The sequence below is a fragment of the Aquila chrysaetos genome, chromosome 2, assembly GCF_900496995.4.
Source record: "Aquila chrysaetos chrysaetos chromosome 2, bAquChr1.4, whole genome shotgun sequence".
Classification (NCBI taxonomy): domain Eukaryota; kingdom Metazoa; phylum Chordata; class Aves; order Accipitriformes; family Accipitridae; genus Aquila; species Aquila chrysaetos.
Genome location: NC_044005.1, coordinates 17,695,489 through 17,750,796, shown reverse-complemented (window position 1 = coordinate 17,750,796; position 55,308 = coordinate 17,695,489). Strand labels below are relative to the sequence as shown.

General features: G+C 40.9%; 2 protein-coding genes across 3 annotated transcripts; both read right to left on the bottom strand.

The window, feature by feature from the left end:
• Positions 1 to 6,188: 6,188 nt before the first annotated feature.
• LOC115336985 (serine proteinase inhibitor A3K-like) lies at positions 6,189 to 13,451 on the bottom strand. 2 transcript variants are annotated; one of them, XM_030004847.2, is made up of 5 exons: positions 13,356 to 13,451; positions 9,930 to 10,592; positions 8,758 to 9,028; positions 7,988 to 8,135; positions 6,189 to 7,153 (listed from the first exon to the last, which is right to left on the bottom strand). In XM_030004847.2, exons 2-5 carry the CDS (start codon positions 10,573 to 10,575, stop codon positions 6,959 to 6,961), a joined length of 1,260 nt encoding a protein of 419 aa, XP_029860707.1. In that variant the 5' UTR covers positions 10,576 to 10,592; positions 13,356 to 13,451; the 3' UTR covers positions 6,189 to 6,958. The 2 variants fall into 2 exon arrangements, with proteins under 2 accessions (XP_029860707.1, XP_029860715.1); XM_030004855.2 differs by lacking the exon at positions 13,356 to 13,451 and having other exon boundaries at positions 9,930 to 10,069; positions 10,492 to 10,592.
• An 11,152-nt stretch (positions 13,452 to 24,603) lies between these two features.
• On the bottom strand, positions 24,604 to 38,971 carry LOC115338687 (alpha-1-antiproteinase F-like). Its single transcript, XM_041128700.1, has 6 exons — positions 38,909 to 38,971; positions 37,325 to 37,387; positions 34,740 to 35,385; positions 30,372 to 30,642; positions 27,366 to 27,513; positions 24,604 to 26,186 (listed from the first exon to the last, which is right to left on the bottom strand). The coding sequence occupies exons 1-6, from the start codon at positions 38,969 to 38,971 to the stop codon at positions 25,998 to 26,000; spliced, it is 1,380 nt and encodes a 459-aa protein (XP_040984634.1). The 3' UTR covers positions 24,604 to 25,997.
• Positions 38,972 to 55,308: the final 16,337 nt, after the last annotated feature.

The window sequence follows — 55,308 nt, the reverse complement described above, 5'->3', positions numbered from 1 at the left end:
GGATTGAACTGAAAAGCTACTTTCATCATGGAAATTCTCTTTTGCAAGAAGCCAGCAAAGTCATTTGCAGCAACATCAGCGCTGAGCTGAGTTTGTGTAACCAGAATATTAATCATAGTCAAGGACATCTACATGAAATGAATGAATTATAATTTTCTTTAAAACTGTTAGTCTGAGGAAAGCACAATTACCAAGTTATTTAAAAATGGACTCTCTGTTATACCTGGGACTGGAAACTTAATAAAGGATATTTCCAGATCAGTCTTTGCTGGCTAACAGTTTACAGGGAATGGATGATATCATACCTGTGTTCAGTTTAAATCTAATCAAAGCAGCCCCATATGGGTAAGGGCAGAGGTGCACTACCAACAGGGAATGTTGGATCAATGGGTAAGATTCAGAGGATATGACACAGGACTTGGAGATACATAGCCCGTGGTGGTCTTCATGCTCCTTTGCCTCTTGAGAATTTACACTCATTCTAGCTCCCACTGCAGTGTATATATAGAGTTTTCAGTGAAACATTTGCATTTAAATATGTTCATGTTTCTCTTGCACTTTTTTCTGCTGGGAAACCCTTGTGCCTCTGTGCTTTGGAGACAAGACTTGAATGCTGGATTAGGGAGTAACACTGCCATGAGGTTTTTTTATACCTCCAAAAGCTACCTAGATGCATGTCATAGAATCACAGAGTCATAGAATCATTTAGGGTGGAAAAGACCTATAAGATCATCGAGTCCAACCATCAACCTCACACTGCCATGTCCACCACTAAACCATGTCCCCAAGCACCACATCTACATGTCTTTTAAATACCTCCAGGGATGGTGACTCAGCCACTTCCCTGGGCAGCCTGTTCCAATGCTTGAAAACCCTTTCGGTGAAGAAATGTTTCCTAATATCCAATCTAAACCTCCCCTGGTGCAACTTGAGGCCATTTCCTCTTGTCCGATCGCTTGTTACTTGGGAGAAGAGACCAACACCCACCTCGCTACAGCCTCCTTTCAGGCAGTTGTAGAGAGCAAGAAGGTCTCCCCTCAGCCTCCTTTTCTCCAGACTAAACAGCCCCAGCTCCCTCAGCCGCTCCTCATCAGACTTGTGCTCCAGGCCCCTCACCAGCTTGGTTGCCCTTCTCTGGACACGCTCCAGCACCTCAATGTCTTTCCTGTAGTGAGGGGCCCAAAACTGAACACAGTACTCCAGGTGCGGCCTCACCAGTGCGGAGTACAGGGGGACGATCACTTCCCTGCTCCTGCTGGCCACACTATTTCTGATACGGGCCAGGATGCCGTTGGCCTTCTTGGCACCTGGGCACACTGCTGGCTCATATTCAGCTGGCTGTTGACCAACAGGTCCTTTTCTGCCAGGCAGCTTTCCAGCCACTCTTCCCCACACCTGTAGGGTTGCATGGGGTGGTTGTGACCCAAGCGCACGACCCGGCACTTGGCCTTGTTGAACCTCACACAATTGGCCTCGGCCCATTGATCCAGCCTGTCCAGATCCCTCTGTCGAGCCTTCCTTCGTCAAGCAGATCAACACTCCTGCCCAACTTGGTGTCCTCTGCAAACTTACTGAGGGTGCACTCGATCCCCTCATCCAGATCGTTGATAAAGATATTAAACAGAACTGGCCCCAGTACTGAGCCTTGGGGAACACCACCTGTGACTGTCTGTCAACTGGATTTAACTCCATTCACCACCACTCTTTGGGCCCAGCCATCCAGCCAGAGTTTTACCCAGCAAAGGGTACGCCCGTCCAAGCCATGAGCAACCAGTTTCTCCAGGAGAATGCTGTGGGAAACGGTGTCAAAGGCTTTATTGATGTCTAGGTAGACAATATCCACGGCCTTTCCCTCATCCACTAAGCGGGTCACCTTGTCATAGAAGGAGATCAGGTTAGTCAAGCAGGACCTGCCTTTCATAAACCCATGCAGACTGGGCCTGATCACCTGGTTGTCCTGAATGTGCCACGTGATGGCACTCAACATGATCTGCTCCATAGCCTTCCCTGGCACCGAGGTCAGACTGACAGACCTGTAGTTCCCCACATCCTCCTTCCGGCCCTTCTTGTAGATGGGCATCACATTTGCTAACCTCCAGTCAACTGGGACCTCCCCGGTTAGCTGGTAAATGATGGAAAGTGGCTTGGTGAGCACTTTGGCCTGCTGCCTCAGTACCCTTGGGTGGATCCCATCCAGCCCCATAGACTTGTGTGTGTCTAAGTGGTGTAGCAGGTCACTAACCATTTCCCCTTGGATTATGGGGGCTTCATGCTGCTCCCCGTCCCTGCCTTCCAGCTCAGGGGGCTGGGTACCCAGAGAACAACTGGTCTTACTATTAAAGACTGAGGCAAAGAAGGCATTAAGTACCTCGGCCTTCTGCTCTTCCTTTGTCACTATGTTTCCCCCCACATCCAATACAGGATGCAGATTCTCCTTTGCCCTCCTTTTCTTGCTCATGTATTTATAGAAACTTTTTTTATTGTCTTTTATGGCAGTAGCCAGATTAAGTTCTAGCTGGGCTTTGGGCCTTCTAATTTTCTCCCTGCATAACCTCACAACATCCTTGCCAGTCCTCTTGAGTTGCCTGCGCCTTCTTCCAAATGTCATAAACTCTCTTTTTTTCACTGAGTTCCAGCCAAAGCTCTCTGTTCAACCAGGCCGGTCTTCCCTGCCAGCTCATCTTTCAGCACATGGGGTCAGCCTGCTCCTGCACCTTTAAGATTTCCTTCTTAAAGAATGTCCTGACTTCCTGGACTCCTTTGCCCTTTAGGACTGCCTCCCAAAGGACTCTATCAACCAGTCTCTTAAACAGGCCAAAGTCTGCCCTCCAGAAGGCCAAGGTGGCAGTTCTGCTAACCCCCTTCCATACTTCTCCAAGAATCGAAAACTCTATCATTTCGTGATCACTATGCCCAAGATGGTTTCCAACCATCACATCACCCACAAGTCCTCCTCTGTTTGCAAACAACAGGTCCAGCAGGGCACCTTCCCTAGTTGCCTCATTCACCAGCTGTGTCAGGAAATTATCTTCCACACACTCCAGGAACCTCCTAGACCATCTCCTCTCTGCTGTATTGTATTTCCAGCAGACACCTGGTAAGTTCAAGTCCCCGACAAGAACAAGGGCTAGTCCTTGTGAGATTTGTCCCCTCTGCTTATAGAATATATCGTCTGACTCTTCAAAGATGAGCTGGGTCGTGAGGCACTGAGACTGCCTTGTAGCTGCCATAAAGGTACTCTTGGTTCTCAGAATCCACAGTCAAAAACCACCCTTCCCAGGAACTATCATAATCATCTGGTTTTTAAGAGCTTGGTGATTCTCTGCTTGAAATGAGTGTGAGTACAGGAAAAAGCCTGCTGCTTTTGTTGTACTGAATCTACTGAAACAATTAGAATAGGGTTGGCTTACATTTGGGTGAATTCCCATTTCCTTGTAATAGTAGCAGCGATCAAGGGATGAACGGATGACATAACTGTGGGGAGAGGGCTGGTGTACACATTCAAGGGCAAGTTCTCCAGACATCAGGGTTGAGGTTCAAACTGCATAGCTGGGAATGAGAAAGGAAAGTCCAAAGTACTTGTAGCATCTGAATAGCAGGGCTTATGTGAGCAACTAGTGTTTCTGAGATTATTTGATTGCTTTGTGCCTTTTGGCATTGAGTCAGCTTCTTTACTTACTGATGAAGGGTAAAAATGCATTGGACACATACCACATTAGCCTTGCAATCCCACTGCTTCATGGTTTGTGACAGCATACTACATGGATTCTGCCATGGGGCAAAGCAAACAGAGCTTTACTGACAGAAGCTATCCCATCAGCAAACGGAGTCCCAGTGGACCATAAACAAGGTCAGATAGAACAAACTTACCGTCTCCCACATGGCTCAGAGGCTGCCAGGAGAAGTCTGGCACTCAGACCTGCTGGGCCACAGCTAGGCTGCCTTTCAGGGACCCAGTCCAGTGGGTCCATCTTCCTTCACAGGGTTCTCAGCTGAGATATGCTATCTTTAGGTAAGTCTTTTTCCTCAGAGCTTCCTGTAAACGTCAGGTCAGGGCTAACGGACCCAACTGCAGGTTATTTATTTTGGATGTTTATGATAGGGGGCCACACACTCCACTGTAATCTGTGTTATCCCCTTCTGCTGACTGCCACTGCAGGAAGTAAGGTGGACAACACTTAGTAGGGTATAAAGAAGCTCTAGTTCTCTTTCAGGGCTTAGTTTGGATCCAGGTGTCCCATGGATTGAGAGAATGCATGTGTGGGATTAAGCTGTCCTAATCAGGTCTGGTTTTGTTGTAGTGGAAGATTAAAGGGTGTTAATAAAGTCACCCACAGATGAATGAAAGAAACCAAAAATTACATGTGTTTACCACAGATATAATGAACACACAATCCCTAAATGAAAATTTCAGCTTATGTCTATCAGAATCCTTCCTTTCCTTCTCTACCATTAATCCAACTAAATAACATGAAGAATGTTCCCTACCACATATTAAGACAGACAAAAGCAACAAGAACAAATGATGCAAGGCAGACCAATGAAATTAGATTTTCTTGGAATTAGGACAGTTTGCCCCCTCTGTCCATAAAAAAATTTGCAGAATTGTCCAGTTCCTAAAGAATTTCATTAGGACTGTGCTGAGAGCAGCATCAGCCAGGTATGTTCAGTCCCCAGGCTCTATGGATCTCCATACTGTGAACTACAGGCATTTTTGTGCCTTCCACGTATGTATGGCACAAGACTAATTTGTTTCCTGTCGTCCCCACATCCTCCCCTTCCAGAGAGATTTCGGATGATCCCTCTTCCCACTCCAGGTCCCTGCCACAGCTCAGGCCAACCTGGCTGGTCTGGAGCGTGAAGCTCCTCTGCTGGAGGACAACTGTGGTGATGCTCCACATCTTGGTAGATACATCTCAAACCCATCCAGCATTCAAAGGTGCCCTGTTTGATACTTTTGCCAGAAGAAGTCACTGCTCAAACTCCAGTGTGAAAACTCCCGCAGCTCTCCTCCTGCAGTTCCTTGGCTCTATTCTCAAAAGCAAAGGCCTGGGAGGTAGATGGGGCAGGAAGTTGCTTCATGTGTTATTTCCCAAAGCCTCTGCTCTGTCCTAGCAACCATGAGATTTTTCCTAACCTCTTTCCCTTTAGCAATAGGCCAAGAACCTGTTTTTCTGCCACCCCACTGATAAAAATCTCACCGTCCTACCTTCAGCACCAGTGCACAGATTTATCAGGATGGGATCTCACTGGAGCTGCTCCCAGCTCTTGTTGAGTTTGTTCAGCCACCACAGAACAGGCTGCCTCACACCACAGCAAGTTATCATTGATCTCAACTCTGTAAAAGCCGCTGCTTTGCACAGAGGTGTGGTATCTCCCAGTCCACTGAGTGATGGTATCTTGCCGTAGCAGAAGCAATAGCTCAGGGCTTCTATTGAGTTCTTGCTGCTTGGAGCAAAGGGACTTGTACAAGGCAGCAGTCTCCAAGTCCCCCTGAGTCAGAAGCATAGCCTCCCATACACCAAACCCATGCTACAAGCACTGATGAGTCTCAATAAAGCACCTCTGTGCAGGGTGGACCAAGTTTGGGAGAACAGGTCAGAGGGCCAGAGAGATGTCAGGGGTGGGAGGCTTGTTTGTGGATTTGGGGCTTGCATCTCCTTTGCAGTGCTTACAGCACATTGCCAGGACCACTGTAGGAATGAGCAATGTACATTCAGGAGTATCATCTTCCCAGGGACAGGGACTAAACTCCACTTGCAAAAAATTTATCAAGGGTCAATATGCAATGGCACGAGTCAAAGCAGTGTAGTGAGAGAGCAGCTGTCAAAGCAGGAGTCAGCCTCTCCTTGAGGCAGCAGCTGTGCCATAAAGGGTTCATATAGAGTTCAGCAAGGCTGAGCACTGGGCCCCAGTGCTCCACTGCAGTAAGAGTGGGTGATCTGCAGACCCACAACAGCAAGAGAGTGTTTATGTGTTTCTTGAAAACAGATTTTACCCAAGCAGGCACATAAGGAGAGAATACAAAGAATCACCATCTCCATATGAGAAAAGTTGGACTCATTTAACAGTGTTTAAAACGTATTTTACAGACACCCTGCTATGTTAATAAGGGTGACTGAAATTTTTTGTGGATTTTAAAAGATTTATAAAATGATAGGAAGAGACTGGAGTCAGTCCTTAAGTGATGGATTTAAATGACAATGTTTATTTTATTCATCAGCCATAGCAAAAATTCATGGATGACATTGTCGCAGGACACCTCTTTGACAGTTCATGCCTAATGTCACTGTCTCTCAAAGTTTTTTGCTGACCCTGTGAACTGCAAAAAGACACTTACAGTGAGTGTTACAGCAGAATAAGTCTATTGTCTCAGGGATTTTATCTTTTTTGTCAATGTTTCTTTAAGACGTCCTAGGCAAAGAGTTGGAACATGTGAGAAAGAACAGGTTGGTTGAGGGTAAACAGCAATGGCCTAGGCAGCAAAGAGCTACATAAGGAAGAAAGGACTCTGTAGGGACCAGCTCAGGTGACTACCGATCATCAGCAAGTCCTGGAGAAGATGTAATGGAATTGTGAGGGACTTGTTACCTGTTGGGATAAAGCTTTTGGTGAGTAATCCAGACCTGAAAACAGTCTGGACAAAACCACTTAGCAGAGAGAATTCACTTGTAAAAATAACAGCAGACTTTACAAAAAACTGTCTTCCAAGGAAAATTTGGAAAATGTGTTAATAACTTGAATTACTCAACTAGGGAAACTATTACATTGAAAAACTGTCAGTTGTTGGGGTTTTTTTTACAATTTTTTTGCTTATTAATTTGATAAGGAAATTCCTCATTTACTTCTGAATATCCCTCAATCAGAGGGTAGTGGCTAGCACTGGCTAGCCCATATGTGCAAACACTGTAGCCATTATAACTCATGCCGAATACCAGTATGCCCAATAACTCAGCAATTACTTCTTAGTAGGATTGACAATTTTCCCCATGAAAAGTGTGGTGCTGGTTTCTTTGTCAGAAATCAAGATAAGGAAGGGCCTGTTGAATTTGATGGTAACAGAAGGATGCAGAACTCTGGTAACAATTATGGCGGTGGCTCCTGCAGCCTCAGTTCCAGCCTCATTAACTTCCAGCAGGGCCTTGTGAATTGCCTGCAGGGGAAAGGAGCAAACGCTATGGTTTATATATGGGACAGCAAGCAGGAGGTGAAGATAAACTCTCTTTTTATGGAATATTTAGCAGACTAAAGGAGTGATAAAAACCAGTGGACAAAACTTTATTGTATGGTAAATCTCAAATAGCCTGCAACAGGAATGTTCTCCACGTCAGGACTGAATGGGGAGAGCCAAAAATAAAAATGGACACACTGTAAATGCAGCTTCACCAGTGCTGAGTGGAGGGGGACAGTAACAGCCCATGTACTTGCTGGTTTGTTTTCTTAGATGGTTTGGACTTCCTCTAGCAACACTTTCTCTGTTATTCCAAGGTTAATGGAAGACTGCTATTTAAATGCTAATACAGGGGCAGTATTTGGCATCTTTGCCACATTAAAACATAGTTTAAACTGACATGGAGAAATTCTGCTACTGCAAACTGGTTGTTTCTTGGAAACTTTGAGGATATTAAAAAATTAGGTACTAATCCACACAAATATCATAATATACTCCTCTCTTATAATTTACCTGACACAATCTTATCTAAGCAATCATATTCCAGTGCCAAGAAATCATTTAAGATCTTGTCCAACATTTCTATGTACTTAATATCCAGCCTTTTAATAATAATATTAAAATAATACAAAGGTGGGATAGCAGACCCTCTCTGTAGAAAAGCACAACTACTAAGCAAGCCCCTACATGTCATTGTGAGTTTTTACTTATAACTTCAGTAGGACAAGGAGGGAAAGCAAGTCTTTAAAAACCCCAGATATAATTGATCAGAGCAACCAACCACCTCCCCATTAACAGCTCCGTCTGCTCACTTACTTGTGAAACCCGAAGATTACGGCTGCCACTAATTCCAGACAGATCAGCATTACTAGAGAATACTTCAGTAATGCCCATTTCCTGGAAGAGGTTTTTAACATCATAAGACCCACTAATAGAAATCTTTGGTAACCGCAGGTCTAATCTCCTGTTGAACAAAGAAAACGAAACAGCAGTGAAGCATTGCAGCCTTGTTTCAGCCAGCACACTGGATAGTATGCAATTCAGTGACACTTGAAAGCATTCTTTTGATTGCTAATTTGTTTGATGGTAGCTTTTATATACCCTGAGCAATTTTAGCATCTGTACCTACATTATCTCTTTGATTTTAAAAAAAATAAACTAATTTCTTCATTACCACTCTTTCATCCCAGTGCCACAAACACAGCTATGTTTTTTGTGGCTAGAGGGCTACAGAGAGTAAGCAGACCAACTGTGGAAAGGCTAAAAGAAGGGAAAAGGAGGATAAAATCTAAGACACATTGAAGCGAATGAATTGTTAGCACCATGAAAGAAGAGGTATGGTAGCCAAAAGGTAGCCAAGCAAGTCTTGAGGCAGTTGTTACAATGCTGTGTCCCCTTCTGTCAGGTCAGAAAGCCTGCAGTTGCTTGTCAATTATGGTCTGCTCTGACTCATCTTGGGAATTGCTTAAAACTCCGCTTTATGAAATCAGGACATTATATCCAGGAGGAGGTGATCTGAAATTAATGCTTTCTCTTAAAAATAATGATGTGTCCTCAAATACAGTAATCCATCTATCTAGAGTTACCTGGTCACAAGTCTGTTATCCCATTTACAAACAGTTTCCTTGGAGAGAGCATCTTCCACTTGCTTCATCTTTCCATCATCAGGCAGAATGAGCAATGCTCGTGCAGTGCCCTGGTAAGGCAGCTCTACCACCTCGCAAGAGAGATCCTGGTCGTAGTAACTGTCATAGTTACTGTCACGCTGCATCATGTTGACTCTAACAGATACATTTGTGTTCACAAAAAAATCATCCTCATATGTATGCAAAGAATCAAAAGGCTTTTCCCAGGCAGCTAATGGAGGAAGAGAGAAGATGTTGCACTCAAATTTGTGAAGATCATAAAAAATGGCTGATACAAATCAGACCAACTTAAATGTTAGGATGTTGGAGGGCTGTTTATGGGAGAAGAGGATCACTAAATCACTTCAATGTCCTGCATAACACACAATAAAGCATTTTAGCTGTGCAGTAAGTCCAGCATAGTTAGTGTAAGTCCTGTCTTGCTGAAAAACAACCAAAGGTTGATGAGGACCACTTGAGAGAGTCCTCCTTCTGTTGTAGCCATATGTTCCCATCACCTGTGCCTTTTATGTAATTTAAATTCAACCACTTATACATTCAGCCACAAGATCTTGTTATGCCTTTCCTGTTAGGCCATACCCGACGCAAGATGACTGCACTCAGCCTGGTGAGGAATTTGTCAGCAGAATAAAGGATCCTAACATTCAAGCAGGGCTCCAGAAGCACAGGCCCTCAAAATGCTATGTCCCAAGTTTTCATGCAGCATAGCTAGTAGATCTACCATAATACTGGGGACTCTGGAAGTGCAAGGATGTCAGTCCCCTAAGTTTGACTGGCATATACAGTCAGCACAGAGATCTTGGAAACATCTTCAGTCATTATGCCCTCAGACCAGAGAGACTGCATGCAATGGGTCCCTGTCTATGAGGCAGTCCACTAGAGTGGGACTTCTCTGTCCACAGCTTTCAGGCAAACTGGGCCAAAATCAAACAATCAGTGTTTCTCAACAATCAGATGCCCTGCTTTTGGCCAGATCTAATCTTTACTTTGAAGATCCTGCACAGTTTAGCTCTTTCCTAAATAGTCACTCTGCTAATAAATCATCAAGAGTTCCCTATAATTTTTGGTTTGCATCAAAATCACCTATTGGAAAATTATGTTAAATATCTTACCTTTAAAATAAATGTAGTTAACAAGAACCAATACAGTACTTGCATCAAGATGACCAATTAATTCAGGAATTTTCCCCTTGGTTTTCTCCTCTACATATTTATTGATTTGCTTCTTAGCTTCTTCTGGTTTATTGAAATTGCTAGAAAAAAATTCTGCATCATAAAATTGTCTGGTATTTTGTAAAAATGTCTCCTGTGGTTTATACCCAATAGCTGTAAAAAGGGCATTCCCTATATTTAATGTGATGTTAACGTCAGTACAGTTCAGTACTGCTAAAACTTTATGAAAACTTTTGTGTATATCATGCATGCGAATCTCAGTCAGACCGTCAAAGCCCAGTCCTTCAAAAATCTGAGACAGGGTTGTTGACTTAGCACCAATAGCCAGCATGGCAAAGGCAGTGGAGATGCTCACGGGAGAAAAGAAAACATTTTTATCAGCTTCTTTTGATATAGCCTGCTTGTAAAATCTAAATACAAAATCTGCATAGTTAGAAACTTGCTTGTTACAGTTATGTGTTAATAAATTTTCTGTTCCATCACGCAGATTAGTATTACTGACTTCAAGGCAAATGTCTTCATGGTGGCAATGGGTTATGGCACAAAGAACAGCAAGGAGTAAACACAGGCACAGGAGATACTTCATCTTCTTTTCAAATTATTCTGTCACAAAATAAACAGTCATTAGATGAACATATGGTAATGATGATCTTGGTAGTAAGAAATAATGAATAGTTTGTTAGCATAAATACTATATAGTGCAAATGTAAAGATCTAATGTACATAGGATATTTAAAGTGCCCATGGACACAATGATAAATGTCATTAATAAATTCAACCAAATTATAAACTAAAATGTCAGGCATAATAAAACCACAACATTCCATTGTAACTGCCCTGAAAAGGCAATTCTCTTCTTCCTTGGCAAGTATAGAGCCAAAGTCCATAATAATCTCCATTAACAATGACATTATCTTCCTTGGATCATTGTCTCCTATAGGGTACATCTAAACAAACAAGTTACCATGAGGTAAGACAGGGTGTGGGTTTCAAAGACGTCAAATACTCCACAGTACCTGCCCAAATGCAGTTCGGTAAATGTGAGGAAATGTGAGGCAGCTCATTTCTCACTGGAAGTGGAATAAATTTCCTCCCTTTCATCAGGGCAGCAGCACACGGACAGATGGCTGTCACGGACTATCTGGTGCTTGTTAAAATCACGCCCCTGTTTCCTTCATGGTGAGTTACTCACATGGCCAGTCATTGGCCACAGCTGATAAGTGATGGATCTACATAAACTTCAAGGCAAAATTCAAGGCAAAAGCCTGGGGCATCCTGTGGCATGGCAGCAGGGCACTCAGAAGTGGGCATAAAGACATGTGGGAAGCAGCAGGTTTGCACCAGGTAATAAGAAGCATGTTTGGATGTTTTGGATGAGTGGACCCTCCTTTTGGGGGGCTGCAACAAGTGTTTGTAACTTGTTAAATGGTGGTTTGCCCCTTACCATGGGTTAACCTGTGTGGGATGTGTGGCTCCCTCTAGAGACAGAGGAAGGACCTGGGTCCAAGAGGAAAAGAGGAGCACAGATCCCATTTGGAAATCAAAAGACACTCAGATTAATGCCCTTGGAGATGACAAGTTTCTTCATTACGCTTGTTCTCCTAATGCTGACATGATATACTTCACATAAGCCTCCTGCACTCCACAGGAGCTGGAACAAGTCTCTAGTTTACTGAATTCAGTTCCCTGCTATTCTGGGAAGGCATCTCATATAAACTGTCTTCAGAAACCTAACAAGCTATCTATGAAAAGAAGCTTTTTGCCCTTGCAGCTTCTATGTGAAAACATTTCTAGAACTTTTCTACTGTTATGACTCTTCTTCTTCTGGTTTCCAGCCAACACAGCCTGTTTGTATCCTTCTCTTCCAGGAATGCATTTTCCCTCGTCCTGCTAAGGTGAAGTTCTCTTGGTCCTGTGTTCATTGCCAGATGTAAAAGATGACTGTATCTACTATCTAAACAAGATTTAAATAGAGCTTCTGAGGGCAGCCCAAGTTCCAGGATTCTTGGTGATTAACCAGTTGCTTTATTTTTTTTATTGGTATGGTGGTCTTTCTTGTTTTTATAGCAAATGTATACACTAGCTGTGTGTTCTCATATTAGCTAGGATCTAAGTACGCTGAGTATGTCTGAGAGCAGACAGTGACCACTGCAGTGACCTGCAGTAAGAAGTGGTAACACTACATTTTAATTTCCTTAAACCAAAAGATGGAGTATAGCCCTAGATGGGAATATGATTCAACTATTTGCATCTCTTTTAAGCAGAACTCTCCCTCTTCCTCCCAGCCAACCCCCCCCCCCCCCCTTATGTACTGCAGACAAGTGAAGCAATCATGTAATACAGAAGGTGTTTCAAAAGTACTTGCTATTTAACATTTCATAGGCTGTTTTTCTCTAGTTGAGATATTGCACACTTAAGTGAAAAAGAGGATAATTTTTGTCTGTCCATGACCACTTCCTGTGTCCAAACAGAGCTTAGCCTAAATTTCAAAGAATTTCTGAAGCAAAGAGTATGTTTTTTCTGCAGCAAGCTTACATTAGGCATGGCTCTGTTTTTAACTTCTACTATAACAGATCAGATAAAAAAACTCCTCTTAGTATCACAGTTCTCTACAGAAATATTAAAGAAGTACTTCTACCAGAAGCTGGAAAACACTGAATATTGTCATCAAGTTTTCCCTACATATTTTTCCCTTTAGAGATGTTAATCACATTAAATTCAATATTCTGAAATTAGAAAATTTCATCCACAAATATTTTTTTGTTACCATTTCAAAGCTGAAGAAACTGGAAAGGCTTTATTAAATCTGGGCTGTATTTTTGATATGCAAATTGGAAATTCAGAAAATAATTCTTTGCCAAACCACAGATTAGTTTGCCCATAGGAATAAAAGCGATACTTAAATTTAAATTGCGGTCTTCCACCCACCCCCTACACTCACCCCAGTCCTAATTAGAGAGCCTGGCCTTAGCAATTCAGTGGCTGTTTTATACGTTAAGTCACCAGAAGAGTTTATAAATTGGACCTGGTTGTTCAGTCACTAGTGGGATTATGCTAATTTTGAGTCACTGTGAAGGTTGTTTCCAACCTAAAAGGTGATTTCATCAGCATTCTGCTTTAACAACTGCTTAATAAGTCCCCATTACTTCAAAGGCTATTTTATTCTAATTTCAGGCTAAGCATATTCCTCCAGAACAAGAGGTCCCACTGGTCCCTTGCATGTTTGCTTAATTAATATTTCCTTGCAACATTCGCACACAACCAAGTCACAAGCAGGCAAATGAAACTAAGCTAACATGAAAATGCTACCAACCGCAGAAAGCATCATCTGCAAAGCTCTAAGAAAAATACATGTGCAGTACTTACAAAATCAGAAGCCCTGCTGCATTCAGCTGACCATGCTCTTTTCCACACTGTTACTTATACTGCTACATCATCTTCTGCTTAATTTGCACTGTTAAACATTAAACAGACCTGATAAAAATTAGAGACAACCGGGAAAAAAAAGAGGAAACAGAACAAATATTGGTGAAATAGGGTTTCCAAGGATCACCTCTGCAATTCAGTCAATAGAGCTGACAAACCTCAGCCATTTGAATAGTAGCTGTTACCTCTCACCCTGTGGAGGAGCTTAGCGCAAACATTGTGTAATTAGGACCCTGCTGAAAACCAGGAGGTTGTGCCTGGAACTACTGGAAACAGACGCTAACTCTTTGTGCCAGAAGTCAGACTTCCTGTGCCGTGCTGAAGCACACGTGGAGCTGACAGCCACACACCACAGCACCTCGGTGCTCTTCCAAAGCCTGACCAGAGCCAAATCTTCCTCCTGATCCTCAGCCTGAATATGGACTCTGAACTAATTGCCTGTACCTTCTCCATCTGACTGTAATTGCATGTCATTGAGAGCATCTGTGATAGACATGTTTCTCTGATGGGTTTCTTACTCTGACTGATGGGGTCCCTTCATATATCTCAGTTCTGTGTGCACCTCAGGCAGGTGGTGGGAATACAAGGAGCAAGCCATTTTCTCTACTCCCACACATGGACTTACTGCATGTGCGCACCCAATTCTCCTTCCCTTTGTCCCTCTCACACAAATTTAAATTGTTGGAATGAAAAAAAGTACTGCTTGTTTCTATTAACTTTTTCCAATACGAATAAGATTCTAGTGGATCAAACTGACGGAATTTTTCCAGTTAACAACAAGGACCACGATTGAGCGGTGACATGAAATATGTTTCCCCATTTGTGATGACTCTTTTTCCTTTGTACTTGTTTACTCACATGTGTAATTTTGTCATTGCAAACACACGTAAACATGGAGACAGAACATAGATAAAGCTTGTCTTGACACTCCCCTTCTTTGTTTTCCTCTTTATTTCTTTTTCCCCTTCCTTTTTTACTAGTTTCTTCTAATTCTGTCTGTAAAAGGTCACGAACACAGAGATTATTCTACTCATCAAAGCCTAGGTGAATGACAGGTCACGGTGGTCAAGGACGAACTGTGTTACAAAATGGTTATAAGCTCCTTGTTTTCTTTTTCATTTGTGAAGCCTTGTAATTACGGTTTTGTTTTTAATAATGTTAAGCTACACTTTAACAAGGCATTTCCCTAGCATTTCATTATAGCAGCAGCAATAAGGTGCTACACCAGCTTTAAACTAAAACGATGAACAGATGCACACGGCCAGGTGTACCACACACTGCCACGAGCCATTTACAGTCCCATCTCTCTACTGACTGCAATTTCAACTCTAAAACTATGCCGTGAAACCACATTAACCAGATTCATACTGATCATTCATCTATCGAACTAGATCTTGCTTCTCTACTACTTATTTTAACAGAAATAAAAGTCCAGAATACTGAAATAACCAAACAGATGTGGTTTATTCCTTCTGAGAATTAAAACCATGACAAATTCTATATTACCCAAGTCTATGTTACTGCTGTGTACTTCATGTAGGTCAGTATCTATACCACACCCCAACTCACATTTTAACTTCTTTAGAAGAAATAGACCCATATAATATTTCATGCATTTACCAACATCTTGCAAACAGCTTCCTGCCAGTTTGTTTTGTTTTCAACAAATCATTCTGAAGCAGGTTGAAAGAGATCTTAATTAACCAATGACTAGTATATTCGATGACAACAGAACCATTCAACTTTTACAGTGTTTTTGTTATGCTTCTACACCTTAGGTCAGGAAATTATAGTTTTCATGTCAACTTAGCAACAATAATAGCTATTCTGGGATTACGGCTCACAGACACACAGGTTACTTCAAATATCAAAAAAATCTTCATCCCTATAGATCTATTATATCATAAGTAACACAAAGATTCTAAGTGTAAAATACAGAGACCACAAGTACATTGACATAGCTACAATATGAAGGAAACAGAGTGTGGAATTAGGAAGGAAATGGACATTGCCTTCCCCTCCCTCCCCCCCTGATAGTTTTGAGTTATTCAATAGTCTTTGGGAAGGATCAGGCAGTCAGAGTGCAGGGAAAATTAAGATTGAAGATGTATGCATCTCTGGTTCTTCTAGTTTAGATGAGGTATGTAATGAAGAAAAAAGGCCCAATCTGCACACAGTGGTCATACCATGCTTTCAATACTTCTTGGAGAATCTCCTCCACTGTCCTGCCATGAAGGCAAAATTCATTAGGTTAGAAAGGGAATGTGAAATGGGGATGAAATACAGTCTGTATATAGTGATGACAGCTTTCACGAGGAGGGGGAAGTTTTGTTCACAGAACTGTTTTTCATCTGAAATAGCATCACTAATAGTATGTATGAACTAAGTAGAGAGTAGGGAGTAGAATTAAAAAAAAAATATACTATACCAATGGCAATGACCAATAGTTAACACTCATCACCATTTTTCGGATGGAAAACCAATGGCAGTTACAAATTACCTACTCAAATGTAGCAGGTGTCTTACATGTATGGTGCACTAATAACAACTAAACCTCCGACTGCTGCTTCAGAAGTGTGCAGGTTGGCAGATATGACACAGGACCTATAGCAGACTTGATGCCTCCTGAAAAAGGGGCAGGAGAGTAGGCAGGCTGCTCTAACATTAGAAACCTCCATTTAGACCCCGGAATCTTTCAAAAGAAGGCCTGTTTTTCATTATTTCTGCATGTAACAGCTTCAGCATGGACTTTCTTTTCAGACTTGAGTGTTTCTGTAATACTAATATTAGTAACAAAATAGCTTTCTGAGATTTTCATATCTGAATGATTTTCAACAGAGGTCTTGTGAAAGAATAGTATGCATTCCATTTCCTTTTCCTTCTAACCCCCAAAATAGTTAACAAAATAACCACATTGCAATCTTATTGACTATAAAGATCTCCAAGAATATTTTCCATTGCCCAAATAATGTTCAGGATATTGGAATGACTTCAGCATGGGATGGACTGCCTGATGAGACATCCACTGGGTTGAAAATTCAGGATAGATTGCTAGCTCTGTTAAGCAGCTCAGCTTTAACCTTGGGAACATGACTAACATTGTCTGATGGGTTTCAGTTTTCTCATCTGTAAGATAAAAATGACACAACTAACATCCTCATTGAGATAAGATGACTTGAAAATAAAAAGTTACTTTCAATGGCCTTGAGCATCATTTCAGTTCTTTATTGAGTTTAATGAAGATAGGATCATTTTTTCATACCATGGCACCTCTCTTGGTAACAGTGATACACAATTTGAAAATCTGTGTTCTGCAGGACGTGGCTTTATACAACTTCAAAGTGAAATTGGAAATGTTCCTCAGTTGCAAGCTTCCATAAAAAGTCCTCCGGACTTTGCAGAAAGTGTCTTCTTTCCTGGTGTGCTTAGTACTTGCATCCAAGAGGTGCTAGCTACCTAGGTACATTATAGCATGGGGAGAGGTGATTAGGCACACATAAATTTCAAGTGTTAATAATCTGCATGCACCACGCAACACTGCCCAAGCCAACTCTTTTACCAGAATTTTTTTCTTTCATGACTGGAAAATGCAAGTATCTGTTGCCAGCACCTACAACACAAGAATCTTGTACAGGAAAATAGAGAAGGATGAGATCATTGTGCTCACTAAAAAGATTTTTTCCACCTTTCAGTTTGACGCAAGCACCGTGCCAGCAGGGATCATTTCACCTGAACCGCTTCATCTACTGCCAGTTCAGTGATGTGCTTTTAAAATCATACTATTTACCTATGGTAAGGCACCTGAATTCCACTCTGTCTGTTTAAACAGAGAAAGGAAGGATGATCATCCTCAGTGGGTAGCTATAAGCAGACAGGAAGCTACGTTTATACAAAGTGAACCTGTGACTGAGCTGGGAAGGGAAGCAGAAACTCCCAGGTCCCAGCCCAATGGTGTGTAACTACTGGCCCATCCTTCTTTCCTAATAATGTTCTTGCATTAAAGAAAGAAAGAAATTAATCAATTAATTATGGGTTTCCAACAGCAATATAGTACTTAAAATTGTAATAAATGTGTGCCTATACAACATGAAAATATAGTTAACAAGAACCATCCCAATGAGTAATTCAAGACTTAAGCAACTAACATTATTTTGAAAGCCTTCATTAAAAAGTTCTTCTTCACCTTCCCATTTGGTCCACTGACCCTGCTATCTGGGACCATCTCACCTGAATTGCTTCCTTTACCTCCTCTGTACTCCTGAGCGATACTGAATTGAGTGCCTACCTTTAATCATGCAGCTGATCAAGTAAGGCTGATCAAAGTGGATTGAAGTAAACAGTAATGACATTATTCTGTGACTCAGAAGCTCAGCTGCCCAAGCACACAATATGGATTTTGGCTAATGCGCAAAGAAAGGACCCAGAAAGTGGTCTTGCAAGCCACAGAGGCAATTTACCTTGTTATTAATCCTTGTCAGTCTCTCTACTCATACAGAACAGCTCTGTTGAAAATGAGGGTCCAAACACAGGAGTCCACCAGGGAACAAACACAGAAGGAAGGCAGGTTTCAATTTTATTCTGAATGGATGTAGAGTAGATTAAGCTTTGTTCTGGCTACTGCTTTTAACTGTGTTGGGAGAAGATTTAGGCCAACACCGCATAGCTTTTATAAACCCTACTCTATATCAATATGCAGACAAGTAAAAAAAGCCATTTTTCCATGTAATCAGCAACTACACAAGCATCTCAAATTTGTTAGTTTTAACAGAAAACTGTTGGAATTGTGACTATTTCAGTACAGATCAAAACTTCCCTACCCCAAACTAGTCAATACACTGTTTAGTGTTGGCTCCTACATACTGATATCTGCTCTGACATTCTTTTCCTGCCTTTCTTCACATCACCCACAGTCACTTGCAGACCACTCTCATCTCCTTGGCACACCATACCTCTACCCCCTGCTCCCTCCATCAGCTTGGAGAGCAATAGCCAATAGAGCCTGTTGAAGAATCACAGAGGAAGCCGTTCCTAAAGGAGTCACCGCAAGATCCTTCAGCAAAAGTCAACCTTTGGGGACCAGGGAAAAGCCGGACTGATTTTCACAAAATACCCAGGTGTTTTCTTCCATAGAGCAGCAGAGCATTATGGCACACCTAGCACTGGGGTCAGCAAGAATGGGACTCAGCTGCAGAGAGCAAAAAGGTTAATCAGGTCACAAGAACTTCTAGGTGACAATGTCCTGCTCTCAGGTTCATTGATCAGCCAGTGAGAGTAATTTTTTTTTCCTTGATGATGCAACATTTTTAAATTAATGCCTTTGGTAGGACTTAGGTGGGTGGGGATTAGGAAAACCAGTTTGAGCTGGTCTCCAGCCTTTGTGAATGCTCCAACTCTCATACTAATGATGATTGAATTAATCTCTTAACAAACACGTTTGTTTTTCTAATTCACCTCCACACTCATAATTACTATAACTCCAAACCCAACACCCAAATATTACAGCACAGATGACATTTGGCATCACCTGCTCTTTGGAGATCTCTGAACTATTGAGATCCCTCCTGAGGTAATTTGTGAAGCACAATGACTAGGATCTCCTGACCAGAAACAGAATCCTGCAAGCCAGGACTAAGCCTAGGAGGATTCACTGTCTACAAAGGAGGCATTTTTTTACCAGCACGCTCTGAATACATTTCCCTTCATAGTTTGCTGTAAAACCAGTTATTTCTACTAATTGCTCTATGGTCACTCAGTGCATAGTCAAAGCTAAGAAGTCCATAAATCCTTTAAGCTGGGGGTCCCTACTTCATCTTTGATGGTAGTAGGCTTATAACTGAGCTACAGTTTCAGCGTTGTATTACTTACAAACTACTTCACAAATGTTCAATTCAACTTTTTTCTGCATCTGAGAAACTTTCCTAGATTGTGCAACTACCCAGATTCTTCCTGTAGCCCTTACTGTCCCCCTTAAAAATCCTTTCTCAGAAAACCTTCTTGGAAGTTGTCTGAGGGAACAATTTCCATGTAAGAAAGCAGAGTCAGAGAAATCAGAGCATTTTCAGGAATGCGTTTGCTTTGTCAACATTTTCAAACAGAAATAATTAAAATGTTCCACACTAACTTTTATTTTATAAGATGCTATCAAGTGATAAACTTTTCTACCATTTACCAATAAAACAGAAAAAAATTTCAAAACCATTTTCAGGAAAATTTTTGAGATTTTAAATTTTTGTCACAACTTTGGAAAATTCAGCATCTTGAAATTTCTTTTGGGAGAGCAATGTCATTTATTGGATGTGAAGATACTACCAATATGGGACTATAGACATTATTTAAAGGCTATTGTAGAAAAAGACTGATTGGAAAGAAAGTAATTGTTTACAATAGAGTTTAGACCAAGCACTTACTTGTTCAAGTCAGGATGGAAAAAAATTCTGCATCAGTTGTAGGGGACATGAACAATGAGGAAGTAATTATTTTGCCATGCAGTTTTGTTCTCATTTGCCTTTCTTCATGGACTAAAAATAGATTTGTCATATACTGTAAGATCATAGATGTAGAGGAAAAATACTTTAGAACTGGTATAGTGAGAGCTAATTCACATTAAAAAAATACATTTTAAACAGGAAAGTTTGGTATGAATCTGATGGGAAAAACAGGCTAGTAATGAGATATTCCCATTAAAATATATATATACCTTTGAAAGAGAAATAAAAGAACAAAACCCAGGAACTTTAAATAAGAGATATGATAGGTCTGGTTAGAGTCTTCTTGAAGGTACACTGGTAAATAGCAAGACATTCATGTGATTGTTAAAAGTATGATCAATGATTGTAGAAAGACCAAAACTGCAAATAAGCATACAAATGTAAATTCACCTCCTTCAATCACTCAAAGAAGTGATAAAAAGACCCTTGTAAACTACCCAAACCCCCACACCTCTTTTTTTGTAATGAATGCTCCTAAACTACTGAGTCATATAAGTCGGCTTTGATTTTTACTTATTTCCTACTGAACCACTGAGCTGATAGAAGCATTGCTGTTAACCAAGGAAATAATAACACTTTTAACTGCCAGTCCCATACTATTGTCTTAGACACCCTCAGGCATAGCAAAAGGAAATGAACATTTAGTTTTTGGCTCTGAGTTGAGCCCATAGATACACAGTATATGTACAGATAAAATTATCCTATAAGCTGTATAAAATGGCCACCCTTAGCTTAGATTAAATGTTCATCTAGTACAGTATCCAGTGCTGCACATAGTCTGGGCATACCATGGCACAGGGGCACGCTGATATTTCCTTTCTCCCTCTTCCTTTCTTCGTATCTCCCACTGCTTGGTTTCCTTTTTCACCAGCACTGAGCATGGAAATGACATATTCAATGGCCTATCCAGCATCACTGCAAAATCTCTATCCTGAGCGGCAATGCATAACTTAAGAGACCACCATGCCACATATAAAACAAGGGCTTCTTTCCTCATATTCTTTGCATTGTACTTTGGCAGTGATTTTCCTCTGCCATTTTATCAGCCAGTCACTGAGTACCATGAGATCCTTACCCATGAACAAGGTGGGACCACCAGCAAAATGTGTCACCTCACAATTCATTAAAGTCCCACATGATCTCTGACTTCTCTGAATAACATATGCTGGAACTTATTGCTTATAGATGATCTTGCCTCCCTACTAGCTTAGGGGTTTTTTGAGATCCTTTGATGAGGAATCTTATATTTTTGCTGAACTATGTGACATAAATCAATCAAACCATTGTAACCCACATACATATCAATTCTGTCAAAGAATCCTTTTGCAAAGGATTCTGGCTACTGCCGTAAAAGACAATAAAAAAAGTTTCTATAAATACATGAGCAAGAAAAGGAGGGCAAAGGAGAATCTGCATCCTGTATTGGATGTGGGGGGAAACATAGTGACAAAGGAAGAGCAGAAGGCCGAGGTACTTAATGCCTTCTTTGCCTCAGTCTTTAATAGTAAGACCAGTTGTTCTCTGGGTACCCAGCCCCCTGAGCTGGAAGGCAGGGACGGGGAGCAGCATGAAGCCCCCATAATCCAAGGGGAAATGGTTAGTGACCTGCTACACCACTTAGACACACACAAGTCTATGGGGCTGGATGGGATCCACCCAAGGGTACTGAGGCAGCAGGCCAAAGTGCTCACCAAGCCACTTTCCATCATTTACCAGCTAACCGGGGAGGTCCCAGTTGACTGGAGGTTAGCAAATGTGATGCCCATCTACAAGAAGGGCCGGAAGGAGGATGTGGGGAACTACAGGTCTGTCAGTCTGACCTCGGTGCCAGGGAAGGCTATGGAGCAGATCATGTTGAGTGCCATCACGTGGCACATTCAGGACAACCAGGTGATCAGGCCCAGTCTGCATGGGTTTATGAAAGGCAGGTCCTGCTTGACTAACCTGATCTCCTTCTATGACAAGGTGACCCGCTTAGTGGATGAGGGAAAGGCCGTGGATATTGTCTACCTAGACATCAATAAAGCCTTTGACACCGTTTCCCACAGCATTCTCCTGGAGAAACTGGTTGCTCATGGCTTGGACGGGCGTACCCTTTGCTGGGTAAAACTCTGGCTGGATGGCTGGGCCCAAAGAGTGGTGGTGAATGGAGTTAAATCCAGTTGACAGACAGTCACAGGTGGTGTTCCCCAAGGCTCAGTACTGGGGCCAGTTCTGTTTAATATCTTTATCAACGATCTGGATGAGGGGATCGAGTGCACCCTCAGTAAGTTTGCAGAGGACACCAAGTTGGGCAGGAGTGTTGATCTGCTTGACGAAGGAAGGCTCGACAGAGGGATCTGGACAGGCTGGATCAATGGGCCGAGGCCAATTGTGTGAGGTTCAACAAGGCCAAGTGCCGGGTCGTGCGCTTGGGTCACAACCACCCCATGCAACCCTACAGGTGTGGGGAAGAGTGGCTGGAAAGCTGCCTGGCAGAAAAGGACCTGGGGGTGTTGGTCAACAGCCAGCTGAATATGAGCCGGCAGTGTGCCCAGGTGCCAAGAAGGCCAACGGCATCCTGGCCCGTATCAGAAATAGTGTGGCCAGCAGGAGCAGGGAAGTGATCGTCCCCCTGTACTCGGCACTGGTGAGGCCGCAGCTGGAGTACTGTGTTCAGTTTTGGGCCCCTCACTACAGGAAAGACACTGAGGTGCTGGAGCGTGTCCAGCGAAGGGCAACCAAGCTGGTGAGGGGCCTGGAGCACAAGTCTGATGAGGAGCGGCTGAGGGAGCTGGGGCTGTTTAGCCTGGAGAAAAGGAGGCTGAGGGGAGACCTTATCGCTCTCTACAACTGCCTGAAAGGAGGCTGTAGCGAGGTGGGTGTTGGTCTCTTCTCCCAAGTAACAAGCGATCGGACAAGAGGAAATGGCCTCAAGTTGCACCAGGGGAGGTTTAGATTGGATATTAGGAAACATTTCTTCACCGAAAGGGTTTTCAAGCATTGAAACAGGCTGCCCAGGGAAGTGGTTGAGTCACCATCCCTGGAGGTATTTAGAAGACATGTAGATGTGGTGCTTGGGGACATGGTTTAGTGGTGGACTTGGCAGTGTGAGGATAATGGTTGGATTCAATGATCTTATAGGTCTTTTCCACCCTAAATGATTCTATGATTCTATGAAAGTCATGTTAGTTCTTCAATATTTTGTTATACTTATCCATACAACTACAAATTCTACAGTTTCCAAAATATCAAAATGGGACTAAATGTTCTGCAATTCAATGCATGCTCACTTGCACCTTTTTTCAAAAACTTATGTTGCATTTGTCACTTCTTATTACTCTGGCATAGAGACCAGTCTAACTGATGCATCCGAGTGGAAAGCTTAACATTTTTTCTTCTTGAGAGTGCTAAGAGCTCCTGCATGTATAATAAACAGTCCTGGAAATTACTCGCTCTTTCATTCTTTTTTTCTAAAACCTCGTCTATTGTTAGTTCAACTTGAAATAGTTTTGCAGGCTCAACCATTGTAAAGGAAGTATACGTGCAACAGATTGAGCTTTTCTGTTTTGCCAGTACTCCCCTTGAGCACTTCTTTTACACTTTGAATATCTATTCACCCCTCACGCTCTCTGGCAGGTTTCTGATGTCTTTGAAAAAGAATATATCATTATATGTTATGACTTCTATAAGTTTTTTATTCTCAAAGTTGTCCTTGTCCTTTCTTATTACAGTTTTAGATTTAATGTTGTGGCATTGTTCGTTTTGGCAGGGGGCATTCCCTGATTTGATCATGACTTCCATGTTCTGAAGTTTTTCCTCATAATTCTAATTTACTTTGTTGTGTAAATATGCCTTCCCCCCCCATTTTAAGTTAGGTTTTTTGGATTTACATCCAAAGGTATTGCTATACATTTTTACAGGAAAGCACATTACAAGATCTGGTTATGTCAGAAAACTGTGACCTAGCAAGACCTGCAGTGCCTCTAGATCAATATAAATTACAAAGATCTGTAAGAATCTGTAGAAAAGTACCCTCTGCCAAGGTTTGCTATGTATCCAGTGATGTAGTCAAAGACAAATGAAAACAAATTAAGTACATCTAGTTTTCAGTTTGGGAAATACTAGATTTATTCTTCCTTATTGCCTGATTTGAATGCCACGCAGATGAGGTTTTCTTCACTGTGATTTTAATTTGGAAGGGAGTTCCTCTACAAAAAGCTGATAGCTTCTAAGTACTTTTCTTGTTTTCCTGTCATAATCTATTAAAAAACGTATGATCTAGATGGTCTGTATTTTGTTTATGGAGTAACAGGAACCACAGCTCAAAACACATGCCAAGACTGGTAACATAGCTATTAGAGGGAGTCAAGAGAGAGCTTTTTAGAAGAGAGATGAGAGACACACACAGAGTTACACACTTGATTGATAGAGTAGAAGCAGCACACTGTCTGTAGCCTTTGAAATAAACATCTCTGCATCAAAGAAATGCCCAACCTTCCCAAAAAGTTCTCCTAACAGTGATAACCTACGATGTGCTGAACAGGGATTTACCGCTCAGGCCAAAGACAGAGGGCTTTCTGAAGCTGACGTGACCATGCTGATCTAACGTGTATGAGCAGTATATTAATAACTGTTTGTTGACACTGGTGAAAAATCTGTTAGAACAATAATTAAGTCTTAACTCTGAGTTACAGAAATAAAATATCAAAATTAGAAACTTCTTAATGTCATGTTTATTCATTGTTGTTCTTCTACCGTAGTACATTTGTCTGCACATTGCAAGGCTGTACAAAGACTGGTGTTAATGCTTAATACCTATTAACAGACTAACCCATTTTAGTCAATAATTTACCCCTCCTGCAACCAGAGATCAGATATATACCATGAACATGAGCAAGGAAATAAAATAATGACAGATGTTGTGAAAAATAGAAGAAAAAATAGATAGGAAAGTAAACAAGAAAAAATAAATAAGCATGTGCATTATGAATGTGACTTTTAGTATTGTGTATCTTAATAGTGAAAAAAGATCTTTATAATATTGTGGCTATACTAACCATGAAGCAGATGAGAAATAGAGTACCAATGTTGTATTACTGGACAGTCTGAGAACAGAAGGGGTTATGTCAAGAGACACGGTAAGTGTCACTGATGGGGTATAGGTGTTACTGGTAGGGTGCTTGATCCTACAAACAATACTGGAATGGTGCTTACTACCATGGGTAATCTCCCAGGGCCAGATGGTAATGGTACAGGCACTGGCACCACAGGGAGATGGCTTGTGTTTCCTGCTGCATGGGGGCTTCTAGAAGCTGGTTTAGGTGCAGGCATAGGCTAGAAGTAGTCTTCTGGCTGCTCTGAGCTGTATATCTGATTCTCAAAAGTCGGCTCCAGGGCACTGAACTGCAGAGATCTGATCTACCTATTCTTTTCTTAGAACCAGTTCTTAGACCCTCTAACATTTGCCCTGGAATGAGTCTGGACTGTAAACTCTCACAAACAGTGGGCAGGCCAGTATATATCTGCAGGGGAAAAACACACCTTCTTTGTGACCCCTTTGCAGCAGCCTAGCTGGGATGACAGCTGAAAGGCAAGGATGTAATAGACTTACTGGACAACAATGGTACTGTGCAAGGTAGTAAGCATGTTAAGATCTATGCTAGCTATGAACTTCATGTTGGTGGGAAAATGGGGACAAATAGAGAAGTGCTGTAACCTGTACCCATTTGTCAGTCAATGCAAAAAAAAGGTGAGAAGGCAGCCATGAGGGAAGAAGCAGGCTTACACAAAGCTCTCCACCCACATGCTCCTCATCTTCCCTGCTAGAAGATGTATCTATGCTGTCAGTATCACACAGGCCTATTTTGTCCCAGATCTAATGACAGTTCTGCCTGAATGCAACCTTCTTTAAAAAAAAAAAAAAAAACAAAAACCAAGGCCCGAACAAACATGCAACTATGACAACTTAAATCGATGAAGAGTCTCATCTACAAAAAAACAGCGAATAACATCAGTTAAGAGGTGGAGAGCCCTCTGTAGCCATGCCATACTCATCAGGACAAACACTTGATTTAACAGTGGTGATCACTGCATACCTAATATGTATATCAACTTAATCTTTTTTCAGAGGGTTCACAATTTTTCCCATGAAGAGTATATTGCTCTCCATAGTAATGACCATTAAGAAGGGCCTGTTGAATGTGATGGTAACTGGAACGGACATAGGCACTATTTCCGTGCCTGTGGCAGCTGCTGCTTCAGTACCAGTCTCATCCACCTTTACCACAGCCTTATGAATAGCCTGTGAAGAAACAGACATGTTACAAGTCAAGGGGGTACAAAACTAGTCACCTAAATAAGAACTTGAGCTAAAAGTAGGTGAAGAAGTTATTGGTAAGAAACAAGCATCAGATGGACAGGTATGAGTCCACTGCACAAAGACAGCAAAGTTGAAAAAAAATCAGCAAGCTACATGCAGCATAGCTTTCTTAGCCCCAGAGAGAAAAGTTCATCCCTGATGGAGGGGCACGTTCCTGCTAATGAAAACATTTGCTTTGCTTCTTTTCTTATTCCCTGCTCCCACTCATGCAGATCTGTGGAGCTAGACTAAAGGTTAAGAAAGCAAGATCACATGTAACTATCCATTAAAAGTTCATATAGTTGAAGAATTAACATGCAGATTAGCACTATGAATAGCATCCTGAAATGGTTTCCCATGTTCCTTTGTGCCTTGGAAAAAATGGGAGCAAAGGAGAAGGGCCAGAGATGGAGGTCTAGAGCAGAGAAACATGTAAGTTTTACCTTGCAAAATCAAGACTTTCACAGACCCTAATTCACTAATTTCCACCTGAGGTCATGAGGGCAGTTATTTTGTTCATATTAGACAATTAAATTTGCACTGATTGTCAGCTTTAAACTCTAGGTTTATTGAAGTATGACTTATCTGTAGTTTTTGCCTGGGCCTGGCACTAATGAGAGTCACTGCTCATAGGCTTGAAGTCAATGTTTTTAATAACTACATTTTCCTTTCCCCCCAAACAGTTTAAAAGCAAGCAGTGTTTTTCCTCTCCCCTCCCCTCCATAAAACACAAGCAGTGATACATCCTACAGCTACCCACTTGCCCACAAGCAGGCTAAAAGTAGACACAAACAGAAGCAGCAATGTAATGACTTTAACAACACGCTGCAGGAGGGTACCAAGGTGTGGATAGATGATGATTTGGTCATGTCTGGCTTATAAGGTTGCCCCACACAGATCAAAAGGCCTCCCAGATCAAAAAATTACAGACTTGTAACCTGCTCCAACTCAACTGCACTGACAGCGCAAGTAACATGGGTGAAATACTCTGTATGCCAACAGCTGCCTTTCCATGTGAAGCAAAGCCTCTTTACACAAGTTTTGCATCATGAATAGTTGTAAAGAAAGTGATGTAAGTATCAGTAACCATGGGCCCATAAAACAAAAAGCAGTATGACTTACCTGGGAAATTCTATGCTGGGGCTGCCCGGTGACCCCAGACAGGTCAGCCTTATCAGTGAATATATCCATGATGCCCATTTTATATAATATATCTTTTAGGTTATATGTCCCATATAGAGTGAATTTTGGAAGATGCAAATTTGCTGAGCTGCCAGAAAAGAAGTGCAAGAATATGGTGAAACTTTTGATGAGATATCACAGTATAACACAGACTCCCAAGAGACAAAGTAATTTTGCTTTCTCCCCAAAGACATTTTGCTTGTAGGCTCTCTCTAGCCTACATGGGAAATGTATAATTTGGGGAGAAGAAAGGAAGGTTTATAACAATGTTGGAAGGCTGGTTGAGAGGATAGGGTTGTAGGTTGCTGGCTCATGGTCTGCAGTAAGCCAACACATGAACAGTCAGATTGACCCGGTGATAATTCAGCACAACAGTACAGCTGTACCTCCCTAAGGATCTTCATCTGACATTTTCAGAAATTAGGGATATTTTGTGCATTCTGCTGGAAGCACCTTCATCATGACACATTACTGAGGATGCAGAGGATTCACCTTGTAAAAAAGTGATTCTTTTAGGTGTTACAGGCTGGGCACAAAAAATTCAACACATCCAAGTTCACTGGTTACTTTTGGCGGGGGGCAGGGGGGAAGTTGGCCTTTTGTGTTTACCATATAAATCACAACAGAGAAAACAAAAAGGTATACCAAAGGAGCAGGACAATATGTGGTGGTGATTGTATGGATGACAAAGTAAAAAACAAAAGCACATTGACAGAATATAGTTAGTCAATAGATAATTCTTTTTCTATGTCAACTCCAATGTCTGATTTATTCAATTTTTTTTTTTTTTTTTGGAAAGTGACTAGTTTGCTGCTTTCCATAAATTAATCTAAGCTCCATATTTCTGACTCATTTCTTCCTTGCTCTTCCAATAAAGATCTAACAATTCCTCTTCAAAGGTTAAAACCAACACTTACAGCTAGAAGCAGCATAATGAGACAGAAGTTAGTGACAATTCTGACAGTAGGTACTGTTTTCTGGTGAGAAACGAGGAGAACTGTCCAGGGTTCCAGGTCAGGGAGATGTGGAGCACTTAATGAAGCTGGCCAAAGAGCAAGTCATCCAGTGGACATGTGGGAAGGAAACTGCCCATACCTCCAGCATAGCACAGCATCTGATGCCAAGTCTGGCTGGTACCCAAAAATGAGAGTGCTAGTGGATGGATAACAGGTTGCTGATCTCTTACTTCTGCCTAATTTCTGACTGTGCTGATGCTGTCTCAAGCGAGGATGCAACTGTCATGGAATCACCTGTCTTGCTATTACATAAAGACACTCATTCACAAGCTCCCATTTGCTTTCAACATGCAGGAAAGGGAAAGCCAGAGGCACACAGCAACAATGCAACCAGGCAGGAAGCACTGGAATACACTTTCCAGAAAAGAAAGTGATGTTTTCTCCACAGTTCAGCCATTAAATAGATCTCAGGTGCCTGTACTGGCAATACTTTGGTACTATCCCCTGTTCAGCAACCAACAGTAATCAAAAACGTTCCTCACAATGCTTCTGCAACTTTTGTCAGCATCAGTTTGCAGACAGAGAAACAGGGACAAACATAGCTTGCCCACAGTCCTTAAATCATTCTATATCCTACATCAAACCCTTTTATTAAGACCTTCCAGAGAGTCCAAATAATAGCAAAGGCAACCAGTTGCTTTGAAAACTAGAGGGAAAAGGAGGAGTTTGTGTCATCAGTTTGCAGGAGACAACTGTCACAATGAAAAATGGGGAGCTGCATGAAATAAGCTTGTCTTTGACAGTGATGCCTTTTTATATTATAAGATTTACATCTCCCATTCATGGCTTTTAGGTAGATTACTCCAGTTGAGGGGGGAGAGGATGGAGAGAGGAAATATAAATCCCTCCAATTGTATTTAGTGTCTTTCTTGCTGATTTTAAAGGCAATTGTGTTTCTTTGACAAAAATGATTCATAAGTATCTTGATTCATCATCTTATTTGTCCTATAGTGAGTTTAGTCACAAACCACATAGCTGTTCCCAGAAGTTTCAAAACTGTGAAGGTGCACAGAGAATTACATACTTTTTTCTGTCTTATTTTTAAATGAAAAAAAATTTTTAACAGTGAATTGGAGTTAAGACCATGACACTGGTTTTGGTTTTCTGTATTAGGATGTCATTTTTGTCTTGAGAATTGATCATCTAAAATACTATTTTCAAAGGTGTATGTGTGAAGGTCTCTAACATGACACATCAGATTCGTGAATGAACACAAGGGCTTGATTCTGTAAACATGTTGTGCCTATGCTCATACACATATTTTGTCCCATCAAAGGCTACTACTACACATGACACTAAACAGAAGGAGTATAAAGTTGTTTTTAGAAAGCATATAGACTTTCTGCCTTCTAGTCTCAAAGTTACCTTGAAGCAAGTGTAGCTTATTCCAATTTTGCCTTCCTAAGTCTTCAGAGAGCCTGAATGCAGGGGCTCTGCAATGTGCCAGCTGCTCTATACCCTTATCATTGAGCTTTGTCCTCACAATTGCCAAATGAAAGTTGTTATTTCAGCATTAAAAATGCAATTATTGGTAACTGTAATAGGCAGAAAGGAAGCAAGAGACAAGAAAAAAGGCTGAAGGAAAGTGGTAGGAATTTACTTGTAAATAGGAGAAGGCAGAAGAACTCCCCCCAAAAAGTGAGAAGAGGTCTTAAGACAGAAAAGTGGGGGCTATGGAGAGTTGAAGATGGGAAAAAAAAAAATGCAGAAATGGCTAAAGTCCTAAAGCTGTGACGGTTTTCACTTTGTGCAGTACTGAATATGAAAACACAGGGACATGAGAGCCAGATTTCAACTTTGGTCAGTGGGAATTCTTCTGTAGATTAAAACAGAACTAAAAATAGTATCCTGATTCTATGTCATAGCCCAGCAGATTGAAACTAATGTGTCTCCTTGCCTACCATCTGAACCAAGAACTGCAGAATTTTACCTTTTTGAGACTAATGTCCTCCACCTTAACATTCGTTCACAAGACAATCTTTTCTCCAGCTTCCTCATTCTTCCTTGATCAGGCAGAATAAAAAATGCCGAAGCACCTCCTTTGTAATCCATTTGCACCACAGTGGAAGACAGCTGTTCGTCATAGCCATGCTTGAACAGGCCCATTCCAAACATCATCGGGACTTCAACAGCCTTGTTCCCATCCACAAAGAATTTGTTCTTTTTAGTATATTTGGGATCAAAAGGTTTTTCCCATTCAGCTTGAAATATAAGAGACAGAGTTACACGATATTTTGAGGGCATGAAACCATAGGACAAATCACCATAGGACACATTCATAGATGACAGAAACTGGTACAGCTGGATCAGCTTCAAAGACAAACCAGTTTGCAATGAACACTTACTGAACAATTGCAATGAACAATGAGCTTACTGAATACTCAGAATAATTCAATAGCAACACACAGTAGGTAGAGTGTGATGTAAAAAAATCCCTCAGATCTTACACCAGGCTGCAGTATCCTTCATTTAGATGAGATACCAAATGTTCTAGTGTGCACTTTTCCTCCATGACAATAGTTTTAAGGAGCCTATAAAGCCCTCATATGATGCAGCCTTTAAATGAGAGCTCAGAAGAACAAAGATTCTCTCATTTCCTTATTCCCACACCAAAATAGACTTGTGAAGGGTGACATGAGGGATGAATTCTCCAGAGAAATGAAGGGATTCAGGTTACTTGCAGAGAGAAGGGTGTTATATATCACTTTAGCTGATGGCCAGTAAAGTAATGAAAATTCTACCAGACTGCTGGGTTAAAAACCAAACCAAAACAACAAGAACAGAAAACTTCTCTACTGTCATGCTCACAATATTAAACTTCCAAAGGCTCCTCGCTTAGTCATAGTGAAACAAACTGTCTGCATTGAAACTCCGAAAGATTCTTATCCTCAGCGGAGAGGAATTTCTAAGCCAAATTCCAGCTATCCACCTCATCCATTTCAGAGGCTGAGAAGATTTAAAAAAGGGGGGAAAGCTGGGGGAGGGGCTGTTGGTCGTTTTGTTTTGTTTTGTTTTTTTTAAAGAAAAGTGTTGCTCTGTAGTAAATTTTGCCTTCTAGGGCAAAACTAATTTTTTTTATTAAATTTAGTGGGCAAAAGTAGAGCCACAATGCTAAATAAAACAAGTGCCATCAAGAAAACCATGAAACAAGATGCAACCCCTTTTGACTTCTGATTTCTATTTGAACAATGATTACTAGGCAGCTTGGTACAAATGAAATTATTACCATCTGCTGTTTCCACCATCTGTGAAATAGACATAAACAGCACTTATTTAGTATTTGGAAAGAGTGAAATGAGACTTAGTTAGTGCATGTCTTGGGCTCTGAAAATATAAACTGACAACTGCCAGTACTCTGAAGATGGGAAAAGTTGCTACTCTTATGTTTCTTCATTAACAGTGACTTCTTCCATCATCAGATATATAACAGGCAGGACTTCTGCCTTGATATGCTTAAGGGGAAAAAAAAACCCAGAATGAATCACAGACACATGAATGGCACAAGTCCTGAAACACTCAAACAACCTTTATCTAGTGCTCAACTCAGGGAAAACACCCACTGATTTCAGAAAGAGCTTTGCTTGATTAAAAACTGAGTAGGATGTTAGGATTTAGCACACAGATTAGACAGGGATGATATTCACTAATCCTTTCCTCCTGTTTCAGAGGAACTCTTATTCCTATGCTCTCCTCTCTCTTAGGAGGCTACCTTCTAGGGATGGCACCTTTCTCAAATGCTTCACAGTGTTCAAGGAGAAAAATGAACCTCAAAGTAAGATACTTTGTGGTGACCAGCTCAGCTAGGGCGTGATAAGGGACTGGTGTACTATAGTGGAATAGCATGTCTGCTGGCTGCGAGCTAGGAAAATATTGCCAGACTTTTGTCCTTAAGGAAGGACTTCTACACTACACCACACCACAACGAAGAGGGAGGAGAGTCACCAGTACTGTGCAAGGAAGTTTGTAATGCACAGAGAGTGGACAAGAGCCTAGAAGTATAGACTGGTTATAGAGGTACCTGAGCTTTAGAGATCCTCTCCAGATTAATCCCAGCCTCTAGATCAATTAGCATTAACCTACTCTCAATTGCAAGCTAAAAATCCTTATTATTGCTATTAATCCTATTCTTTAATCTATTTTCTTTAAAACTGAAAAGCTAAAACTGAATCTCCGCCATCTTTGGAGGAGCTGGGAAATCATTTCAGTAATAAGAATGAACATCTAATTTTAAACAAAACTTATTTCAGAATATGTAAAAGTTATCTGTAATACAAAGTTATCTTTAATACAAGGTTTCTCAGGCTTTTGTCCCCATTGTGCTACTAAATTTATTGCTCCTTCTTCAAAAACCTTTCAGTAAAAGAAAAATCAACAGCTTTTTTTGCCTGTTTTGAAAGACGTGCCTGATGCTAAATAAAAGCCTATCTTGAAAACATTGTTTGAGACACACAAGTATGTGTTCAAGACAATTAAGAAACATCAATCATCTGTATTCCAAACAGCTCCATTTAGCTGTGGCCAAATCTTCAGAGATTAACACAAGGAGCAGAGACACAGATAAAAAGCAAAACAAAACAAAACAAAAATATGGGTTTGAATTAGTGTCGGGGGAAGCGTTATATTGGGGAGAAGAGTGGAAGCATCCAGGTTAACAGTTTTAAAAGAATAGCATTTCTTTTAAAAGAATAGCATTTCTAATACATCATCTGTTTCAATTAAAAAGCTTAATAATATTTTTATCAGATAAATTACAGAATATTATTTTTCTGAGTATGATTGCTTTGCTTTCAGAATACAGTAAAATGAGTGAGAGAGAAGGTTTGAAAGAAGACGCAGTATCTGTTATTAGACCACTGATTGAGCCTTACAGCCTTGCTCCTCCTCTTCTCATTAGACCAGCAGTCTGAAAAGCTCTGGGAAGATCTGTAGACTGTATCTAAGCAGACTGCACAAGTTAATTAAGAAAAACAAGCTTATTGTCATTAGGCTTGTATTTGATACTGGTTAGATGTCTTTTCTTTTAGGTAAGATGCTGAGTTTTACTTTAACAGTGTTCTTTGAATTTAACTCTGAACTTGCTAAACAAAAAAACAGCTGAGGTGGATTTCAAATTAATTCCTAGCCAACAAAGCATTTAAGAAAGTGCTTAAATCCCACTAGACTGTGTAGGACTAGATGCTTTACTGAATAGAGATGCCTTCCTCAAAGTATATTTCACTCAATCTTCAGCAGGAAAGAAATGTATATATTAAAAGATATAGGAAAATTTGCCATAAATTTTGCTAGGAATTATCATCAGTGTCAAGCAGAACATAATTTCCAATAGTTTTGTTTATAATTAGGTGTAAGTGAGTGTCCTGGTTTTGGCTGGGATAGAGTTAATTTTCTTCCTAGTAACTGGTACAGTGTGTTTTGGATTTAGTGTGAGAATAATGTTGATAACACACTGATGTTTTAGTTGTTGCTAAGTAGCGCTTATCCCAAGTTAACAACTGTTCAGTTTCCCCTGCTCTGCCAGCAAGCAGAAGCACAAGAAGCTGGGAGGGTTCCAGCCTGAACCAGCCAAAGGGATGTTCCATACCATAGAACATCATGCCTAGTATAGAAACTGGGCGTAGTTGGCCAGAAGGGGTGGATCGCTGCTCAGGCATCGGTCAGCGGGTGGTGAGCAATTGTGTTGTGCATTACTTGTCTTTTCTCTGTTCTAATTTCTCTCTTTTTGTTATATTCCTTTTCATTACAATTATTGTTATTTAATTTCATATATATATTTACATATGTATTATATATATGTTGAGCTAAGAACAGTTTAACAACTAATATATATTTTATATATATTATATATATAGTAATAACAATAACAGTTATAACAGATCTGCCCCTTCTGGCCAACTGCCCCCAGTTTATATACTGGGCATGATGTTCTATGGTATGGAACATCCCTCTGGCTAGTTCAGGTTGGCTGTTCTGGCTGTGTCCCTCCCAGCTTCTTGTGCACCTGCTTGCTGGCAGAGCAGGGGATACTAAACAATCCTTAACTTAGGATAAGCGCTACTTAGCAACAACTAAAACATCAGTGTGTTATCAACATTATTCTCACACTAATCCAAAACACACTGTACCAGTTACTAGGAAGAAAATTAACTCTATCCCAGCCAAAATCAGGACAGTGAGGAACAAAAGGAACACAAGATATGAGTCCATCTGCAAAACCATATTGCAAAAAAAGGTGATGAAGTCCAAGACTGACCTGAGGAAATAATGTATGAAGTAGGAGAATATGATATGTATATCTTACCGTTAAAATAAATATAGCTAATAAGGAGAATTTCAGTAAGTGGATCAAGGTTACTTATGAGGTCCTTGATTTTCCCATTGGTTCTTCCTGCTACATATTCGTTGATCTTTATCTGGGCTTGATCAGCCCTCTTGAAGTTCATAGGATAAACTTCTCCTTCATAGAAGTTTCTGAGATTACTTAAAAATTTATCTTGTGGCTTCAGTTGGTCAAGCACAAACAGGACATTTCCCATATTCAGCTGTAACCCCTCATTCTTTCTGTTTACCATTTGTATGAGTTGACGATAACCTTCATGTATTTCATTTTCAGAAATCTCACGTGGGTTAAAGCTAAGGACCCTAAGAATCTGTGTCAGAGTGTCTGATCTGGCACCCAGAGTCAGCATTGCAAAGGCAGTAGAGATGCTCAAAGGAGAGAAGAAAATATTCCCGCTGTTTTCACGAGAAGAAATCTCTTTGTAGAAACAACATGCAAACTGACAAACACTGTTCCCTACAGTCTGCTGTGGCGTGTTTCGGTTTTCTTGGCCTCTTTGATTTTGGTTTCTTACACCTTGATAATTAGGCTCATAGCAATAACTGTTTGAATGAAGCCCAACAATTAAAAGACACAGGAAAAACAGCATCTTCATGTTTCTATAACTCTGGAAAAGAAGAAAAGAAAAATCACATTTAGCTTACAAATCTTTTTACTTCGTGCTTAGCAATAAGTCAATCCCTTCACTGTACACACCTGGCTTGGTACCAGTGATTCCAAGCCATTTGAATTCAGGGATACCAGCTTTCTATTTCAAGGAAGCTGAGTCTGGAAAATTACTCAACCTACTCAAGAAGTTATGAAAGAATAAAAATTAAAGTCAGAGGGATGAAGTAATACCAAAGAAACCCTCATTAAGATTAGGCTGCAATTCGTTTGAAACTGTTTTGTTTCCAGTGTTCTTTTTTTAATGTGGCTTTAAGTGATAAATAGCTGTAAGTCAAAAGTACAGGTCTATAGAGCAGAAAGTAAGGGAGCCCGTCAAGCCTAGTCAGTTAAATTTAACAAGACAAAAAATCAAAGCAGAAGGAAGGCATAATATTCCTTCATTGTCAGAATTAAAATATTATACATTTTTGAATGGGCTGTGTATAAACATACAGGCAGGCACCAGAGAGAAAGTAAGTTTACTTGTTAATGAAGAAGTGATGAACATTTACAGTGAATCCATAAACCTTGAACAACTGAGCACCATTTAAAAAAACCCCAGACTTCCACATAACTAACAAAAGAGAGAAATATCCTTTGAGCAATTAGGGAGTTATCAAGACCCTGGAAATACAGTGTTGCTTATTAAGGAAGGGAAAATGAGCATGTACACAGAACAGCAAATGGAAACAAGTGTGCCTGCTGCATGCAAAGGCATGTCCAGCCCAGTGACTGAACAAAACCACCTAAAAATAAAAATAAAAAATTAGAGGAAACTCTAGAACAATCATGGCATTTATCATCAGAAAGATAGCAAAGGGTGATTTTGGCAGAGAAGGCTTCAACAATAAAATGTGAAGATGAATGAGTGAATTCTGGAGGAACAAAGATGCTAAAAGACACTGATAGAACAGAAAAGCCTTTTCCACAGCAGTATGGAAACCATCCATTCCACATCTGTGGCAATACTTTTAACTCTAGACATTAACCACACTTGGTTCAACAACTTTTGTCAACAGACAGAAGGAAGTAAAGATGTGGAATATCTGGAAATCCAGAACATCCTCCTGTAGTATACGATCACTTTACCTACAGAATCTTTTATAAAATAAAGTACACTCTAGAGGAAAATGTAAGGATTTTCAAAGGGGAAAAATATCTTAGGTTTCTGACTTGCAATGAGAAATGGTATTCAGACTCTCATGCCTTGTAAAATCATTGAATCCTTATCAGCTCCCACCATGACCCTGCATTTGTGTTCTCCACTTTCCAGCATCTTGGTTCTCCAAAATTCAGTGAACTCAGAATGCTGATGTCTGCTTTAATAATATATACTATTAATATTCATTAATTCACACCCTTTGAATATTGTGGTTATAGCAATACTACCATCGCTAGGAAGGGCCTGAGCCCCATGACAAACCACTTTCAGACACTTCACTTTCATATCTAGAATGCACTTAAACTTGAGCTCTTTGATTTGTTTGTGACTTGCTCCACCATCACTCTTACTCTAATTCTTCTAGCGTTTACCTCTATCCACAGTTTCTTCTTTTCCAAACTCTCTACAAGCTTTAGAAAGCAATCCTTAAGTCCCTGCTTCCATTTCATTACATGCCCTACATTTGTTATTATCATCCATTTACTTCATTTAACTCTCTAAAAAATTTAGTGATGCAGTTTTCCTGGAGAGTTATGCTATACAAACATGCTTATCTCATAGAGGACTTATGTTTTTTATTTAAAAAAACAAAAACGTAATAAAACAATTAAAAAAAGCTTTAAATTGCAACTTGAATATGAACATGGCAATTTCTCAATTGATTATTCAGAAACTGTTGTCCTGCATATAACATTCGACAATTTTTCTACAGAAAAAAATGCATTACTTACGGTACAGTCAAAAGGGTCCTGTTGTATTCACCAGGTCTGCACAGGTCCTTGCTCAGTTGTTTATGCTGCTGAACACAAAGCAGGGTATCCTCTAGTAAAGGTTAAGATCATCTAAGGGCTGTGACTCACACATTATAATTTTAGAGATTAGGTAGTGCAAACAATGTTGAAACTAGTTTTACTGGACACCTAACTTTGCTGAATATATATTTCACACGTGACTTTTTATTATTCATAACTATCTGATCGCCCTGGTTAGATTCAAACCAATTTTCCTCAAACTGAACCTACTTTTTCTTAATATCAAACATTCATACACACCTCAGTTGCCCAAATCTACTATTTTATGAACAAGAGGTTCATCAGAAGTAGTAACTATGGAGAAATACCTTGAACACAATTTCCAGTGACTACAGTATTGCTGCCACGAAGGCAGGAGGACAAGGCTTGATGCAATGGGACAATCTGAATTTCTGTGACCTAGCCTGCTTGTCTCCCGCATATCCATGCCTGGGCTTGATTGTCTCCAGGTGAAGCCAGTGATGATTGTAATAGGTGCAGGGCTTAAAACACTGTTTTGCTACATTAGCAAATGCTGCCGTAAATGTGCCTGACTATCCACTCCCACACGGGGAATCCGCTGGCAGCAAGAGCTGTGATAGCGACTCCTGAGCCACTTGCATGGCCCTGCGCCTGGGGAAGAAGGAATGCGGCTAGGATGCCATTGCACGCAGGTGATCCCAGTTACAAGCATGGCCTGGGGACAGGGGGCGGAAGCATAGGAACATGGGTGTTAAATAGAGCAAGTCTTTAGAGCAGTTTACTATCTTGTGATCTGGGATGTGGGGAGCAGGCCCCTCTGATCGTGTGCCAAGTGCAGCTGGGTCAGATCAGACAGCCGGGTACCCTGCGCTCAGCTCTACTCACTACAATAAACTCCTGCGACTGCTGGGACAAGCTGGCGGGCGCAGAATGACAGCAGCATTGAAGAAGGGAACTCTGGAGACTGTGTAGTCCAACCCCTCGCTCAGAGCAGGGTCAGCTACAGCAAGTTGCTCAGGACGGTGTCCAGCTGGGCTTTGACTTCTTCCAACGACGGAGACTCCACGATCTCTCTGGGCAACTTGTTTCAGTGTTTGATGACACTGACACTAAAACAGGTTTTCTCTACTTTTAAATGGAATTTCTTGTATTTAATCTGTGCTCATTGCCCCTTGTCCTGTCATTGGATGCCACTGAGAAGAGGCTATCTCTTTCTTTACTCCTCCCATCAAAAATCAGGTATTTATACACATTGGTAAGACCCCCTCAGGTCTTTTCTTCTTTGGGCTAATCAGTTCCAGCTCTCTCAGCCTCTCCTCGTACGTTAGATGCTGCAATCCCTCAACCACCTTTGTGGCACTTTACTGGAGTCACTCCAGCATGCTTATGTCCTTCTTGTGCTGGGGAGCCCAGCACTGCATGCAGCACTCCAGATGCATACACCAGGGATGAGTAGAGAGGAAGGATCACTTGCCTTGGACCTGCTGGCGATGCTCTTCATAAGGCAGCTCAAGATGTTATTGGCTCTGTTTTCTGCAAGAGCTTACTGCTGGCTCATGGTCAACTTCGTGTTCACCAGGAGCCCCAGACCCCCAGGCATAGCATCTCATGGCTCCATTTCTATAACTAGGATAATATTTTCTCTCCATTTCCCTTCAAAATGCAAGCATTTTCAGGGATGGGCCAACCCTTACTATACACAAAATGGAGTGCTGATCTCAATGCTGTTTCTAAGCACAGTTGAAATACTAACTACATCAGTAACTCAGCAATGTTTTCTGGGAGGCAAAGATGCAACCAGTGAAAGTTGCCAATGATTACAACCTATCAAGCGACTCAACAAATTGCAAAAAAACCCTCTTAAACAAGTTGCTTATGAACTAAAGCTTGAGAAATAGAAGGTTTTGAGGCAGCATACTGGACTCACACATAATGTGTTCTTAACACATAGCACTCAATTGAAATAGGACTTGAGATACTATTTTTACTGCTTCTTGTATAAATAAGAGCCAAGAATCTCACTTAGAGCTAACTTTTAATAATGGGCTGCAGTTTTCATGGTATATAAAAACTGATTTCTGATGAAGGAAGGAAGGAAGCCCAATTAAATACAGACGCCATGCTAATGACAAGGTGACGGATGAATGACTAAGCCAGATTTGAACACACCTAGACCACACCTCAGGACACTTGCAGGAGAAAGCCTGCTACTGATCATGGAAAAGCCTGCTCTGTGATTGGAAAGAAAGCAGAGAAAATCAATACAGGATCAATTTATATGAATAATGTGAATCTCTGGACACTAGTATTAAAGAAAGCCCAAATTTGTCTTTCCTGTCTTTCCAGTGTCAAGGCATGAGAGGAAGGAAGGTAAAGGTAACAATTCCCGACCCAACTGCTTAATTTCTGTATTTGATTAAAAACTTCAACAACTATAAACAATCATTTATAGCATAACTATAAGCAGAATACTGATATACAAAGAATTCAGCCATTTTGTTCAGTTTTGAAGACTGGGATATTCCAAAGTAACATGGCATGTGTTGAAGATATGATACGGATAGTGAACAGGAAATTCCCTCACCTACACGGGGCACTTTTAGAAAAGTTCTTAACAGAGCAAGCACTGAATTGTTCGTATGTGCTTAAGCCCCAGCTGGCAAAATTTAGTGTAAATACATCTGCTTTGAGCAAAGAAGTTGAAAGAGGTTTGTTTATGCAAGGTTCCTCTCTTTGCTATATCCAGTAACCACTGGTGGCACGAGTAGGGAATTCTACTGCATAAACAAGGCCCCAAAGCCTCTCCTTAGCCTGTACTAAACCACAGATACCAGGTGTGTATATACCTTCAAAGAGATTGAAGAATCTCTTAATTTGTTTTCCCATTAAAACTAAAGCACTTCCTCATAACCATAATTAAAAAGGGAGGCAACAGGGACTGGAAAACAAATTTATATTAAGTTGTACTTTTTTGGAGCTGGCAGTACTTTCTCCTGAAAATATAATAGGGGAGAGTGTACAGCCCATATAACCTGTAAGGTGTGATCCATCTGACTTAGGACACCTGTTTCCCTGCAATAACAAAAATATGGCCTTTTATAAATGGTTCAAATCTGGAAGAATTTCTCAAAAATTATTGTTCAGCAGGTAGAGATCACTGTTAGAGATGACCTACAGAGACAGAAAGCACTCCAGGGCATCTCTGCTTAGTTATGGGACTTTTCACAATCCCTTTAGTCCCAGGATTTCCTACCAGTAAACCATAACACTACACAACAAACAGGTTGAATAATTCACCAAATTATCAATGATTGGGATAGCTTGGAGTGGGCTGGCATCTTCAGAAAGCATACAGCTATACGGCTGCTGGTCCCAAAACTCTCTGAAACATTTCTCTACCTGGGAGCATCACCCTAACAGCATCACTGGGGCTAGAGTCTCACCAGCATGCAGTGTTTGAGTCCAATAGAATAGATTTGCCTATATTAAGCTCCCTTAAAAAAATTATAGGGAAATAAAACCCAAACAATTCACAAATGAGCACCACCCCTCCAAAGGCTGAAGTGTTCTCTTCCTTCAATTTCTCATTTTTATTTCCAACCTCTCAATCCTCTCTCTCATCACTCAGTGGAACAGACAGCAGCCCACACATCTTATGTCCCCAGCATCCTGGTCAATGATTCCCTTAATTTTCAATCTTCTTCTCCAGAGCCCCCAGATTCGAAGTCACACTTTGCCTACATTCACTCTTCAAGGACCTGTGCTAGTCACAAGCAAATAAACACACTTTACTCTTCAACATTTCCTGGATATACTTAGTGATGCCTTACCTATCGCTGGAAATGCATGGCTGTATGTAAACACATGCAACTTTCTTGTAACACCACTACAAGCTTTTCTTGAATTAGGTCACTATTCTCAAACCCAGCAGTGTTTTGTCAGAAATGAGAACACCTTTAAGGAAAAGGGCAGAAATGGCTGTGGCTTGGCAGCTCTTCTCCCTCCTGCCCAGCTCCCCACCTCTCTTTCCCTGGAGAGGAGGATCCCACCCAACTTCTCCTGACATCCCTTCTTCTGCAGAGGATTCAACAGAGCCATACGGTATCCCTGAGTCCTCTCTCCCCTTTTGGCTGTTCTTACTTTCCTAGCCAGAAGTAGGGGTGTCAGGAAAGGAGGCAGGAAGAGTAAGGAAGATATGTTAGATAGGACAGGCCTCCTCTGGACAATACCTCTCCTATAGAGTCAGAGATCAAAACTCACTCCCTCACACACAACCCTCCCCTGAAATTCAGTGTCCTTCCAGCCCTCTCTTCTCATGCCCCTTTAAATCTCTCACCCAGTACCACAAGCCCTCCAAGCACCAACACCATTTCAGTCACCACCACCTGAAATGAATCGCCACCAAGTCCCCTTCGGCTCCACTGACACTTTTTGCCCTCACCTCCAGCATCTCCTTTAGCCTCAACGTTACACAAAGGGGAGAGGTGAGGACAAGTAGGTAGCAGTTTGCCTCAAGAAAGCTGAAGAACCATCACACTGAAGAACTGGTATTGGTTTACTGCTCATGGCTTCTTCTCAAAGCCAGGGCATTGTTTCTCCCATGAAATGAGCTCCCTTCCTCCGCAGCACATCCTTCAGTTAAATATGACTTTTCTGCTTCAAAAGAAAACTCCTTTCCTTTTTCTCTTCCCAAGTGCTCTGTGAATCACTGCCCCACACTTCATATCTTTTGCAATTTTAACAGCTTGCCCTTGCCAATTTTCTTTGATCTGCCTTCGGTGAAATCTTACAGCTTTTAAGTTTCTGTGTGCTCAGAAAATCCCCATAATACTGTTTTCCTCTTAGTTTCAACAATCTCATTGTCCCAAAACACTAACACCTTGATAGCAGACACCAAGGTTAGTGGCTTTCTACTGTCAGCCCTTATCACCAGCTCTTGACATTTTAAATAAAGGAGTAGGCAAAAACACTACAGGGAAGAAAATGCCCCTATATTCAAAATGAGATTCACAGCTGACCACAAAGAGAAAATTCTCAATATTGAATTAATAAACCATATGTAGACAACCATCCCAAGAATACCTTGATTCCTTTTTCTTACTTCCTCTCTCCAGGTTTGACTTCCCTTCTGAATGGCTTTCTTAAAATAGAACTAAAGAATTTGGTGTCCTGCACAGATAGTCAGACTAGCAACAACCCCCAACTATAGTACCCTTCTATGACACTAGAAACATGCACCTGAAAAAACAAAGTGTTTACTCAGGCACCAGACACTAGCACATTTTTCTTCAATAAATCTCAATGTGCTTCATCAAAGAAACATCCACAGCTGTTTTGTAGACAACATGCAGACAGCAGTTTACCTGTCAGCACAAACAATACAAACCAGGGAAGAGGATGACAGTCGTCATAAGAGATCCTGGGGTTTTTTGGACAAGAATAAGTTCTGACACGTTTGGTTAGATGCTGAGTTATCTGAATACTGTTGAGTACCAATTATCTAAATACTCTGGAAACAGGTGTAAGAATTGAGTTACCAACTATTGCTCATTCGGTACATTTGAAGTTGTTTGATCCATTAGCATTTCTCATGGGGGCGGGGGTAAAACATGATAGTAATCTAAACTGCAGCATAATACTTTCTCAAACTACTTCTGCTAGACATGCAGTGAGACCTCAGAGATTACAAACTGAGGAGGGTAAATAAGAAGCTGTGTCTCAGAAAGCAAGAAGTACTGTTCTCCATGTAAGACTGAAACATGGAAAGGAGACTTTTCACTGTGGGATCAAGTGGGAAAATAAAACTAAGAAAAGATCTGTGAGAAAGTAGGGCAGAAAAGCAAACTTCCATTTTGGAAGCTAGACTTATATATTGCTATGTTGTGCAACAGATCGCTTGGTGGTCCCAGAACTGAAAGCAAGACAACTGAGGCAGTGACATGATGCTGAAACTGTGCAGGCCTCTAGCTGTCAGGCTAATTATGCTGATGTGGCAGTGTTACTGTTCAAATGTGACAATTGAGCTCTGCACAGCATGTTTCTTGCTGTATACTCACACCAGCTTATTCAGAACAAACTTAGGTGTCTAGCATGACATCACATTGCACAAAATGAACACAAATGCCAACTCTCTCATCCAAAAAATCCTTCTGAATGGAGTTCAACACATAGAAAAGCTTGGAGAGAGACTTCTGAATGAACTGAGAATTAGCCCTAGGTAGCAGTTCCAGCATTGCCCTAAGGGAAGTTGTGTGATCCAGAATTAATCTTGCAGACAGTACCTCACATGCTCTGTCTCAGACACGCATGAGAATCCAGAGTACTACCAAAATGGGAACTCCAATGAGAAAGACACATCCTGTATCAGAGTGTCACACTGCAGGACTCCACTGCTTCTGATACCTGACCTAGCTCATTCAGGGCTCCCTTGGATATCTCTGCAAACAGGTGCTTTGCACAGAGTAGATATACTTTGGCAAGTAGGCAAATCTGACAAGACTAACTCATGATGCCTCCTGTGACAACCAGCCCAAGGCAATACCAACCTTATAATATGAAAAAAGAAGCAAAACTGTAATTGAATATACAACTTCGGAAGTATTTACAAGCCACAGCAGCAGTACAGCATAGTAGGGTCCTTGTCCTTTCTGACTACTAATTCAAAGGAATTTTTCACAGAAGCACTAGATGACACTGCACCATACAACACTGCACCAGGAGATGAATTGCTGATAATTAGAAAACAGAGAGGCCATTGCTCATTATAAATTTGATCCTGGTTCACAGACCCATGTGATGATTAAAACTCTGAAACTGCAACTAAATAAAAACTTTGGGTAGTGGAAATCACACAAGTGAAATTCAAAGTTTGCAGCAACAAGCTGATGCACACTGAGGAATTGTGTGAATTAGAGGTATGGATGAATAAATGGAGGGGAAAAAAGTGTACTCCTTCCTGAAAGCAAGGTCTGTAAAAATATGTTATATGTTTGATCTCTGGTCTCAGGGCAACGAACTCACTGGAAAGGGAAATGAGACAAAACTACTGAGGAAAAAACTTGAGCATGTGTCCTTGAGTAAAGCACTCCCTGGAATGCAGATTACATCTGAGAGGTGACCTCTCAATGCGACGTATTTTGGACTTGAACATACTTCTTAACAGAGCACACTTCATACTTTAGCAAGAAACAACTTCTTTCCTTCTGGAAAGTTGGAGGTGAAGATTTATTCACACTGGTTGGGAAAATAATATGTATTTTTTTTCAAATTATTATCTTCACTCCTGTGAAATAGCCTTAGGGTGAAATATTACAGCTGCACATGTGTTTGTTCTACTGGTCCATTGAACCAACCCGTTGTTCAGGAGATAGGCTGTTTCCAGTTACACTACTGCAACAATTTCCAGTTGTATTCAGAAGGCTAAACTCCATTATCTCAACTCTGACAGGCTGAAAAGTTAAGTTCTGATCTGGACTTTACACTGTTTAGCAACAAGCAAACAAATGAGCAAAATGGGATTTGTCATGTGCAGATATTTAATTTAGCAGAAAACAAACAATCTGAATGCCTTTAATGTCTTTAAGCTACAGCCAAGGGAACTGTAGGCCTGCACAACTCTAAAGAAATGAAATTGTTTATTTGGGATGCTGGGTCCGTCCATCATTTCATTACCATTATGAAAATCACACTTATAAAATAAATTAGTGATCATAATAAGCACATGTTCAGTGGTCTATGGAGGTCATCGTCCAAGGACAGACATATATACTGAGGATTAAACACCACCTCCAAATTCTGAAAGGCAAACAGACAAAGGACATAGGATTTGCTGCTCTTCCTGAAGAGGCTTCTGTTAGGCAATGTTGACAATAGCCCAGAGAAAATGAGCTCTAGGACAATAAACAACGGGAACCAATAGTAATGATATTAGAAGAGGAAGCTACCTGTCCAGAAGGCAAAGGACCTCAGAGATGTACTGAACTTGGTTAGTCAGGGTAACTAGTAAACTGGTTCTCGGTGACTGGAAATGTTTGCAACATCATTGCATGGCTAATATGTCTGAGGTGGGGAGAAAAGGTCTAGTGATAAAAATCATACCTATAATGGTTTAAATCAGTGGACACAGAAAATGTGGGATATATCACTGAAGAAGCAGTGTGAGTTACAACTGTGTCACTAAATGAAAAGGGAATCGCCTTCATCATAATTGCCAAGTAACACACACTTCATGATGTATGCCCCAAATGATGCAGCTCAATTGTTCCACAAATGCTTTTTTTTGGCAGCAATCTATGAAAATCTTCAAAAGCTACATATGCCTTTAAACCTGTTTGGAAGCAGACATTAGAACTGGATCAACACTAGGCATGGGAAAGCTGGTTGACTTAGGACATTCTGTAGAGACGTGATGGCAGATCAGTGGCACAGCACAGCTGCTGTGCTTCCCACTTCACTGCTGGAAGGAGGATTCAGTATCCTTACTCTGGGCATATCATTGCTCCACAAACATGCCCCTTTTCAGATCCTGCATGCATAGGCACCACCTCATCATGCTAGGCACCTTTCTCTGTCACCTCCTCTATCTTCCAAGCATGTGCCTAACAAACCCAGCAAGAGATGTCTCTGATGGAGTGGCATTTGGGACAAACCCTCTCTCCACAGAAAAGACTAACACATGTGGATACCAAAAATATGAATTTGTTAGGAAAAATTCTGAAGCATCACAAGCGGAGAGACATACCTTCTAGAGAAAGAAAACAAAGAGAAAATCAAGTAACTTTGTTTTCCTCAGGCCATAACAAGACCGAAACCTCCCACAGACACGTGTCCCTTCTACCTCTTCAGTCAATGTACAAGCCAGTCATTGAAGAATGTATGTATTATAGATCTATGTATGTATGTATTTTTAAAGTTGCTTAATAATGGGCTGTGGCATGAAAGGAAAGAAAAAAGCAACGGTTGCTCAAGAGCTGTTAAGTGAAGAGACACTCTGCAACAGCTACTACAGCAAGACGGGCTTTGGCAACTACAGAACAGAAAAAATATAAAGGAACTCACATTTTGGACTCCTCTGGTGGTGGCTGCTGCTTCCTGGGGAGGGCCTCATCCAAGCAAGCTAATGACAACAGGAGCCCTCCTCCCTGATTTCAGCAGGGTCTGGATCAGGTCCCTGCTGCAGTGCCTGCTGTGCTCCATGGAGCTTCCCGACTGTCTGCAGGGCAACCTGCAGACTCACAAATGGTTCACACGATGGCAAAATGATGTTGAGACCTTACATTATGCCTCAGCTGTTCACAGCCTGGTGCAATCTCAAGACATTATCTGTGAACTCCTGCAAGATTGCAGCAGCCTACTTTTGTTGCTGAAGGACAAAAGATGGGGCCTAATCCAAACCCAGCTGAAGTCAGCAGAGAAAACACCAACTGTTGCTGCTTTTTCACGGCTTTTCAAGGGAATCAAGTTTCAATCTCTTGGAGTTTACTTCATATATCACAAGCTTTGTTTACAATTTCGCCCATTGCAATAGCTTCCTGAACCTATGGGAATTAGAACAGGTTACTGCAAGATAAGCAAGGCTGGGAGTTTGTAGGTGCTAGATACTTTCTGATAAGTCCCTGTACATATGCTCAAATCCTGCAGTAAAAATGCACTAATCTAATGCACTTTTATTTCATGCAGGAGCAGGTTATGTTTCATTTACTGCACTGTAACAGTGGTCACTCAAGCAAATATTTATAGGACAGTGCCGAACAAGGCAGCCCTCATAGAATCATAGAATCATAGAATGGAAGGAACCATAAAGACCATCTAGTTCCAACCCTCCCTGCCATGGGCAGGGACACCTTCCACTAGACCAGGTTGCTCAAAGCCCCGTCCAACCTGGCCTTGAACACTTCCAGAAATGGGGCATCCACAATTTCTCCGGGCAACCTGTTCCAGTGCCTCACCACCCTCACAGTAAAGATTCTTTTCCTAATATCTAATCTAAATCTACCATCTTTCAGTTTAAAAACATTACCCCTTGTCCTATTGCTACACTCCCTGATAAAAAGTCCTTCTCCAGCTTTCTTGTAGGTTACCTTTAGGTACTGGAAGGCTGCTTTAAGATCTCCCTGGAGCCTTCTCTTCTCCAGGCTGAACAACCCCAACTCTCTCAGCCTGTCCTCATAAGGGAGGTGCTCCAGCCCCCTGATCATCTTCGCGGCCCTCCTCTGGACCTGCTCAAGCAGGTCCATGTCGTTCTTATGTTGGGGTCCCCAGAGCTGAACACAGTACTCCAGGTGGGGTCTCACCAGAGCAGAGGGGCAGAATCACCTCCCTCGTCCTGCTGGTTACACTTCTTTTGATGCATCCCAGAATGTGACTGGCTTTCTAGGCTGCAAGCGCAAATTGCTGGCTCATACTCAGTTTTTCATCCACTGATACCCCCAAGTCCTTCTCCTCAGGGCTGCTCTCAATCCACTCATCGCCCAGCCTGTATTTGTGCTTGGGATTGCCCCGACCCATGTGCAGGACCTTGCACTTGGCCATGTATACTCATACTCCAGTGCAAATAATACAACACAGAAAAAAAGCAGACAGCAGCTCCTGCTTGTGTTGTGAGATCAGTTCCAGGACTACTGGCTTGGTTTTTACCAGCTCCTTGAGAAAATGGGCTGTATATTACACATAAAAAGGAATGGCAGTGCTTTTTTCACATCAAGTCATGATTAATTTATATTTCTAAATAACTCCGAGCATTAAAAGACACATTTTGTTCTTCACTCCTGCCAGTTTTAAGGTACTTACCCGATGGGTTTGGAAACTTACCGGGATTCCCTTCATAGCTTCTCTAAAAATACCATTCCAATTTTTGCACTTTTCTAAAAGAAAACCTGTGCTTGCCAAAGTACACATTCTTCAGATAGAGCAACCATTGTCAGCAGTCTCTGCAATTTGGCTCAACATGATAAACGTTGATGGGAAAGCATAAGGTAATATTTTCAGAAATGGCATAATGTTTTCAGAACCTATGACCCATTTTCAAAAGTGAATGGAGTTCTAAGAAGTCAGATTTTCAAAGGTATTTAGTATACAAAGAAATTTGATTTTTCATCAGCTTATATGCAGGCTTGTAACCATTTCAAGCACTTTAGAAGGAAAGAGCAATCATTTTTATGTGCATAAACATTTTCAAAAATCCATTCCTTGAAAACTGTAGTTCCAATGCTTTAAAGAATTGGATTCACTAATATTAAAATATTTCTATTGAGATTTTTCTGTATTTTTCAGAAGTAAAGGAGAACAAAGAAATAAAACGAGAAAGGAAATCTGAAATTACAAATACAGTTCTAGTAATTAGATACCCACAGATCATAGGGTTTAATAAATAAGCCATAGATACAGACATTTCAGCACTAACAACTATAGGTATGGATTTAATTGGATTTCTTTTACTATGTTATATAATTTCTGCTCTCATGCTTGATGAACCAAACAACATTGGGCAAGTGGTATAAACACATTTTAAGTGAAAACTAAGTGGAACCACTGAAAAGGTGAGTGGCTGCAAGTTAAAGTAAATAACAGAAAAATAAGGAAAAAGTTAGAAGGAGGGGAAACAAAGAGAAGACAAGGGGCTTTTGAATATGAGGTTAAAAATGATAGCCACACTTCATACAGTCAGTTTTATATTTATACAAAGTAACATCAAACTGTTCATAGTCCTGTTATTTTTTTTAAATCTAATGCAGAACTTTGTAAAAGAAGATAAAAATAAAATATTCCCCTCTGTTTTAGAGGCAGAAGTCCCTCCAAATCTCTCATTAATGCATGAAGTGTAATATTAACTACATTCTTTGTCTTCTTGCAATAAATGAATAAATCAATGTCTCTAACTTATGTGTAGAAAAACATTTCAGTAAAAAGTCAACATAAAATACTATTTGGCTAAAACGTCTTCCCAAAATACTGCCTGCGGACATTTCACCCTGCCAAGGAATTTCACAATAACAAATACACTACACCACACACAAATACAAACACATTTTGCCTCTTACAAAGACGATACTGAGTACTGGGTTGCAAGTAATACCCTTCTAAGCTCCCTTTCTGTTTGTGTACAACCTTTTGCTATGGTAAATGTATACCACACAAACAAGCTGCTAAGAGATAACACAGATTGTGACATTACAGTACATTAGCAGCAACTGTTTAGGTGCCCATGTAATCTTACCCCCATTGAGCATAATGTAGTTTGCACCTCAACGGATGGGTGGCAAAGACCTTACATGTACCATAAAGAGAAGCCATTGGGTGGAGTAGGTAACGTGCTGTAAATCCACACCCCAACTTGCCTCATGGTAATTTGTCCATGCAGGTATCCCTTGGGTTGCCTGGAGATGGATATTCTTTCCCTCTTCAAGGAAAACAAGGAAACAGTACCTGATGAAAGACCAAATGAAATGTTTATACAAAGTGCAAGATACTTCACTGTTGCAAACAACTGAAAAGTTAGAAGCCATATGTGAAAATTTAGCTCTAAGCAAAGAGCTATTTGAAACAATGTATTATCTTCTGTTCTAGTAAAATTGAAAACCAATTTTAAATTCTTCTAATAGAAATCCACAGTCTGAATTTCAAAAGTAAATGTTTGATTCTGAAATCTTTGTGAACTCAGAAGTCCCTAGCATGAAAAAGAGCTGAGATGTGCAAGGCCCGTGGTACTGACCCCTCCAAAACTGAAACAAAGTTACACCCTGAATGACCTAGCGCTACCCTCTGTGATAAACCCAGTTTATGACTCTGGAACTCTGTTAACTAGGCAAACTATATAATTTTTCATTTTTCTTATGATTCGTATATATATTTTATTACATAAATGCACCAAAGGCAAAACACTGAGGGGGTATTTTTTATCTGTTTGGGATTTGGGGTTTTGTTTTGGTTTTTTTTTACAAAACATCATGATTCTAAAAAAGGCTCTATTTTTTCAAACAGAGTTGTATTTGTAAGTGAAACATTACCCAATCAAGTCATGCACAAAATGAGTGCATTTATCAGTATACATATTCATTTATCTGTGTAGTAAACTCACTTTGCAGTTGAACTTACCTGCAGCCAGGTTTTGTTGATACACACACCTCAAGTTTTATTCAGTTGATATTTAGTTCTAAAAGCAGATCAAAATTAAAGATCAAAATCCGGTGGCCAGCCTTTTGGCAGTGTGCAGTTCCTCTTTAGATAGTTTTAACCCTTGAGACAGCATCTACCTCAGCTAATAAGTGTTGCAGGGATCATCTTAAACTTTAAAGGATATTTTTAGGCAGAAAAGAGAGTAAAATCACAGAAAGAAACCACTCCAAATGGTTTTGGAGTGATGTGTTACTATGTTTTACCTACTTCTTACTCAATATATATCTCAGATCAAAGTCATACCCTGTATAGTACTACACCAATTAGTAGCTAACAGGAGGAGGAAGTCAGGGAAAAAAAAGTAAGAGGGAGCAGAGAGGGATTAGCAGAAATGTAAAAGAGTGTTTATTTGAATGCCTGAATCTTCCAGCCCACACAGTCTTAAACGGGCTAACTAACTACATCACTGCCTTCACTTGCTAACTTGACTTTTTTTCCATGTGGGTTAGTTTTGTATGTTCCAAGAACTCTCTCTTTTTGAGCTGGAATTTTGTGGCTGAAAAGCAAACAAATGTCTGGTCATTCAGGAAACTTCATGACGCAACAACACTGAACGCAATAACCCCTTTGAACTACGTGGAGATTCACAGTATGGAAGGCCAAAGAGAACAAAACCTGCCATGACCTCAACAAAGCTACAATCATCTGCTTTGTGTCAATACAAGGGCATAAAGCAACAAGCACAGAGACAAGTTCAAGCTCTACAGTTAGACTGGCAATTGCTACCTATAGATGAAGGGCTCAGCGATAACTCCCTCCTGATGCAGGAGTGACAGACACACCCACATCAATGACTGGAGAGAGATTTACTTAAGTGAAGCATGCAGGGCCAGTACAGCAGGATAGGATAGAACAGCACAGCATGCATCCCGCCAGACAAAACTCCATAGCTATTTGAAAAAGTTCCTATTAACCTCTTGCTTCATCCTCAGTACCACCCTGAAGGAAGGAATGTGTTTATGGCACAAGTTAACAGGCCAGCCCACACCCTTGTCATGGGGGAAGGCACAGCCCAAGGAGCATGAAAAGAGGTCAAGCCGCAAGAGACAGCCCGCAACAGAAACAAATGGCAAAAATACATGCCAATACCAACTTCAAAGGAGATAAAGCAACATAAGGCACAAACAACACCAGGCCCAAAGATATCAACTGATGCAGCAAATGCCCATAACTTGCCTGTTGGCATTATGGTAACAGCAGAAGTATGCTACACGCTTCCTAACACAAAGGAACACAGGACTGCAGGGTTCTCACGAGCGATAACTCCAGACCAATAGGACTCTGGTGGAGACTGCTGTGTATCTGGAGAGATGGGGGTGCTACTCCGAAAGCACAGAAAGCAAGACTGTTCAGGTCCGTTCATAACAAGCAAACAGCTGGGGAAGAGGTGCTCCCTCTTCCTGTATGCTCCAATCTCCACCTGCTTTTATAGCATGGTCTTTCCTGATCTCCATCATATACTTCCTCATCACTTCCCTTTTACTACGCATAACTTCTCACTCTCCCTCAGATTATTCCCTCGCATGAGCTTGCTTTGACCACTCCCATTATAAAAACATCCCACCCTGAGCCAGCTTGTTTCATCAGTATCACTCCATCTTCTTTTCATTCTGAAGCTCTTTGAACACAACCTTTATAGTTTCTACCTGGGGCTTCTCTCCTTGTGTGGTTCCCTCCCTTTGCAACTGAAGCTGTTTTTACCAGAATATTTAATAATTCTTCTGTAGCCAAGAGGTACATTGGTAACCTGTGATTTATGGGAAAGGAGCGGGGGAATCTGTATACAATTTATACATTCTAGTTGATGTTATACAGTTGTTATGAAACTCTTGAATCACGAAAGGCCTCATTATATGGGGAATCCATGATTTGTTTACAAAGGCTGCATCACATCCCTCCCAGACAAAGCACAATAATGGGTTGTTATAATTTTAATGATAACCTATTCAAAGAGCTCTGGCACAATTAGTTGGATGAAGTCTAAAGAAACCAGCTGAATAACTACCCTGTGTGAAATGCAGAGTAGAACAAAGGAAACCAGGCCTTCAAGGAAGGAAATCAGATTCAGAGGCTGGATAGAGTAACATTAGTAATGAACAGGAAACTTGGGCAGGAGTGATGGGTTCTGCATAGCTGCAGGAACTTAGCCCTAAATTAATACAAACTAAGTAAAATGTGAGGAATAGGGCATCCGAAGGCTTGAGGGCAAAAGACAGTCTTGTTCTCTTTGGATTTCTATGATTTCCTCTGTTTATTTTCTGACCTCCTTAATTATTCCTTCAATATGTCCCTCAAAGATGACACTCTGCAACAAAGTCTAGCTGAATATCTGCTTCTGGGCTACTCACCAAACTGATAGCTGAAGTCAAAAACACTTGGTCTTTGGCTAAACAAATCTTTGAGGAATCTAGTCAGTGCATCACCCTTGAGTTTTGGGTCTTCAGGCAAACTTGTGCTATGCAAGTCATCACCACAGCTCATTAGCCTGTCCCAAATGTACATACCTTTAAAATTCTACTGTGACTTAAGGATACCATTTTCCAGACTCTAAGTGGTTGTACAAGCATTTGTGTTTACAGTTGAATTCCAAAGGCACAAGATAAACAAGATAGAAGTGTTTTACTGAGCTCTTGCACATCATTGTTTTGCTTAACAGGCAAAACACAGATGTTACAAATCCTAAGAAAAACTTCCTAAATATAATGCCTCTTCTGCTAATTCTCACTTTCTTTGGGAAACCCAGAGACTCTGTCTGTGCTCAGCAAAGCTGTTTCATCCTTCTGAAGTGAGCATCTGAGCAGTTCCTCCCCTAGTCAGTACTTGTGAAAAAAACAAAGCAAGCAAACAGCTCCATTTTTTTCTTAAATTCTTTTTTCTTCATATTATACTTGAATTTGCTTTCTTTTAAGAATATGCAACTGACATTTTGTAAGGTCAAAGGCAACTCACTATTCTGTCTCTAACTATGATTAGCATTGGTTCTTTAGGGATACAATATAAGAATGAGGTCGACTAAAGGCTGACACTTCCCTCCCACCTTGTGGCAATCAGTATTTTAGGGATTTCCTGAGCCAGATGTTGCCTCCAGAGTTCAATAGCCCTTGACAGATAAAAAGCATATGATTTTTTTCCAAACAGTTTCTGAACCTCTTTATACTTTTGGCATCTTGTCACAAGGAGTTTCACTATTTAATTCTGCGCTGCATGAGGAACTATTTTCTTCTGCTTGTTGTAAACCTGGCACCTAGTAATTTACCTGGGCTCCCCTCAGTTCTTGCAGTAGAGAAAACATGAAGGGAAAGAGATTCTGAGAAATATGGGTTGAGTGGAGGGAATGGGATGGCTTTCAAATTACACTCTTGCCTGCCCTCCCACCTACTCAAATCTTCCCCTTCCTCCTGTAAGAGGTTTTACATGGAAGACCTGAGCCATGATAGACATTGTCCATACCTCTTCACTCACAACAGCTTAAAGAAATTGAATGTCTTTACTGAGAGATTCTGTCACATAATTTTTAGAAGTTTGAGTATGTCAACGAAATCTATTATTCTGTGAAACATGATTCACTTATAAATAAACTATGCTGGCTCTTCCACCATACATCATAATTATTTCTATGTCCACTAATTGTATCCTTTATTACAGTTCCTAATAACTTGCTTGGTATAAAAATTGTACTTGGTGGTGCACAATTCCCAGGATCCTCCCCTACCCAAAATCCTTTAAAGAAGACTAGGATCACATTTGGACAAAGGCGTGGTGATGTTCCCATTTATTTTCCCCATTTGTTCTACATCTTCCAGATGACTCAGTGTTCTAAATCTTTTCCTACAGCATGTTTAAGTAAATATGTTTTCAGGAAGCTTGCTCTCTTGAGAAACCAATTTTCCTTCAGAGGATCTGTTTTACTGTACAGGACGTGCGTTAACATTAACTCTGTCTAACCATCCTCTGTTACAGTGTTTGTGCCATCACCCTTAAGAACTTCAACCCCATGGGAATCCAGGGAAATCACAGGAAGATCATGATCACCACTAAGCTAAAAAAAAAGCTTGTAATCTCAGATACAAATATAGGGAGTTCATGATGTAAAGAAAATACGCTCTCATGAAGAACTTGTCTGTGACCTTATACAATCACCCTTCCAATTTCTGATGGGGATTTTAAAGAATACTGGCTTTGGTTTTCCTTCTCCTCTGTGCCTCATCCTGGGATATTTCATCCACAAAGGCAGCTACACTATTACTGAATCTCAGGTCTGCCCCTTTTAGCGAAGCTGAAATCTTAGCCTGTCTCTCTGTCATCTCTTCATTACCTAGATTCCACATTGAAATCAGTGCAGCAAAATAAAAATTCTTAAATATTCCTCAAAAGGAATTTTCACTACTGCCTACCATGTACATATCAGAGCGGGGGCAGCTATAGTCTGAAATGTCTGCACAGCCATGAGGACACGATGCTACTAGAAGACATGGAAGCACACACCACACCAGCTAAAACTAACGTGGAGATTAAAACTGCCCTAGTCTTTCCTCCCAGGAAACATGTGTCTGGACACCATTACAATATGTTTGCCTGAAAGACTCATAACCTGTTTCTATTCCTCAGATCCCCTTAAAGTTAACACAAGCAGTCTAGTTTAAGTCCTGCAGATGTTTTTTTTATGTAACATGTCTATATTTTGCCATTGTTGTCCATGTGCACAGCAAAAATTTTACCCAAGTATACCACCGAGTCCTTTCCTGTTCCTGACAAATGTACTCCTGCAAGAATT

Bases quoted from the DNA above. Each gene is read 5' to 3' on its own strand.
- LOC115336985 (XM_030004847.2), bottom strand. From the start codon at position 10,575: ATGAAGTATCTCCTGTGCCTGTGTTTACTCCTTGCTGTTCTTTGTGCC. The intron at 8,136-8,757 runs GTAACTCTAGAT...TTTGTTCAACAG, and splicing joins GATAACAGACTTGTGACCAG to GAGATTAGACCTGCGGTTAC. The intron at 7,154-7,987 runs GTAAGTGAGCAG...TTTCCCCTGCAG, and splicing joins GTAATCTTCGGGTTTCACAA to GCAATTCACAAGGCCCTGCT.
- LOC115338687 (XM_041128700.1), bottom strand. From the start codon at position 38,971: ATGAGATGCTATGCCTGGGGGTCTGGGGCTCCTGGTGAACACGAAGTT. The intron at 30,643-34,739 runs GTAAGATATACA...TTATATTTCAAG, and splicing joins TAGCTATATTTATTTTAACG to CTGAATGGGAAAAACCTTTT. The intron at 27,514-30,371 runs GTAAAATTCTGC...CTTTTCTGGCAG, and splicing joins AGGACATTAGTCTCAAAAAG to CTCAGCAAATTTGCATCTTC.